This window comes from Periplaneta americana, chromosome 10, assembly GCF_040183065.1.
Source record: "Periplaneta americana isolate PAMFEO1 chromosome 10, P.americana_PAMFEO1_priV1, whole genome shotgun sequence".
NCBI lineage: Eukaryota > Metazoa > Arthropoda > Insecta > Blattodea > Blattidae > Periplaneta > Periplaneta americana.
In genome coordinates this window covers 95,428,836-95,500,924 of record NC_091126.1, presented here as the reverse complement: position 1 = coordinate 95,500,924, position 72,089 = coordinate 95,428,836, and the positions used below count along the sequence as shown (strand labels likewise).

Below are 72,089 nucleotides of genomic sequence, written 5' to 3'. Positions count from 1 at the left end.
GCTAATTCGCGCCGCAGTGCTCGAAGAACAAAAAAACAGCTGTTGTGTGTACGTGCACGGTGTTATTATATATTATATATATATATTATATTGAATGTTATTCTTGTATCAGTAATGCTATTAATGTGACACATGCTATCAGTATGCCTGGATGTCCAGTATCTGGTTGTTTGAGTTACAATCGAAAAACAAAAGGAACTGACATAAAATATTATAAGTTTCCGAAGAATGAAGACTTGGCAAGACAATGGTTGCATGCTTGTAGAAGGTAGGATGAAGTCAATTTACAGCACGATGAGTTTCCTCGCATGTTACTAAATTTTATTTGCTTCGCAACTAATTTGCAAAATATATTTTCTTGTTAAACTTATTGTTTGACTTATTCCATAGATTGCTTTGAGGGAAAAGAAAGGGGGTAAAAATCTTAAGACTTAATGTTGTTTCAGCTCGAATATGTTCACTTCATTTTGAGGAGTCAAGTTACGAAGTACCTTTAAAGCAGAAACTCCTAAATTATGAACCAAAAACCAGTCGTAATCTGAAAGTAGACGCTGTACCCACAAAAGCTCTGGCGCAGTCTTGCTTGAAACGAAAATCAACAGATAATCTGAGATTGGACAGATGTGAAAAACGGAGAAGGAGGAAAGAAATTCATGACATCATTGCCAATAGTTCATGTAGGCCTACTCTTCAGGCCACTTCCAAAACCAATTCAGATGAACATGTATCAGAGGTTAGTGCATTAGACCTAAATAACGAAACGTGAGTAATTACAGCATTATAATAACTATTAACTTGTATGTTCCTGTGTATCACATTGTTAAAATTTTTCACATATGAGTCGCTCCGCAGAAGGGGGATAATTTTCTCATAGTTCTTCAAAACTTTCTATGCTAAAAGGACTAAATTACATGTCTCATAAAATGTTAAAGCTGTGGTATCTTTTAACAACTCCAGACAGAAAAGGCTTCAGTAAACGGAAGGATTCAATTGTCTCCAATGTCAATAGAGGAGAAAAAAGGCGTCAATCAATGGGCATAAAATAATTATTTTCTCGCTTAACCCTAGCATTATCACGGTTGGGAAAAAATTGCCAACCCTTTTTATTTTCTAAATTTTTTTGAATTAATTAAATCTGTTTTAGATTTCAAATACAGCAGACTAATAATTTGAAGTATTTGTAAGTGGACAGATTTTACCCACCCTTGGCATTTCATATGACCTACACTTTTAAACATTTTCTAGTTTGAATTCTGTGATTTTTGTCCATTGTTGTAACTGTTTGTATTGCCGTTAAAGTCGTTTACTGTTTCAATTCTCCACTTTACCACTTACTTGCAGTGTAGAAAATTGAGTTGGTAAATTTGTTCTTTCTTTATTGGTGTTTATTCAAATCCAGTTGTATTCAGGGATACAGAACATAGACACGAGTTGTTTTGTGGTTAATAGCAGCCTTAATGTTTTGGGTGAAAGTGATATTATAGTGCTATTGGAAATTGATTTACCGGCGGAGTTGGAGAAAGAAAGTGGTAGTGAGGAAGATAATACAGAAGTGATTGGTGAGGGTGAATCAAGGTCTATTTCAAGCACTAGCTGCTAACAAGAAAGCCGTTCACATTACGAAAATTAATGTCAGATGTGGAAATTGTGGAATTAATTTGTGTAAAACATATTCAGATATTAAAATTGTGTGCAGGAGCATTTTAATAAAAGAAATAGGCAGAATCAATGGAATGAAAAATTGATGTGTGTTTTTTTAAGTAATGTAAAAATGTTGACGATGAAACTTTATTGAACATATTTGAGGAGCTTGGAATCAAAATGCGTTAAGTCCACATTTTATCGAAAATGCGTTTTTTTTTCGAATTTGCCTTCTTTTAGGGACACTTCATCATGCTATACTTGACATTTGTTGCAATTCACATTTTCAGCCTCTTTAAAGAAAGCCTGAAATGGAACGTCTGATTCAGAACGTATTCTGTCCATCACCCTGAATGGATCAAACCGAGTTGAGTCCATGAACTTAAGATATCTTCTAACGAAAGCAGTACACCAGAATGAGCGTAATTAATTCGACATCTGCCTTTAACAAATGTTCATTATTGACTCTTTTGTAAAGTTTGCTTGTTGCTACCTTTAAGTTCATGCAGTAAGATTTAAAAGGGCAGGTTTATTGCCTGGAATCTCTATTTAAATCTCCGCGCGCAGACAGTGAATTGGTGGTGTGCGGTAAGTGGCATTTAAAGGCAGGTGGAGGTCGTTTCCAATAAACATGGGACTTTTACTACAAATTGTGATATTATACTCATAATTTGGTAATAGTTTGAACAGTATGTTAAGTTTCGAAAGACTCCAGTACAAAACATTGTTTGCAATCCCACGTTATTTCGTTTCTTTCTTGTGAGATTTACAAACTTTGCAGGTTCTCGCTGGCTTCTTTTTCTGTGGGTGGTAGGTATATGACGGGAGGGGGGAATAAGCCCAACAGTTTGCTTGTAATATTGTCGTGGTAACTCCAGCATCCCCTCCCTTTCCACTAACATTGCAGTTAGGCAAGGTTAACCCTCTATAAAATGCCTGCTTCCAGGTCAAGTCGAAGATTTGTATAGATCCTTTCCTTCCTGGGTTTGCTTCCCTTCACGGTCTTACATGCAATTACGTAGACATTGAAAAGCTGAGAAGTACCATAAACATTATATTGAAGAAACATTTCTGTAGTTTTTTTTTACGTATTTTCCCATAATGGAGAAGGGATATAAGACTTCATTCTGACGCTGACCTGACAGTCGACCAACAACATAACGTTATTGTACTCTATTACGCCCTTTAGTTTCACCACAGTTTATTCCCCTTCATTGTTACTCTTTTTTCCCTTGTGTTCACCATGTGAATGTTCTGCTTCGTAGACAGACCTTTTCTGTCATGTCACTTTACTGCCAATAACTCTTACAAGACCTCGATTCTGATTCTCTTTCGTAAACTTTTTTCATTCCACTTGGAATGCAGGACAGAACTTCAATGCACTTTTATTCAAACAGAATTCTTGAAAACCTGTCGCGTATATTTAGAGGAAAATAACTCCTCTTCTTCAGGAAAGATCGTTTTACAACATACAACAACCCTCTAAGTAGACAGCTCGAAAAAACTGCATTTGACAGCTTGAATGAAAACTGTCAATAAAAGTCGCAGGGTCATAAAGACGTCATGTCTAGACGGCTATGCTTTGGGAGCGCATCACGTTCTTGACAAGACGTTAGTAGGGAAGAAATAAGCTAATACAGCTTCTGGGTATTCATAATCAATTAACCTACCCCACTTCCAAAACCTTACGGAGCTGAGCTGAGCTAAGCTAGCAAGCTGGGAGAGAGTCTGCAATGCTTCCCGCGTGACGTCATCACGTAGTAGGAGAACGGGCGAGGCTGCGCACTGCTTCACCATTATATTCCCACCACGGTTATACTAAGCTGCGCCGGCACTACTACTACCTGCACAGTGATGCGTGCAAGAGTCGTCGGTTCATAAACATTAGCTATACTACATCGCGCGTTTCCCTGTAAGCAATACTTTCTCCGGGGTCTGCAATCATGCACAGCACTAGTCTTGCGTGGGCTGGGCTGCTGACATGAGCGATCTGCCAGTGTTGAGCGGTGGGCTATCCTGCAGTACTCTGGCATGAAGCAACGTTTTCCAACAAGAATGGCTGAGGAGGCGAAGGTACGTAGGAGTTCATTCACAGCTTTCTGCCCAAGGGTAGATTTTTCACTGCAAACCCAGATTTTCCCAATCTTTGCTATTTTCTGCCTTCCTCTTAGTCTCTGCATATGACCCATATATCTTAATGTCGTCTATCATCTGATATCTTCTTTTATCCCGAACTCTTCTCCCGTTCACCATTTCTTCCAGTGCATCCTTCAGTATGCAGTTCCTTCTTAGCCAGTTAACCAACGAATCCCTTCTTCTCTTCCTGATCAGTTTCAGAAACATTCTTTCTTCACCCACTCTTTCCAACATAGTTTCATTTCTTATTCTGTCTGTCGAATTCACATACTGCATTCTTCCCCATATCCACATTTAAAATGCTTCTATCCGCTTCTCTTCACTTCGTCGTAATGTCCACTTTTCTTCTCAATGCAATGCCACACTCCACACGAAGCACTTCACTAGTCTCGTCCTTAGTTATTTTTCCAGATGTCCGCAGAAAATGCTTTTTTTTTCTTATTAAAAGTTTCCTTTGCCATTGCATTTCTTCTTCTGACTTCCTGGCTGCAGCTCATGTTACTGCTTATATTACACCCCAAGTATTTGATGCTGTCCACTTGGTGTACTGTCTCATTCAGAATTCTCACGTTTACCTTCTTTATTTTTCTTTCGATAACCATCGTCTTCGTCCTCTTTGCATTTATCTTCATCCAATACTGTTCACAGCTGTCATGTAGCTTCAGTAGCATATCCCTTAGTACCGTCTCCTCTTTTGCTAACAACGCATATCAACAGCAAATCTTACGCACTTTATTCTTCTTCCTCCTACTATCACCTCTCCCATATTCTGAAAACAGTTCCTCACTAAATCCTTCAAGTAGATATTGAACAGTGTAGGTGATAAAGGGCAGCCTTGTCGTACGCCCCTCCCTATTTCACCTCCTTCTGATATTTCTCCTCCTATCCTGACTTTGACTCTTTGTTTCGTAAAAAGGTTACAGATCAGCCTCCTCTCTTTCCAGTCCACACCTATTTTCTTCAGGATCTCCATCAGTTTATTCCAATCCACTGTCAAAAAGCCTCTTCTATGTTCACAGATACTACTATTTATATTTCGTTTTTCTTCTCGAGGCATCTTTCGTGGATTGTTCACAGCAGACCAATTGCATCTCTCGTACATTTTCCCTTCTTAAAGCCAATTGCTCTTCTTCCAACTGTCTTTTCATCTTACTGTAGAATATAAACTCCGATTCAGTATTTGCAGGAGAATCTTCGCCGACTACGATATCAGGCTGATAGTCCTGAACTCATTACATTTCTTGGGATTATTTTTCTTCGGTATTGGCAGCAACACTGTCTCCGAAAATCTTCAGACCATTCGCCTTTCTCATATATTTTACGTAGCGATAATTTCCTTCAAATTCTGCTGTCGTAGTGGAGATTCAATCAAGAATGTTCTAGCTGTTGCAATTAATTTGCCTACGTCAGAATAACAATTCATTTTACTGTTTTGAAAAGTTAAAAGCAACGATTCAGTGGTGTGCAAAATCCGTTGCAAAACGATTGGTAAATAAATGCATTAACAAGGAATAAAATATGACTAAATTTGTATAAAAGAAAATAAGGAAATATAATAAAGGTCTAAAAATAGGCTAAAATATACTGTTTTATAACCAATAGGAAGCATGCAATTTCAATCAGAATAGGCCTATGTTAACACATGCTTATTTGATGACCATCATTTCAAACCGTATTACAGTAAGTCCGGTAGACGAAATTGAGTTTGATACATTTTTCGTATAGTTCCTTATTATAACCTCATGTTGTGAAGTCTGATCGTTAAATTCCCATTTGTAAAGCGTCAAAACGAGTGTTTAAATGTGGCAGTTGTTTAAAATAATATCGGTACTGTAAAATGTCTGGATTAAATCGTGTTATGTCCAAGATTCATCTTACTGAGTTGGAAAAACACCTTAGGAAAAACTCTGAAATGCTGACACCAAAAGAATACCGTAATATTTCTTAATCTGTGGGTTGTATTCACATTTTCAGTGAAGACTGGAATGTAAGGAATAACAAAATTTTGAGTGAATATTCTAAGAAAATTGATGGCATCAGTGAAATAAAATGTATTATGTACAAAAGTGGACCATAGATGAAACTGTAACCGGATAAAAATAGAGCTCACCTATCGCTGTGATGACCCATCAAAGATCATCATATCCATTCTTTTAAAAAAGGAGGAAAGCATTGTATCTTGTTCCTGAACCATCACTAGAGCTGGGATTTCTATGTAATTACATTTTTTTTCTTGCCATTTAGACGCTGGGAAAAGTTGTGTGTTCACAAACTATTATGTTAGGTTCATTATGACTGAATTTCATTTTACACACTTTTACATATTTGTAGGTACCGGTATTTTACATATTCTTATTGAATTCTAAATGGAGATTATGTTGATTCACCCAAAGACATTTCTCCAGGTAAAATTCCTCTCCTAAAATTTGCCCCAGCTACATCATGTGACGTAGAAAGATCTTTCTCTGCATATAAGAACATCCTGAGTGACAAACGTCTTTCAATGACACCAGAGAGCATAGAAAAATACATTATTGTCTACTGTGCTACAAAATTTAATACCATATAAACGTGTTTTGAGTGTTGTAACTAACAAAATAATTAGTTTGTATTAAATATGTGATATTATATATTTTTCCTATTTTACAACATTTTTCACTGTTTTCACTACATATTTATGTTCATATTTTGCTAAGTGATACTACATAAAAATCCCAGCTCTAACTATCACTAATAACATTGCATCAAATTGCAGAGTGAGGCAAAAAACAGTGTTGTTAATAACCCAGCTGTGGCGAAAATGCCATAGTGCGCCAAGCCACTGTGTAAGCTGCAACGTGCATAGCACCTATGGAGGGAGGCGGACACCCGAAGGGGAAGTGAAGCAACTGTCTGACATTAACGGTTTTTCATTTTCCTCACGTCAAGCACTTAAATAAAATTATATACAGTACAAGGCTACAAACTAATGTTTAGCACGTGTAACGAAGAAAGAAATGAACAAGAAAACATAGGACACATTATCACAACCTAAAATTAATTGTCTTCAGAATGTCTCTGCGACAGAATTTCAAAATCAGGAATTATGTCACTTACTACCAGTCGTAGTTGATCACTAAGGTATTTGTCTGTCAGTCGTGATCTAAATTTGATTTTTACTATTTTCATTGTTGAAAATAATTTTTCACAAACGTAGGTTGTAGCGAACATGGCTTCAACAGAGCAAGCGAAAGAACGAAGCTTCAAATATTTATTTTTTGCCAAAGATTTGAAAAGTTCAACATTTGTCAAGTCCTTACAGCTAGCTTTCATTTAACATAACATTGTATATCTGTGAGTTTAAATTGAAGATCTAACCGCATTATTCGTACATCTGTTGAAAAAGGATCGAAGTACAGAGATAATAATAACAATAATAATAATAATAATAATAATAATAATAATAATAATAATAATAATAACACTTAACCTTTTAATGTTTCATCAGTAACATGTAGTAACTTATAATGCCGTTTTATGTTATACAACCCTTTTCTTAGTAATATTTGTGAACAAATCATACATTTAATATTTTGATCATATTGTAAGCAAAAGAATGCATCCTCCCATCCTACTTGGGACTTTCGTTTTTTTTAGAGGTACATGGTTTCGAGAGAGATATTGCGACGATACGCCACTCGCAGGTCCGAGACAAATACAAATGGAACGGAGTTTGACTCCAGTGAGTGAGAGGGTGGGGGTTGTAGGTAGGAAGCAAGGGAAATGCACTGCGAGCCACAATGTGCTCGTGAGTCGCATTTTCGCCACGACTGCAATAATCTATTAAGCAAACGGTTTGTGAATGATTGGAGGAGGATAAGAGACTTAGATTTCTATGATAATATCATCTATGCAGAAAATATTGTATGGCCACTCTATATAGCAAGATTTTAAAATTGCAAATTGTAAATTGAAGGGTTCAGAGCCTTAGTGGGCTAAGCGCTACTTATTAAAAACGGAGAAAGCAATGGTTAAAATTAAGTGAATACCATAGTTTAGTGCACATTGACATATCATTTAGTTTTAATATGTATAATTTATTTTACTTGCTATATGTTTCCATCTTTTATCATCCAGACTGCTGTCAAAAAATCTGAAAGTTAGAATTTATAAAACAATTATATTACCGGTTGTTCCTTATGGTTGTGAAACTTGAACTCTCACTTTGAGAGAGGAACATAGGTTAAGGGTGTTTGAGAATAAGGTGCTTAGGAAAATATTTGGGGCAAAGAGGGATGAAGTTGCAGGAGAATGAGAAAGTTACACAACACATAACTGCACGCATTGTATTCTTCACCTGACATAATTAGAAATATTAAATCCAGACGTTTGAGATAGGTAGGGCATGTAGCACGCATGGACGAATCCAGAAATGCATATAGAGTGTTAGTTGGGAGGCTGGAACGAAAAAGACCTTTGGGGAGGCCGAGACGTAGATGGGAAGATAGGCCTAATATTAAAATGGATTTGAGGTAGGTGGGATATGATGATAGAGACTGGATTAATCTTGCTCAGGATAGGGACCAATGGCGGGCTTATGTGAGGGCGGCAATGAACCTCCGGGTTCCTTAAAAGCCAGTAAGTAAGTATATGTTTCCATTGAATTATGGTAATAATTTCATTTTAACCCTTGTTTTCTACGGTTTTAGTAAATGGCTCTTGGCCCACTATGGTTCTGAACTCTTCAATTTTCACTTGGCATTAGTATTGTACTGATAATATGCGTTACTTTAGGTATTTGTGTTATAGGTTCCTGATAACACAATTATCTATCATGTATGGATCAAATTGTATTATATCCAAAATATTCCCTCTAATTTCGTGAAACGTAAATAAGAAATGATTTCTTTCTTGCAAGTTCCTGTAGGGAGTCCTGATCATTGTAACATCACATTTTCTTAAAGAAATGTCCTGTTTACGAGTAATTCAATTTTTCGTCATTCCTGTAAAAAATTGTTTCTTGGGTGTAATATGATTTGAAACGATGCTCATTTTAAGTTTACAGTGAAAATGAGAGAAAGAGAAAAAATATGACGTCATAAATATTTGGACTCTACTAATGTTGGTTTGACTTGACTTTATGAGTCTGGGCCCAGGGCGGGTCCATACACTTAGGCACGCTTTGGCCCTTCGTGCAGATGATTGTCCAAGTCCGACAGGTGGTCCGAGTGGCATTCGTAAATCCGATGCTGAGAGGTGGGCCATCTTTCCTCAGCCCAGATAGCGCGGAGCCTCAAGCCCTTCCTCTCATCGTTGGCTGACAGGTGGGCCATCCTGACTGATAGAGTTAGGTGCCGTTCGCATACGAGTAGTCTGATAAGCCGCAGGGTCTCGGAGCTCCAAGCCCTTCGTACATCAGCATCGAAGACTCGTAATACCACAAAGACTCCACCTCAGCCTATTTTACTATTGCGGATGACATGAAATGAGGGCGAGGTGAAGTGTGTTGGTGGAATTATAGAGGGAAACGGAAGAATCCCGAGAAAAACCCTTTGCAACGTCTGATTTTTCCACCACAAAGTCCATCACGATCTGACTGGGGATCGAACGCGGGCCGCCTAGATAGAAGATCAACGCGCTAGCACCTGAGCCACAGGCGCGGCCTGCGTATGTCACTTTTCACGTCAAAAGTGGCAACCTTAAACATTAATGGTTTATTTAGCTAGACGGCACAAGATTTCTTATGTAAGCAACTTTACACAGCCGTTATTGACCATGTTTTTCTATAGGAAGTCAATTACGAAAACTTTTCCTTTATTGGGAATCGATATGAAAGTACGGAATGAAGGGGAAGATGATGGAGGGACGGCGATAATATTTAGAAGTGGCATATCAATACAATCTTTTGCAAGTGGTCATGTCATATCAACGATGACAAGTGATCATACATTATCTGTGAATATCTGTTTACCTTCGAGCACAAAAAGAAACAGAAAAATGATATTTTTATAAACACGTAGTTGCATTATTACTTACGTAATCTTTATAAACATCCAATATTGGCAGGAGATTTTAATTGTGCCCTACATTCGAAAGACCAGAAAGGTTGTTTGAATTGGTCTGTTTCAATGCGCAACTTGACTAAATTTCTTGGGACACGTCATGCATGAGAGGTGAAGTCCCATCCCTAGTAAAATCCTTTTGTATGTCGAAAATCGCAATATTATTTTCGTAAATAATTTCCAACTCTGTTTTACTAGTTGATGGTATGAAATTCTAATAATAAAATAGTTAATTATTATCGAAGATTTTGATAAATATCTATTAAAAAATTTTAGAGTTTTATTTTACGTTTCATAACAAACGAAAATTAGCTTAAATATGCTTTTTCATTGAATTCAAGCTCCACAATCTGGGACGGTTCCCTTAATAGTCGAACTTTCTTAGATATGTCTTACATGGTAATATACATTATAATAGAGTCAGTCGCTGACGGTGGGTTTTAAAGTTGGGGAGGCCAAGACGTGAATGGTGAGAATATAAAAATATAAGGTCTGTGACGTACCGTACCTCATTACCAAGCACAGAAGTTATAGGTTTTAAGAAATTAAAATTAGGTTTTCCAATTTATATTTTAGGATTTTAAATCTTATGTTTAGGAATTTATATGATTTTACGGGGGAAAAAAAAATGAACAACATACTATTAATATATTACATCGGCTTGATAAAGATTGCCTCTCTTTAAGACACTCTAAATTCTAAACTACGAATTAGGTCTTTTTAGGTCATATTGAATTTAAGAATGTTACGCTTTCCTACATAAAACGAATAAGAAAAGCACTATTTCGAGAGTAAGGAGATAGCAACAAAATTGATTCGAACCTACTGTAAGAATCTGGGGCTTGCTCATTACCAAGCTTCGAGACTTGGGACCCGATACAATAAGTTTACTGTGCATGTACTATAGGTTGTTGATTCGCTGCAGGTAGTGAAAGGTAGGAATGTGTTGAGGTAACAACGTTGCTATTTAGAGTAGAGTACGGTAGTATGGGGAAACACACACATATGGACATTCTGAAAGTAAATATACATTACACAATGACAATGTCAAAAGAATGTAAAAAGCATTTATTCTCCTGTCTTTTATAAGCATTTGTGTTTAATTATACACAGTGTTAATGGTGGAAATAAACATGTAGCAATTTTAATTTCTTCATTTATCCTATTGGTCGTCTTTAGGAAGTGCAGTTACAGTACCGAATTGCAATGGACTACAAGACATATTTTCTGTGTCTCAAACGTAAATCTTTTTCGGTTATCTGCCAAACATAGTTTGTACTGTGACAAGCTACGCTCTACGTTGCATGACGTGATAGGAGCAAAACGAAGAAACCTAACATCATTGCAGTCTCTAAGAGAGAGTCTTTTATTCTCTGGTGACTCTATGTCCACTAATTTGCTGTTTATATTACACAATGTTCCATATCCGTTATTTTTACATAAAATTGATTTCCACTTCTGTTTTACACGTTCAGTACCCGGTGTACATGGTGTACTTAATTGTGTGTGTCATTTCCTCAATTAATTTGAGGGCTTCCAGCATCTCTTGCTCTGACTTTTCTATAATAGTTTTAGACACAGTTTTAAAATAGGTTTGTATGAAAACCAAATTATTTGTCAGAACCTTCAAATCCAGAGCGTTTTCCTTTGCGTATTTGTTGGCATTCATTCTACAATACCCCTACCCACTGTACGCTTTACCACTATACTCAGTACGCCGTTATGTGGATTTCCCACTGAACTGCTCTATCGGGTCCGAAGTTCCGAAGTCTGCTCATTACTATTACATAGTCTAATTAATTTTACAACAAATTAACTCGACGTTCCTCTTTCTTCGCAAACCGATCAAATAGGTCACAACATACTGAATAACTGCTACTAGAAGAAGCTAGAGTCAAATCTGCATTTGTTTCTAAACTCTCGATATATTTAAAATACTGTATAAGTAAATACATCTCGTAACACAAAAGAATAAAATAACAAGAACACCCGCAGACTTCATTCAACCTGTAATAGAAAAATTCGCCAGGAGTAAAGAGGGGTGAACCGATTTTCTGTATAAATAGGTGATTTACTGAACAAAATTAGCATTTATTACATAGGTCTACTATAATCTGTGACGTGACAGCTCATAAAAAGCCTAGGCCGACCACCTCACTTCCACAGCCCACAGTAGAGGTAAACGATCATCCAATAGAAATGAGGTATCTTGTAGTTACCTGAAGTATAATTATTGCTGCATTTTCTCGGCGTAGCGATCATGTGTTTTGCACATGTTGCAAATACCTGTTCTAAACATCGTACCTATTCATGCTTTTATGGAATTTAGTATATACATAATGGTTTGCCCATGGGCAGGTATTTCACTGCAAACCGAGCATTCACCAATCTTCCTTATTTTCTGCCTTCCTCTTTGTCTCCTCATATGATCAGCATATCTTAATCTCGTCTATCATCTGAGATATTCTTCTCCCCCGAACTCTTTTCCAGTTCACCATTCCTTCCAATGAATCGTTCAGTAGGCAGTTTCTTCTCAGTCAGTGACACAACCAATTTCTTTTTCTCTTACTGATCAGTTTCAGCATTATTCTTTCTTCACCTACTCTTTCCAAAATAACTTCATTTCTTATTCTGTCTGTCCACTTCACACGCTCCATTCTTCTCCATATCCACATTTCAAATGCTTCTATTCGTTTCTCTTCACTTCGTCGTAATGTTCATGTTTCAGCCCCATGCACTGCTACACTCCACACAAAGCACTTCACTAGTTTCTTCCTGAGTTATTTTCCAGAGGTTCGCAGAAGATGGCCCTTTTTCTATTAAAAGCTTCCTTTGCCATTGCTATCCTTCTTTTGACTCCTGGCTGCAACTCATGTTACTGCTTATAGTACACTCCACGTACTTGAAGCTGTTCACTTGCTCTATTGCCTCATTTAGAATTCTCAAGTTCACCTTCTTTATTTTTCTTCCGACAACCTTCTCTTCGTCTTGTTTTCATTTATCTTCATTCCATGTTGCTCACAGCTGTCATTTAGCTCCAGTAGCATATCCTTTAGTATCATCTCCTCTTTTGCTAACACCATATTATCAGCAAATCTTATGCACTTTATTCTTCTTCCTCCTACTTTTACCCCTCTCATGTTCTGAAAACAGTTCTTCATCAAATCCTCCAAGTGTATGTTGAACAGGCTAGATGATAAAGAGCATCTTTGTCGTACTTCTCTCTCTATTTCACTTCCTTCTGACATTTCTTCTCCTATCCTGACTTTGACTTGTTTCATATACCTATAGGTTATTGAACAGCCTCCTATCTTTCCAATTCACGCTTATTTTCTTCAGAATGTACATGAGTTTGCTTGAATCCACTCTCTCAAACGCCTTTTCTAAGTTCACAAATACTATAGGCCTATACACTTCTTTATTCTTCTCTAGTTATCTCTCGTCGTTTGTACCTTTATTTCACTCAGACTCTGGATAACCATTGCAGTTGACAAAGAGTCGCAAAATAAACCTATTGCAAAAGAACACGTTCTTTCATCTTCACTACTTGAAATCACTGAATATTACCCGCTTTTAATTAAACTCTCTGTGGTTCAAGTTATTTCTCTAAAGAGTTGAGTACAGTACGATTATTTAGTCCTGACAGTCGCCGGAGATGTGCGCCTGGGTCAGGCGAGTCTATTTAGTTACGCCAAGGGGTGTTTGGGTTAATCACTCGCTTGCCTTCGGAGCGATCGGATGTCATGCGTGCGGTAGAGCGGTATGTTTATAGTACAATTAAGCTATACTGCATTCTTTTACCGACCGCTAGCCCTTATCTATACTCCGGAGCTCTGCCCACTACTACTACTATTTCCCCTCTTTCGCGTCGCTGACCTGTCAGGACTAAACAATCGGTCTGTATGTACTAGAATAAATGTAAAAATTCTTCTGTGGGCGAAGCAATAGCTGATATTATGTTTTATTACCAATGGAAGTGGAATATTTTCTCGGCTGTTTAGCTGTAAGATGCCCTTTGATGAAGAACGATCGTAACTTAGGTTTTATCCTAGTATTTCCAAGATCATTATCACTTTCATTTCACCGTATTATAGTGTTAGTATAGCCTCGTTTATATCAATAGCTTTGTAATATAAGGAGTTGAATAGCTATAAATTGTGCTTGCCTTTATATGACGTACTACGTAAATGTCAAGCTTTAGTCCCCAACAGAATTCCAGCTACTGATTCGGATTGTTGGCATGGGATTGGGTGAATGCACGGGAAGAAACTTGATTAATAAATAGCTAGTCATCGATTCGTATTGTCCACTGAACCTTTAACCAAACTTGGGTCGATAGTCGCTAGCTGTACCTTTGCGTGTGGACACGAGCTGCAAGGCATTTCTTATCGGATTACTTGTTGAATCGACCAGAGTAATTGCGGCGAGTGAGGAGGACGGACTGCAACTTTTCGGTGAGTGACAGAAATCCTTGGCAGGCCTTACTTATCCCATCGAGTACATCCGATAATCTTCTCAAGTAAGATTTCAAACTAGTGTCATTCAACAACGTAAATTTAAGTTGTTCAGTTTTAGCAAACGTTTTTGTCTCATTAGTCATGAAGATATAAATAATTATAATGGAAGCTGGCTCGTAGCCGATTTGTTAGCCTCTTTGCCTTCCATCGCAGTGACCCGGGTTCAATCCCCGTCTGGGTGATGAAGGAATTGGAGATGTACAAAGCGAGAGCAAGATGTTTTTCTAATGTTCTCCTGGTTTCCTCCACCATTATAATCTTTCTGCCAATACTCCACAATCACTTTCACTTTGCGATTTCCCGAACCATGCCTCCAGAACGAATAAAAAATGCCTGAAAGTTGTACAAATTCGTTTTTAATTAAGAATATTATTATGATAGATATAAAGTAAATTACTCTGTTATAAGAGTAAAATTGAGATATATTTTCATTTATTTCCTCAGGGATATTCACATTACCCTACTTTGTCATAATTTATTTAGAAGTGTAACGGGTCGACTAAGTATAAGCCACGATTTAGTCGCACAGATCTACCAACAATACGAAATTCACGATTGTGGTTACGAATCCATTGGTGTTTCCTTGTCTTTCGGAGAAGACCCGCTGTCGTACTGACCCTACACCATAAGTTACATCTGTATCAAGTGCGTAGAATTTAAGCACTCCGGAATGGCAATAGGCCAAACGCTGGAAGGGATAAATCGCACATCATTGTTTCTTTATTTCATATCATCTTCAACATTCGCTATTAATATTAAACTGTATACGAGTAATGACAATACCTATATGAAGCAAAATGTCTTAACATAATTCTGGAAATTACAAAAAAAAAGTACATTCCTTTGGTCAGGAAATAACATTTTGGTAATTGTATAGAACTAGATCAAGAAAGACACCATGTTTTAACAAATACGTACTATGCATAGCATAAAGTACTAAACACGTGGTTTTATTTCCCGGCACCAAACACTTTCCACAAAAAAACCTAGAACTATTCACCTGTTGTATGTAGTAACGAATGAATGTATCGCTTCCATAATAGCACGTGCTGACGAGACGTGTAATTTAAGCACGCCTACTTAAGTTTGCTCGATGTGTCCAGGTGCAAATTTATGGACAGTCGGTGTTTGGAGGCCTGGACCGCACCAGCAAGAAAATATTTTTAGTGTCGGTGGAGATACAGATTATTGTCGAAGAAGGTCGTATTTCGACATAATTAACAATCGTGTTTTAATTTTAAATGGTGATCCGTTCGCTCGTGACGTCTGATGTAGATAATACGGCGGCAATACATTTCATTATTGAGTACAACGTGTGAATAGTTATAGCATAGCGAATAGAACAGAAAGTGGCATTATCGAAGTTTATTGGCGCGCCAGGAAATGCACTAGTGTGGCTAAAGACTGATCCTCGTACGTGTGTTACATAGAGCTATGACATTAGTGAGCGAATTGTAATACACGAAAGGACAGGCCATATCGAATACTCTTCTGTTCACTATGGGCAGACGAAATAGTAACTCTATAGGGAATCTATTTGCTGACTTCATTTGGTCAACTGAAAATGTCTATGGTCCTATTTATATTTATCCGAGGAATGTTTTAATCCCGGCTATTGTTGTACAGAGTGATTCACGAGGATTTACCGCCACTTACGGAGCTTATTTCCGAAGATAATCTGAGCAAAAATGTCATATAAATATGTGTCTTAATCTCAATATTTTTAGAGTTACACTAATAATTTCAAGTTGTTAGCAAAATACCTTTTTCCTTTACTTTTAAGACTAAAGGAATATTACAAATAGAGAATGAACTATTCAGAAATATCATTTATTTAATTGACTAGTGTTATGAAGCTAAAATTGTGTAGTTAAATGCTTTGTGCAGATATTAATTTTTAATTTTTAACTAAAAGTCACATTCTTACGTACTTACCATAAAAATTGTTGAACTTGATTCACTACAGTTCAATTACACGTCATAATGTACAGTCTTAAATAATTTACAAGAGTGGCGTGATTTATAACAATTGAAGTGTTCAGAATCATACTGGGCCAAGCGCCATGTACTAAAACAGTAGAAAACAAAGGTCAAACTGAAGTTATTACCATAATTTAATGGAAACATATAGCAAGTAATATAAAGTATAGGGTAAACATTGGTAATTTCATGGCAGTGGTTATTTCGTGATACTTTTTCTTTGCTCTTTCGTGAATTAACCAATGGTGTTACGAGATTCAAATTTCCACCAAGGGATTTCACATGTTGTCCGGTTTCCAGGAACATACAACTACGCTTTGTGTGACTATTGTAGTTGCTTCAGTGAGCTTGTATGTTTGGAGAGAGCAAGTTAGCGTCCATTTCTCAGGCGTACAAATTTCGTGGATGTTTGTAATTACATTACAGGCTTATTACTAAAGGTAGGCATATGATATTTGGTACAATGATTTATTATATCTTAATGAAATTTTAGGAAATGTGTTTGGAATTTTAGATACAGCTGTAGTCGCCATATAGGCTTAGCTTTACAGATAGAAATCTTAGCCGTTTGAGGTGAAATTTTGTTGAGCATTAAGTGTTACATTTTATACTATTTTAAAAATTGTATTACAATACGAATTTTAGAAATCTGAAGATAAGTTGTGATAAAAAAAAAGGGGGGGACGCAATGAGTTCAGTGTAGCTTCTGTTTGATTTGTTATCATGCTAAGTGCCAATGATAAGTGCTAGATGACTTACTTGCAAGAATTGTGACAGAAGATGAAACATGGCTCCACCATTTTGGACCGGAGACAGAGGCAGACAATGGAGTGGCATCATGCAAATTCACCAAAGAAATAGAAATTCAAAAGTGCACCTTCGGCAGGAAACGTTATGGCTACTGAGTTTTTCGATTCAGAAGGACTCTTGCTTGTGGACATCATGCCACACGGAACCACCATTAATTCTGAAGCGTAAGTGGCAACTCTCAAGAAACTTCAAGCTCGACTGAGTGGTGTTCGACGACATCGGGAGAAGCAGGATTTTATGCTATTGTACGACAACGCACAGCCATATGTCAGTCACGAGACCACAGACCAGAACAGAAAATTCGGATAGACAAGACTGAAACATCCGCCTTGCAGTCCTGAACTGGCACCGAGCGATTACCATCTCTTTGGTAAACTGAACGGAACGAGGTTAGAAGATGACTCCCGTGTGCACGCTGCTAAAGAGTGGCTCAGACGTGTTGGTCCAGACTTTTACCGTGCTGGTCTACAGGCCCTCGTTCCTAGGTTACGTAAGGCAGTTGAAACACACGGGGATTATGTGGAAAAGTGACATTTTGTTCCTAAAAGATGTATCTACATTCTGTGAAAATAGCAAAGCTATAGGATAAAAATATAATTTTTAAATAAATGTTATGCATTACTTTTGGAGTTACCCTTGTAATATAGGCTATAGTAAAGTCCGTAATAAAAGTGTTCACCCTTTCAGGGCAAAGAAGATCTCTTTTCAATTTCAATTTTTACTTAGATTTCATTCTTATTATGTGTTCATATGTATTTCTATGTTTTCTCTTTTTACGAATATTAGACGGAATTACTATATTTGAAGTCTTGCAACAATAAATGAGAATTTAATTTGACTTTAATGAATGCTTCCACAATTCTTCTGCCTCTCACGAAATTATCAATGTAATATCACGAAATTACCAAGGTTATCACGAAATAACCAACCTTTTAGCTTAAGTTGTAAAAGTGGTTTTTGGCACTTGTTCAAGAACGTGTCCAATCTTTTATGTCTACAGATTTGTACAGCAAATTATCGTCTTTTAGATGAAAAAATCGGAATATGGATATATTTACACATTTGCATTTTAAATTAATTTTTATGAAATTATCACGAAATTACCAATGTCTACCCTACACATTAAAACTAAATGTTATGTCAATCTTCATTAAACTATGGTATTCACTTAAATTTAATCATTCCTTTCTCCGTTTTTAATAGATGGCGCTTGGCCCGCTGTGTCTCTGAAACCTTCAATTGTGATAAATGAGTAAGAAAATATAATTTTGTAGTTACAAATCGAAGAAAAAAATTGTAAGACGCAACTGTGGAATTCACAACACATTTTGAGCTTCAGAATACTAGCTAAATAAATGACACTCATGAATAGTTAATTCTTTATCTGTAATGTTCTTTTATCCTTATAAATTAAGAATAATGGTATTTTACAAACAATTTCAAATTAGTGTATCTCTGAAAATATTGAGATTAGGAAGCATGTTTATATTATATTTTTTGCTCAGAATGTCTTCGAAAATAAGCTCAGTAAGTGGTGGTAAATCCTCATGATTCACCCTGTATAATCTGTTAGTTTATGTTAGGCCTAAATCTCCGAAAGGTATTCAACATTAAGACTTATGAAATAATTTAATAATTACTAACATCTAATAGAAAACATTATGCATTTCAATAGTACATAGAAAAATATTTAAACTTTTCCCTAATTTTCTTTGTGCGGAAGAAGAAGAAGCGGCACTTGCTGTATCAGCGTTTCCTCAAGGTCATATCTCTCATATCTGTGATTACTGCTTCATCCCAAGCAAAGTGATAGCCAGAATTATTTTTCGGGAGAGGGTGGGATGACACTATGATGTTATGTAGTGTTATGCATATTTCTAATAATGTAATATATATATATATATATATATATATATATATATATATATATATATATATATATCAAAGCGATGCCACAGCCTTTCGTCACACATAAAACTGCGAAAATAACTCTTCAACCTTCTTAATGTAGAGAATGTTCTTTCAGGTGCTGCTGTAAACACAGGAGTTATAGCTGAGATACTATACATAACGCAATATTTATGTTTGCAAAGAAGACATTACATTGAGATAATACCACAGTCTAGTATAAGTTATACAGTCGCGAAGCTTGAGTTATGAGGGTGCTAGGAACAATAGACTGTGCCGGTACTATTTCGCATTGTCTGTAATGAGGCGATATTAGCGATTATAGTGGTTAGCAACTATCTATGGATGCATATTTACTACGTATTGAGCTTCGTGATTGTATATACTAGACTGTGAAAACACTGTAAGCGCACACTCTGGTCAATCATTTTTGGGTTCCTTTTTTCAGTTACATTTCCACGGACCTATTTGAAATTCTGGTTTCAGTCCGTCATTGTCGATTAACATAGGAAACGATTCAGTAATTGCAGTTACCTATATACCGTACTCTTCGAATTGGCTTCTGTTCAGTACCTTGTTTTGGCAGTAACAAAGATAATGATTTTAATTGGTTATTTTATGACGCTTTTTAAACTGCTATGGTTATATAGCTTCTGAATGAGATGAAGGTGATAATTCCAGCGAAATGAGTTCAGGGTTCAACGTCGAAAGTTACCCATCATTTGCTCTTAATGGGTTGAGGGAAAACCCCAGAAAGAACCTCAACTAGGTAACATGCCTCAACCAGGATTTGAACACGGGCCCGCTAATTTCACAGTCAGGAATGCTAACCGTTACTTCACAGCGGTAGACAAGATAATTATGAAATCCTTAATTCATGATTAATAAATCTTTCATTTAATTGTCCTTTTAAATCATTCAGGAATAAATATATTTTTTTTCTAAAATAGTTTAGTCCTTATAAGGAAGAATTAGGGCAAACCCAGGTAATTTCGCAACACGTACAATTTCGCAGTAGTTTTCCTATTTAACATTCCGAATTTCACCGAGTAAATTTGATCCTATAAAACATCGCAGTACATGGTAGCACTACCTTGTTCCTTCTGCACTATAAGTAGCGACTCTGTCGAGCTTCAATAGAACTGAAAACTGATTTTGCGATTCTATTGTCAGATTCTGTGAGAAGAGAGTGCTTGTAAAACACTGCGGAAGTTTTGTCTCAATCATTTTCATAATTGAAGAAATGTAAATATTTCATTACAGTAATTATATTATTTGAAGTGTGGATATTTTTTTGAGTGGCAAGTGAAAAATATCAACAAGTGGGTGCTGAGAAATGTGTTTTTGCCCGTGAAGATTTTCTTATTCATATATTATTACAATGTACCGAAGTACATATGATACTTCCGTGCAGAAATTCTGCGTCATCATATGATGATGGATGAGTGGACCAGAGAAAAATTCTCTCCGACACCGGGACTCGAACCCAGGTTTTCAGCTCTACGTGCTGACGCTCTATCCACTAAGCCACACTGGATGCCCATCCCGATGCCGGATTGAATCCTCTCAGTTTAAGTCCCAACTCTTGGGTTCCCTCTAGTGGCCTACCCTCATGCACTGCGTCATGGATGTATGACAGTGGCACAATGTCCACACATGTGCAGAGGTGCACTCGTTAAGAGTGACTAAGTGGTCGGGATCCGACGAAATAAGCGTCGTCTTAAATCACTAAGTGATTATTATTATTTTTTTATTATTCAGTTATAGCTGTTAAAATGCGGTAGGTGTGACTGCAGCAGTGAAAGGAAGGAAGTAGGCCTATTGAATGTGAAAGTATTATTATCGCTTTTTAATTATAATTTTCTTTACGAAATTGATTGACAGCGATTAATTACATTTAGTTCTGACTAATAGTACAAGAAACTACTGATAGGCAGAATCACGGCGATCCCAGTAGAAAATTGGATCAATTGTGTGTAAGTTCTTCCTGCTTTAGCTAGTTAAAAAGGAAGATAAAATTAATAGTATAAATAAAATGTAAATACCTAATATTAGTAGTTCATAATAAAGGTCCGGGTCCAATCTTAAAACTCAGTTTTAGGTAAATGAGAACAAATAGCAATCAAATTTAATATATTTACCGTGTCATTTGTTACAGTTATCTCCCGCTAGTGGTAAATATGGTCAGAAATATGACGAAACTGATGTAAAAAAAGAGCCCTCAGTAAAATTTTGAATTTTGGCTGATCTGTTAACAAGAGCAGCAAGGAATCTAATATTCCTTACAATACACTGAAGGACCGTCTAAACATCACACCTGACCCTTCCAAAATGCAAGTCGTGAAGAAAGTGAGTCCTTTTATCTTCTCTGGGGAGAAAGAGACTCTGTGGTCGAGATGCAAGAACTTGGCTTTGGGCTTATTACATCTCAAGTCCGTGAATTTGCATTTCGATTGGCATCTGAAAATGGCAAGAATCCTTTCAGGATAAGGGGACTGGTCGGGATTGGTGAGTTTCTTTCAAGAAACGTGGTTTGTGCATGCGCCAGCCTGAAAACCTCTCCTACAACAGGGTTGCTGCTGCGACACGAGAAAACCTCAATGACTTCTATGATACTCTAGAGAGGGTTCTAGATAACTCGGGACTGAAGGACAAGCCCAACCGTATTTGGAATCTGGATGAGACATGTTTTAATATGGTACCAAAACCAAACAAAATGTCTCCTCGAAGGGTTCCAAAATGGTACAGAATCAGTCCACTGCGGAAAAGGGAGAAACAACAACGGCCTGCATACAGTGTTTGCAGTGCATAAAGTGGTTCCATGAAAAATGTCAGGGACTTGTAACATTCCGCAAAGACTTCTTGTGTCACTCTTGCAGAGAACATAAATCTGAGCGAGAGAAAATTCTTGTAAGACAAGTAAATCACTGCATATATTTTAGTAGTAAAATTGAAGTTATTTTTAACCAAATATGTAGAAATTTATTTTAGAAATATTACTGCGAAATTACCAGAGTAGTACTGCGAAATTACCAGAGTAGTACTGCGAAATTAACTGAGTTATCCAAACGATTATAATTCGTAACATGTTTTTAATTTCTGTCGCACGTATACATTTTAGTTTAGAAAAATCACATTTACACGTATCGTGTAGAAATAATAATTCAGACGTTTTCCTAAAAATAGAAATTTTAATACATTTATTATATTTTAAAGGAGTAAAACCTTAATATTGCGAAATTATCCGAGTTTTCCCTACTTAATTTTCACAACTCTTCAGTTCTTTTTTTTTTTTTTTGGCCTCCGCCGATTTTTTTTATTTCTTTGTTCTTCTGTTCACTTTCTTTAGTCATTGCCCGGATTTGACTAACGAATGAAGTAAGGGGTAAGCCTCTCTTGGATTCACAGTTTGCACTCGAATTCAAGGCAAGTTTAGTAGAAACGTACACAGAGTACAGATTATACAAAACGTCTACAGTTGAAGAGTGGTCGTCTCAACTGATGGAATACAAAATACCGAAATGAAGCTCTAGAGGATCTTGATTATATTTGGTCGTCAGAACGTAAATAAATTCTCTGTTCCACTTATAATCTTATTCTGACTTTTCCGAAACACTGTTCTTGATGATTCTGAAGTTCTTACAAATGCAAATTTATTTTTCTTAGACGTTAGATTTTCTAATAATTTCAGTAACATTTTGTGGATATTCCAGTACTGAGTATGAGGTCTGACCTAATGAATATTCAGTACTGTTTCTTCCATCTATTCAAGGCAACACTCGAATCTCGAGAAGACTGGGTTGGAGGAACTACACCTGACACAGTACGTAATCAACTTGTATGGTTCGCGGATGGATTCCGCATAGGGACGCAGCCAGGTGCAGACATCTATGGCCAATCTCCTAGGACTAATATTATTATAAGCCTCGGGGAATATTGCACAATTTTTCAGATGGAAGTATTCGCCATTCTAAACTGCGCACTTACTGTCCGCATTTCACTAGAAGATCCGAGCAGGGAATGTAAGTTTTCCCCCCACTCTTATAACCTATCCCCGACACGGAACCGGCCGGCCATTGACTGAGTCTTGTTTGTCCAGCCGGCCAATGACATCACCACCATCCACCTTCTTCTTCAAGAACGCTGAGTCACTGGCTTACTCTCTCCTCTTACCTCGCAAGGACCATACTCCTCTCGCAGGGATCCTCTCGTGAAATTTGGACAGTAGAGGACTTGAGATGGGTTACCAAGGTGAACGAATTCTCATCCTTACAGACAGTCAAAGTGCTTTAAAAGCACTTTCTTCAGACTAGGTAAAATCCAAACTAATATGGGATTGCTTGACTCTCCTGATAGCCCTCTTTTCTCATAAGAGGCTAGAACTGCGGTGAGTACCGGGGCATTGGGGCATTCAGGAAAATAAAAAGCGCAGATCAATTGGCCAAAAAGGGTTGGAATCAGTTTACTCATTTCCAAGACCTCGGTTAAGGCATGGAATAAAGATAAACACCAATTTAGGTGGCAATCCTATCCTGGACAAAAACTGACAAGGAAACTGGTCTAAGGTCCAAACAACTCTGTCCTCATCTGCTCAAATTGGACAGAAGAGGAATGAGAAGTGTGTTGTATTAATTACTGGGCATGGTAACTTCAGGAAATACCAACGCACATTGGGACTCTATAAAAAAGAACCCATCTGTCGAATGTGCAAACAGAAGGAAGAGACTGCCTTACATGTCCTGTTTGACTGTCCACTCCTGGAAAGGAAAAGATTTTCCCTTTCTATAACAAGGTGAAACTTAGGAATGGACACTAATGTTGGAGCCAAGATACTGTTACTAGTCCAAGGAGCTGACTTTGGAAGACAATTCCAACTATTAGACTACTATCAATCCCAAAACCATGATATTTTAGGAATTAAAGAAATAGAAGAAGAAACAAAATTTCACTATACATCATGTTTAGTAGACCGAGGTGTACAGTCAGTATAATTCTGGCAGTTTATATCGTTTACACCTGTATATCTTTATTAAAATTATTTTGTCTTTTCGTATGTTGTTGTTTTCTTGTTGGTAGACATCCTTCGTTCTACAATAAAATTATATGTATTTCATCTTAGTCAAGGGACTTTTCAATTTAGAAGGTATACGGTCGAGGTCCATGGAACATTTCTCAAGTTCATGCAGAATATTTTAAGGCTATTCAGATGAGTGAATATTTCGGTTTTTGGTCTAATATGATGAGAATGTTACTATTTTTTTTATAGATTTCTCTTATATTCGGGGGTGTAGGGAGGAGTTTAGGAAGTAGAAATATAAATGAACTTTGAACACTGAAGTTGCGGGATAATCTTAGAAAGTTCATTGTACATCTACTCATATCAAAAATGGAATCGCGGGCAAATGTAGTCTCGTAAACACGTTTTTCTTACTCCAACATAAACGGAAATATTCCATCTCCTGAAAATTCACGAACGCATACAACTTTTCGCAGTAACACTTGAGGAAAATGTTCGTAAATCAAATCGAGAAAAATTTTATGAACTGAAGTTACAATTAAATACTTTACTTCCTAATTGCTGATAGACGGACGAAATATGAAGATAACTTAGAATATTAATTTCACGAAATAATTTATTTTACCTTAGCTGTGCTAATTAGTTCATTTACGGTACATGGACTATATGTATCTAACATATTTGAGTCTATATTCATTCTGTCCCATAACCTTTCTGTATGTACAAGTGTCTGAGACAGTATAGAAATTAAAAAGAAATCTATTTCTGTAAAAGACGCCAGCATTGTTCGAATATTTCTCTATATTCTTCTTACTGCCTGTTATGTATTTATCAGTCTGTTATCTCTGTTAGTTTCTTGTGGCTTAGTTGTCAAATGTACTGTTAGACTTCACACACAAAAAATAAGGCCAGGTGCACACAGAATCAGATCCGACGTTTTGTTTTACGCCTCGCGACAGTTTAACACGGTCTGCTCGCGACAACTGATTCGCTGTCTGTGCGAGTTGGAAAACTGGCCAAGGCTAGAAAATGGCGTCAATGAAAGAGGACTATCTATATGAGAAATTCTATTTATTTGGTTACTCTTTCCAAAGGACGCCTAAGCCTAAAAATCTATACGACTGAATGAGTCTTATAATTAAATACTACTAATGTAGTGCACAAACGTCATTTTGTATGTTTATGACTACTTCACGACTCACAATAAAGAAAAATAATATATTAATTCAAGAATGAGTGATAGTACAGAGCAGAGAAGTAAGCCTGCTACAAATTATTATTATTATTATTATTATTATTATTATTATTATTATTATTATTATTATTATTATTCGCGTGGTGCTATTATCTCATTTGCAATTTCCCACATATTTTTGTAAATTACATTATTGTCGTCATATTGTTTGAAAGATTGTATAGAACGTATCTTTCCTGTACTAAAACAACTAATTTATTTCCATCGAGCTCCATTATGAACAACGTGCACTGCGCAACAATAGTATTTGTAGATAGTGAAAGCGTGCAATCATAGCCACTACTAACGCATGCGCAGTACACTGCAGCTATCACTTTCCTCGCGACGAACTTCAAGCAGTCATTCAATGTCTCCTCGTGTCTGTTCGCGACCGTCGCGCTGCGTCTGATTCTGTGTGCACCACATCATAAGAAATCAATGGGAGACAGGTATAATGAGGATCACGTAAGAACAGTTCCTAAAAGACTAATTAGGCCGTCTCTTCAGTGTTGCCAACTAATACCAGATTTCACCAAAGGAGGTACAATCACTATGCCATTTACAACAGCAACAATAATAGTAATAACAACAATAATAATAATAACAATAATAATAATAATAATAATAATAATAATAATGATACAGTATAAAAAATAACGGTGTCTTGTCTATTTATTTATTTACATTTTATCATTATGTTGGGAGATATTTTCCAAATGGTTCAATAATTTGTAACAATAATGGACGACGAAAGAACAACGGTAAGGATCACGACAAGGACCACAACAAATACGATAAGGAACATGATAATTCCAAGGACAACGATTGGGGTCATAAAATGAAATAAACAAGAGCCACGACAAGCAACACAAGAAGAATTAAGATAAGTACCACGACAAGGACCACGATATGGGTACCGACTACGATAAGAATCATAAAAGAAACATGACAAGGACCATGACAAAGACAAGAAGGACCACGCTAAGAATCACAACACAGACAAAGAAAGGGACAACAACAAGGACAAGGATCATGACATGGACCACGACAAACACCACGATAAGGATCAGGACTAGAACCAAGACCACGACAAGGACCATGACAAAGACAATCAAGGCCGTTATGACTATGACTCAAAAAGTATCATGATAAGGACCGCAACAAAGATAACAAAACTTGTCATAATGACCTTGACAAAGACAACAAAGATAAGGACCATGACAAATATAACAAGGTCCACGATAAGTACCACGATAAACTCAACAAGGACCAGAATAATGATCAAGACATGAACTAAAACAAGAATCACAATACGGAATACGACAAGCACCATTATCCTGTCGTCCATATCGTGCTTGTCGTGGTCTCTGTCATGATCCCTGTCATGGCCCTTGTAATAACCTTTAGTATTGTTTGTCAGAATTTTAGAACGGCACCTGCCTAGGGTGAGACCAAAAGGCTGACTAAATGGATGTGTCCCCATCCCGTCTCAGTGGGTTATATGGTCAGTATTTAAATGTAATTGTTATTGCCATTTAAAGTTAGTTTCTTAACGCTTGTCAAAATGATTCAAAATTTCTTTGTTATTATTAAAAAGAAAGATACTTACTTACAAATGGCTTTTAAGGAACCCGCAGGTTCATTGCCGCCCTCACATAAGCCCGCTATCGGTTCCTATCCTGTGCGAGATTATTCCTTAAAAAGAAAGATGCACTGTTTCAAATTACATCGTAAGATCTAAATTATAATTATTATTTGTTGAAGCCTTAGTCGCATAAGATATTAACATGATGCAGTTCTGCGTTGTGTAACTTTCTCCATTTTCCTGTAACTTCATCCCCCTTAACACCAATATTTTCCTGAGCACCTTATTCTCAAACATATTTAGCCTCTGTTCCTCTCTCAAAGTGAGCGTCCAAGTTTCACAACCATACAGAAAAACCGGTAATATGACTGTTTTATAAATTCTAACTTTCAGCTTTTTTGAGAGCAGACTGGATAAGAAAAGATTCTCAACCGAAAAATAACAGGTATTTCCCATTATTACTCTGCATTTAATTTTCTCCCGAGTGTTATTTATATATGAGGGGCTTAGAACAAAAAGCAGGTAAGTGACATTATTTAAAAAAATGAGGTAAGTGCGTGTAGTGATAGCCCAAAAGTGTGTTTCTTTGGGATAAAATCAGGTAAGTGATCACACTGTGTAGTGCTGCTATATGGGCATCATTTCACCAGACTAGTGTATAATATTCCATTGCATGTAGAACTTTAACTGTAATTTCCTCAAAACTAGGTATCCGTTACTTACCTGCTTTTTTTTCTAAGCCTCCTCATTTGTTACTGTTGCTCCAAGATATTTGAATTTTTCTATCTCTTCAAAAGATAAATATCCAATTTTTATATTTCAATTTCGTACTATGTTCTCGTCGCGAAACATAGGGTAAACATTGTTAATTTCGTGATAATTTCTTGAAAACTAACTTAAAATGCAAATGTGTAAATATACCCTTATTCAGATTTGTTCATCTAAAAGACGATAACTTGCTGTACAAATCTGGAGACATAAAAGATTGGATACGTTCTTGAATATGTGCCAAAAACAACTTTTACAACTTAAGCTGAAAGGTTGGTTATTTCGTGATAACCTTGGTAATTTCGTGATATTGCATTGATAATTTCGTGAGAGGTAGAAAAATTGTGGAAAAATTCATTAAAGTCAAATGAAATTCTCCTTTATTGTTACAAGACTTCAAACATAGTAATTCCGTCTAATATTCATAGCAAGAAAACATAGAAATACATATGAACACATAATAAGAATGAAATCTAAGTAAAAATTGAAATTGAAAAGAGATCTTCTTTGCCCTGAAAGGGTGAACACTTTTATTACGGACTTTACTATAGCCTATATTACTAGGGTAACTCCAAAAGTAATGCACAACGTTTGTTTAAAAATTATATTTTTATCCTACAGCTTTGCTATTTTCACAGAATGTAGATACATACTTTAGGAACAAAATGTCACTTTTCCACATAATCCCCATGTCTTTCAACTGCCTTACGTAACCTAGGAACGAGGGCCTGTAGACCAGCACGGTAAAAGTCTGGACCAACACGTCTGAGCCACTCTTTAGCAGCGTGCACAAGGGAGTCATCTTCTAACCTCGTTCCGTTCAGTTTACCAAAGAGATGGTAATCGCACGGTGCCAGTTCAGGACTGTAAGGCGGATGTTTCAATCTTGTCTATCCGAATTTTCTGTTCTGGTCTGTGGTCTTGTGACTGACATATGGCTGTGCGTTTTCGTGCAGAACATCCTCCTTCTCCCGATATCGTCGAACACCACTCAGTCGAACTAGAAGTTTCTTGAGATTTGCAACATACCCGTCAGAATTAATGGTGGTTCCGTGTGGCATGATGTCCACAAGCAAGAGTCCTTCTGAATCGAAAAACACAGTAGCCATAACGTTTCCTGCCGAAGGTGCACTTTTGAATTTCTAGTTCTTTGGTGAATTTGCATGATGCCACTCCATTGTCTGCCTCTGTCTCCAGTCAAAAATGGTAGAGCCATCTTCTGTCACAATTCTTGCAAGTAAGTCATCTAACACTTATCATTGACACTTAGGATGATAACAATTCAAACAGAAGCTACACTGAACCCATTGCGTCTCCGTTTTCTTTTTTGTTATCACAACTTGTCTTCAGATTTCTAAAATTCGTATTGTAATACAATTTTTAAAATAGTATAAAATGTAACACTTAATGCTCAACAAAATTTCGCCTCAAACAGCTAAGATTTCTGTCAGTAAAGCTAAGCCTATATGGCGACTACAGTTGTATCTAAAATTCCAAAAACATTTCCTAAAATTTCACGAAGATACAATAAATCTTTTGTATCAAATATCATATGCTTACCTTTCGTAATAAGCCTGTAATGTAATTACAAACATCCACAAAATTTGTACGCCTGAGAAGTCGACGCTAACTGGCTCTCTCCAAACATAAAAGCTCACTGAAGCAACTACAATAGTCACACAAAGCGTAGCTGTATGTTTCTGGAAACTGGACAACATATGCAATCCCTTGGCGGAAATTTGGATCTCGTAACACCATTGGTTAGTTCACAAAAGAGCAAAGAAAAAGTATCACGAAATAACCACTGCCATGAAATTACCAATGTTTACCCTAATCATATATTTTGTTTTTTCGGTATTTACTTCCAAACCTCTCTCTTTATTTGCTTCAAGTAAAATTTCCGTGCTTTCCCTAATGGTTTGTGGATTTTCTTCTAACGTATTCACGCCATCCGCATGAACAAGCAGCTGATGTAGGCTTAACTCCTTCAATGCAAAATAACAATTTTGAAAATGAAGAATATCAGAATGTTTAGTTTAATCAAGATATCGAAAAAATCTTTTCAACATTCAGAAACTTTCTCTGTCTTACTTAATCATCAAAGGAAGTAGACCTAAATTGACTAGCATAACTTCAGTAATATAACACAAGACTGCGAAGTAGTCCAGTGATATATTTTTTGTGTTCATTTTAAATTCTATGTTAATGCCCGTTAAGTTCACAAATATTTCCTCTTTAAAAATAATTTAGGTGTCCTGCTACAAAATTAAAATTTAATTTTTCTACACATTTTGATTACACAACAATTTTTCTTATGACGTTTCAGTGCTTGACGAAATTTGACACTAATCGTTCGAGCAAAAATGGGGGGCAACAACATGGATGATGAAGACAGAGACCCTAATAACCTCAATCAACATCTGCAGGTAAGTGTTTGTATCCATGCATTGTTATACAAAACCTGGACACCTATATGAAATATTGGGAGGGATGGAAACGTAGAAAGCGGGAAACTACTATTATTTACACTAACATAAATGTATCCTATCCATTTCTATTATTTAGGTCGTGTAATAATTTGTAAGTTAATAATAATAATAATAATAATAATAATAATAATAATAATAATAATAATAATAATAATAATAATAATAATTATGACTAGGATTTTGATGAAATTGCATCTTTTTTCTAGTAATCCAGAAGCATAGCTGCTTTAGTATTCGTATGTTATGTGATAAACTGAGTGTTTTGAGACATATTTGTTCGGGCATTTCTTTGCATTTTTTGCCTGTTTCAACTCATAAGAGCATCTTTTGTTTTATTCGGTCATTTTTTAGGCATTTTCATTTAATTTTGGCTATAATTCCCCATTAGTAATGTGAAATAATGCTTATTTCCTTTGATATTTTCTTTACATATTTTGTCCATTAATACCCATTATTTTGTATAATATTTTAATCGTTTTTCTACACAAATATTTCCATTATAAAGTAGTACACCCCATGTAATGGATCAGTCCAACCACCCCTTCAATATAGACTCCTCTATACCTGCTAATTCCGGATAAGAGTGGCCTTGTGGTAGACTACATGGAAACTTAAAGTAAAGTAAATCCATGGCGCTACAGCCCATGAAGGGCCAAGACCGACCAGCTGATTGCTGACCTCACGTGCACATGCCGAAGCAGAGGTAAACAATCATACACGGAAACTACATCAGGTAAAATGATTCATTAAAGTGTACTACTTAGAAAAAGTTATGTAAAATTTAATTTAATTACTAGTCTAAATATTAAATAGTACAAAGCCTCTTTTCCTACTAAGCCAATTATGTAAGATCAACTTTTAGGGCATTTTAAGGGCATTTTTTTTAGATTTTTAGGTCATAAATGCATTGTTTTTAGGACATTTTTTCATGATTTATAGGTCATCAAAATCCTTGCCCTAATAATAATAATAATAATAATAATAATAATAATAATAATAATAATAATATTTAATTACTTTATTGAATTGATTAACATAATAGTTGAGGCAGAAAAAATAATGCATTACAGAGTTTCATACCGCTACGTTTTTATTTTTCCTATCAAGGTTTAGGCCTCCTGGGCCTATTCCCGACTCAGGTCTGGTAGAACCACTGCCATTCAGGTCGTCACAAATTTCTCCTTTTCTTCCTTGGTTTTTAATAAAATGCTTGCTTCCGGAAGTCACAAGTTATTCATTTTTAACGTAATTTTTCATTTAATTTCGTAATGTCCAATATCACCACTATATTACTTATTCCCATACTTGTCTAATCTCTATTGGAAAACTTATCGCTGCGCGTTACACCAATTCTTCTTCAATAGCTCTACAGCCCAGTGTGGGCTTTGGCTTCCTCAACGATCTGCCACCATTCATCTCTTCTTTCCGCTTTCTCCCACCAACCAGATATACGTAACCTCTCCAAATCATCCAAGATATCTTAGAACCATCTTTTCCTAGGTCTACCTCGTCTAGCCACACCTAGTATTCTTCCATCCAACGTACGTTTTGGGAGTCTTGTATCGTCCATTCTACGTACACTCGCTCGCAAAACTTTTATCCTATGAAATAATGTAGAAATGAACTTTGAGAGATATTATGTTGGTAGTATGTCTACATACTCCACGCCACATGTCGTCCTGGGAAGAGAAGTATTTGAAGTCTGAATTGCAGGTATATACCTAGCTAATCGGACCAAAGACCACCTTTTAGGGCAGTAACGGTATATGTAACCGAAGAAATAAAACATTTAGTCTATTTTGCACCGAAATGTTTAAAACATGTTGTTTATTTCTCTTGAGTATTATATAATATTCCAGGAAAATTTTTCATCTTCCCTGCACGTATAATTACCATGTTGGATCATAAACATACAATAGATCACATCGCGTTTTGACAAGAATATTATGAATATACATGGGAAAGTATAATATTTTCAGATTAAAAGATTTTCTCAAACACCAGTCATGGACCTATTCAGGTATTTCGTTCTATTGAGCCCACAAGGTTCCACCCAGAATATGTAACATCAATACAACCCAGTAGACGTATTTCTGTCGCCGTTTGGGGATGGATTTCCAGGCTATGAGGAGCAACTCTGTGTAAAATTGAAGAGAACTTGACTTCCCAGCAATATATCCACATACTGGAAAATACTGTATGCTACCTAGCATGTGCATGTTGCAACCTGATATAATAATTTTTTTTTCAACAGGACAATTCCTCCATCTACACATATTTTTTGTATTAGATATGGTTCCAATATCATGTTTGGTGTTGAAAGCACAAACATTTGCTATTTCTATATGCTTTTTTATTTTTTAGTTTGTTACATCCACATTTTCGTTCTATTACTATATGAGACTAATACGCAAACCTTTTCTTTATGTGTGCAAAATATAAATTAAACTGCTCTAACCTACGGGATATAATTGACAATCAAGTTCTAATTATACACACAACCATAAAAATTTGTCTTAATAAAATTATTTACCAGATTTTTTAGAATGTTAATCTATTGATTGTTAGTGCAACCTTTAATCAATGTAAATTTATTAACGTAGTGTTATCGCCATGACAACAGCGAAAGAAAAATAAGCTATAGTTTCATTGTAACGCAAAAACCCGTGGCGCGAGGAGGAGCTACAAAATGCCGTGTTTATTAAATGTATCTATATCATTAGACCACTAAGTAAACATATTCTCTTTAAGTTTCTTAAGTAGCTTGGTTCAATCTTTCTGTTGTGAGGAGGGGTGGTTTGTTACCTGCGGGTAGACTACATGCCGCCTAAGCTGCTGTCATAGAGTGAGTACAAATACCAACTTAAGCAAGAGAAAACTGTACAGTATATCAGACAAAAGTTTTGCGAGCCAGTGTACATGTCCCAACCATGACAGTCCAGCTGACTTTACAAATCTGACAATGTCTTCGCCCTGTAATATCGTGTTTACCTCACTGTTATTGCGAATTCTCTAAGTTTCGCCTTCTTTCACTGGACCATACATATCCCTTACGACTTTCCTTCCAAATTTTCGTAGCAATTCCACATCTTTCCGCACTATATGAGCCGTTCAGAGCAGAAGGGGTGTAAGTCAAAATTGGGTAATGAAGTTTAAAGTTAAAATTCTGTAAAATACAGCGCAAAGTAGCAATTAATATGTCCTTCGTGCTATCCACTGACTACTAATAGTTTAAATAAATTGAATATTAATAGCTACTTTGCGCTGTATTTTACAGAATGTTTACTTTAACCCTCATTACCCATTTCTGACTTACACCACTTCTGCTCTGAACGGTTCGTATGTCAATATAGGTCTTATTAAAGTTTTGTAGAGTATAATTTTAGTTGGTATAGACAGTAAAGAGATTTCTAAAGTTGGAGATTTGCATAATAAGCCTTGTTTTTATTCATCGCACGTTGTATTATTTCTTCTGATATGTTATTTCTACTGTTTAGATTTACTCAAGATACGAAAATGTTGAGAGTCCTTCAAAATTGTACGTTTTAACCTTTAAATTTTGTAATTTTTGTTTGACTCCAGAAGACATTTTCATATATTTGGTTTTTTCCTCATTCGTTACACCAATTAGTTGTCTGAGAAATTGCATTTCTTGAGCCTCCAGTCTTTTTACATCTTTCTTTTTCATGGTCCGTCTCTCTGAATCGAATTTTAGCATAGATTTTGCTATAATTTTATGAAGTTTAATTTGGATATTTCCTGACGTAGTTTTCCCAAATTGCATTTCGATGAACCCATCCATTGATAGCATTATATAGGTTAAATTTAATTTTAAAATCATTCGTCCAAAAAGATTCAAGTGTTGTGCGAGTTAATTAAACGTCTGAACATTCTGTTATTTCATTGTTAATCACAATTTTAGCGCCTATTAGTTCTTTCCCTTTTACTGTCACGGATTTTACATACACACATACATATACATGCACATGCACACACATACACATATGATACTGATAAAAATTTGTGTCTTGCCCTCTGGAGAGTGTTCACGTTATTGTTGTTTAGTCAACTGTCCAAAGACATGTCTCAACCTCACAAGTGATACCAACATGGCACCACTTATGAGGCAAATAGGCCAAGAGATAATGGGGTAAGGTGGCCAGTTCCTTTCACCCTCCATTGCATACATCGCCGATTAGCTACATATAATCTCCAATAATGACTTGGTAATCAAATTATAGTAGCGTTGAAACATTTATTTCTTGCTTAATCTTGATCCATCCAAATGTAATACTAGTATTTTCAAAATCTTATATTATTTATGTACAGATCGTAACAGATATATACAGCCCAGTAATTTTGGATGCTTAATAATAGGTGCTTCGGAAAAGCAGATTTTCAGCCTAAAACTCTGATGTATCGCAACTTCTTTGCTTTAGATGTGCAGCGGGACGATCTATTCTAAAGGCGAAAGCTTCGATTGATTGCATAAGAAAAAACGTAAATAATGCAATTTCGTTACTTTGTACCATTTTATTTACACAGTATGTTCAAAATAACCACTCTGCTGTTCTGTACAGAGCACTATACGCCTCATAATGCTTTCTTGCATCCTCGACAGCATGAGGAGTGTGACATTTTCACTTGCTTCCCTAATCCTTGCGACAAGATCATTCCTGAATTCGGGAAGTGTTGTGTAAATTCTATCAAGCATGTAGCCCCACATAAAGAAATCCACGAGCATGAGATCCGGCGATCTTGGTACCGACTCATGTAAAGGATTGTTAAGACCAATCCACCGACAAGGATAGTTTCCATTTTAAGAAGTTTGAGCAGGTCTGGTTCTGTGTGCTCGATGGCCATCGACTTGGAAGATAATATTCGCTCGAATATCAAGAGGAACATCATCGAGTAACATACCCGAATGCTCAGTCAGAAACGCCGAATATTCTACGCCATTGACATTTCAAACGATAAAATAGAACCCAATAATCTGGTCCTTTGTGATAGTCATCCTAACATAGATAGAAAAGCGGTCTTGAATGCGCACCTCCTTCCTATAATGTGGATTGACGTCTGCGTAGTGATTTTCGTTGCGTCGTTTGATATTGCCCTCACTCATCTGTCCATAAAATTCCGTCTTAAGAAGTCTTGATTGTAAATACATACGTAAAAGGTAAGAGAAGTAAAACATATAACGCCAAAAATGATATATTGCTTTTGTGACATGATTTGGAAACTAACCTGCTTCATAAACCACTCGCAAAATGCTTCACGACGGTCATAGTCGCCAGGTTCCAGTCTCTGAGTAGTATGTCGCTTAAACGGATGCTACCTAAAATCCCGCTTAAGAATTCGATGGACCAACATGTGATTCAGATGGCAAGTTTCGAGTCTCAGGTCTCGTACTGGTGTGAGATTCTGCTATACAGCCTCTCTAACTGTATCAACAACGACAGGAGACCTTCGCCGGACATGTCTTCGGCGCGTTGTTAAATGCAGTGTCCCATATTGACGTAACCTCTGCTCTGCCTGTCTAAGTCGGCCGTGGTTTGGCTGTCGCCTTTCCGGATGTAATTGTCTATATAAGGCAGTTTCTTGTCTCTCATTTCGCCCATTTGTCCCATTACAGCATGTCCACGAACCCGTCCGTAGGCCTACTATATCGCTCCCGGTCCATTAAATCACAAATCACAATAAAATTTGCAAATGTCACCAACCGGTTCGGATACAAGTGATCTACTCATGTACTGTGAGCGAAGTCATAATATCAACAAATCCCCTTCCCGACGCAGTATGAATCTGCAGCTTTAGCCTGTAGAGTATATTGTCCTGCTACACAGCTAAAGCAGAGAAGTTGCCATCACTTCAGGGGTTTAGAATGTATATATGCTTTTCCGAAGCATCTATTACTTCAGGCAACCCAACTTACTCAGTTGTATGTATCTGTTACATCCTGTATAAGATGAATAACAAAGGTGACAGCTCGAATCCTTGCCTTACTCCACTAGTGGTTTTAATTTAAATTGAACAAGTATAATTGTTTAACTTTATCTCTTTACCACAAAGAGATTTAATCACAATTCGAGAATTATAATTCCGCATAATGGGAGCAATTTTTGGCAGTCATTTCTTTATTTTCTTATCCAGGGCATGAGATCTCGACAGTTATTAAAAGTGCTGCCAGTCCATTCAAAGACTTGAAAAATATTATATAGCCTTTTATAGTGTTCATATCTTGCAGAAGAACTAAAGTCCGTTTGCGAAACAATGCACAAAGAAGACGTTGGGATATTTTTGTCGTATTCGAGCTTGCAAGTCTTTCCCTGACTAACGAAGTACTATCATAAGTTTGAGTAAAACGTTTGTTTGGATCAATAGAGCATTAGAAAGATATTTGAGCACATGCTCTCTCAATACTGCAAGCGTTGAATTTTCAATACTCTCAGTAAATCCTAATGATCGCTCTTCAATCTTCCCGCTTTTTGTAACTTATCGTAACTTTGTTGAAAGTTGTGGCTTATTTGCAATATCTGTTGTTTCATCAAATTAATACTGCAACAAAGGGGGTATTCTAAATTTTATATCATATTTCGTGGAACATTACATCTGCTACAGTGTTTAGATTAGATTAGATTTAACAGGGGTGTTCCTTCCGGCCCAAGCACTGCGACCTATAAGATCTATTGCGCATCCCCATCTTTCATCCCTTTCAGTCCAAAAGTTTCAAGTTCTTGATGAACTGTATCAAACTTTGGACTGGGACCTTTGAGATCTCTTCAAGTTTTGGAAAGTGATTCCCAAAAAAGAGCGATCTTTGTTGCGCAAGCGCATTACAAACACACAGCAGATGAGTTACTGACTCATCTCCTTGTGAACATCTTATACACAGTGGGTCAGTAATAAGTCCCATCCTGTATAAGTTTTTCTTCAGGGCACAGTGTCCTGTAAGAAATCCTGTTGCCCAAGAGAGCTACTTTTTGCTAAGTCTCAGCAGCTCATTCGATTTTGTTCTTGCAAGACCTTTGATAAGGGCCTTGCTGTGATTACAGCCCTTAATTGAGTTCCAGTAGCTAATATGTCGTCTGTGAGCCCAATCCCTGATGACCTGCTTAATTGGTCTTGAAGATAGTCCCAACACAGGTTCTGGTCCTATAAATTGGGTCTCAGCTCCATCTTTAGCAACCTCATCCGCCTTCTCGTTTCCGTGAATCCCTGCATGTCCTGGTACCCACCTCAGATGAACCGAGTTAGTGTTTGCCAGTGTCATGAGGGTATTCCGGTACTCCAGTACCAGTTTCGACTTGACCAAAGGCGATTCAATCGCCTTTAGTTGCTACAGTGTTAATTAAGTCATTTTGAATTCTGCTGGAAGTTCAGGTAAATGTATTTTTGATCGACAAATGGCTTGAACGCTTCTCATATTCATCAGTCAAAGCTCACTGTAGTTCCTTTATTCAATGACCTGCTGATCCCATCATTCCCTCTGAATGCCAATTCCAACTTTGCTTTAAAATATTTGGCATTAATAAGACGTTCTCTTTGTCTGTTTTTTATATTTTCATTATTTCATCTTTGTTCATCCAGTTGGTTATCAATATTCTTGTAAAATCGAATGCCTTTAAAGCTGTGATATCATGACTTTGAGTTTAACATGGCATCCACTACATTTACGCAAATTGTAACTGTATTCTTAGTCATTCCAGATTTATTTTCGGAAAGAAACACTAAACATATCCAATCATGCAATTTACAGCTTGACGAACGCCCGGTTAACCATTTCACAGAATTATAGTAACTAATTTGGAAATGCTCCATATAAGATTTTGTTTTAGTTTTAAGTTCTGTAAGGTAAGGAGGTTTGCCATTTCAAATGACAGCTCTTTTCTGAGCAAAATCGAGGGAACTAAACCCTCTCGACATGAGCTAATCAAAAACATAACACTCGCTCGCTTGGTTTGTCTCGGAATGCTCACGCTCCGGCTCACTGAGCTTGAAACATACAAGATCCATCTGTTCCGTTGCAATTCTTGATGCATATTTAACTAAGATTTAAGGAATATTGCATAATTTCACATAAAATATCATTCCAAAGGAAAAACACTTCAAACTCAACTTTATTCCGAATTATCAATATATAAATCAACTAGCTTCATGAAACAATATATTCCACGCGAGAGAAGAGGTAACTTAAACATCTTTCAGTGATACTCGGGTAACATCCTTTTTGTTCGCGGATATTTAGCAAGTCTATGTTTCTGGTGCGCGCAAGGTTGAGATGGGCCGGCTATGTTGACACAAAATGAAGAGGGATCATTACTGAAAAAGATTAAGAGGGAAGCCGGATAGTAGAAGATGTGTTGGGAGGCCTAGGAAGAAATGGATTGAAGACGTTGAAGAAGATATAAAGCAGATGGGTATAAGGGCATGGAGGAGAAGAACTCAGGACAGAAGAGAATGGGCTTCTATTGCTAGGCAGGCTCTGTTCCCTCAAGGAACGTAATCGCCATGGTGCAAGTAAGTATGCTTCTGGTGCGCTTCATAATCACCACCTCAAGGAGACGGAAAGCAATCGAGTCGTTTTTATTTTACTGCAGTAAGTCTGCTAACGAGAGTTTATTTTTCGTTTTTCGAAAACTGCAAGTATCCTTTAGAATAAGTGAAAGAAAATATAAGAAGGGAAATTGCAGTAATTTCAGAAGAACTAATGCGTGTTAATGCAAATTTTCTTAAAAGGTGTTGCGGCACAAGGACATCATTTCCAAAAAACGTATTCTATCAAAACAGTAGGTGGTTATTATAATGCAATTTGCACTAGTAATCTATGCAAATAACTTGAATGGCTATGAATATCTGATTCAGCAGGCAAACAGCGTGCTTTCAACCACCAAGCGCGACCGCAAACTCACGGATGAACGTCTATTTGAAGGCTCAATATATGCGAATATTGTCTAAGTTCTAAAGGTGGCCTGGGTGGCATTCGTGATTCCGACGCTGTCAGGTAGGCCGTCCTGCCTCAGCCTCTACTAGAGTCAGATCCCGTTTCGGGGACGAGTAGCCTGATAAGCTCTAGTAGCCCGGAACCCCAAGCTCTTCCTGAATTCCGTCTCTGTCAGGTGGGCTGTCTTGCCTCCGGAACATATAGTGCCAGGTCCCGTCTGAATACAAGTAGCCTGAGAAGCCCCAGAGGCTCGAAGATTCAAGACCTTCCTATATAAGCATCGGAAACTCACACTATTCCCAACACTTCAGTCCAGCCTATTTTTACTATTGCATATGACAGATGAAATGAAGGGGAGTTGAAGAGTGTATGTGGAATGATAGAGGGAAACGGGAGTATCCGAGAAAAACTCTATAATATCTGCTTTTCCCACCACAAATTCCAACATGACTTGCCAGAGGATCGAAACCGATTCATCTGGATGGAAGACCAGCGCGCTAGCACTTGAGCCACAGACGCGGCTTCGTTGTATATTAAGGGGATAGAAACAGCTTGAAAGAGTAAAATTTTGGAAATATTCAACTTTTTTTTCCTCCATTACTGTATCTTGTACAATAATGAAAATTGATATGTGTAAAACACTGTCCTTCTGCTATACGATAAAAATATTTTTACGTTAAAAAACATTATTCATTTTTTTTTTTTTCAAAATTCAAAATTCACTGTGCAATGATGAAGCGTTTCCCTCATAACTCTAAAAGTATCCAACATTCTGTGATGAAATATTTTGTGTGTATTTATGCATGTCATATCTACAATATGATGCAAAATAACTTCTCTACCTTTGATAGATTGTCCGATAAAAATAAATTCATTTTAAAAATGGTCAAATATCAGTATTTTCTTCTAACACAAAATAAAAAAGATATTATTTATTAAGGAATGTAGTTGAAAGAGCATGATATTGTAAATATGAGTTTCTGCAATAAAATAAAAAAGAGAGAACATGGAAAAGTTGAAAAGTTTATGAGTCATGAGAGAAACGCTTCATCCCTGCAGAGTGAACTGCCACCGTTTTGAATTTCGAAAAAAAAATTATATATATATATATAAATATTTATATTTTAATCGTAAAAATATTTTTTTCATATAGCAGAGGGCCAGTATTTTACACATACCAATTTATTATTATTGTACAAGTTACAGTAATGGAGGAAAAAAAATTTGAATATTTACAAAAATGTTACTGCTGTAAGCTGCACCTAACCCCTTAATACGAGTGCACTCTCCCAGTGCTCATGAACATTCACCCCACCCCTCAGTCCGACAATGAACAGAGGACGTCAACAAATCCATATATAGGCAACTTAAAGGTAAGGGGATTAAAAATTCGCTATTTCCTGTTACGAAACAATGTGCGCAACACGTTACGACGGCTGTAGTTGAATAAAATTAATGTCGCGTAGAACTAAATAAAATCTATATAAGTTTAATCAAGCAATAAGGGGACTCGAACACGGTAATTTTGATCCATAGTAAAATATTACCCCAATGAGTTACCATATACTTCGACTAAAAGTCTTTGTCAATGTCCATTGCACATGTATTCGCGGTGAATATCTCGAGCACCTGGAGAATTATTCGTTGTTAAATTCGTGTATTTGGAAGTTTCGTGAGTTATGCCAATATCTAAATTATAAACAGGTAACGGCAGAACAGGGTTAGGTTCGTTCTAAAGGCGTGAGGGGGAAAGCAATAAACGGAACCGTAAAGCTAGTATGATGCAAAATGTTGGTACAGCTGAACCGCATTGCCCCCATCAACACGTTTTAAGCCGATTATTTATTCTTTACACGAGTGTACATGATTTGATTTACGATTAGAAACGTGTTAATATTATTCAAGTCTTACAGTCCTGGTTCTATGAGATTGCCTTCAATAGATGGTGTCGGTTATTTACAGATGGAGAAACTTAACAAACTCTGAATAGCAGTTTTATCATCACAGTCTAATTACCTTCATCTCCGCTGTAAGATGCATACATAATCCAATTCCTACTTACTTACTTACAAATGGCTTTTAAGGAACCCGCAGGTTCATTGCCGCCCTCACATAAGTCCGCCATCGGTCCCTATCCTGTGCAAGATTAATCCAGTCTCTATCATCATATCCCACTTGCCTCAAATCCATTTAATATTATCCTCCCATCTACGTCTCGGCCTCCATAAAGGTCTTTTTCCCTCCGGTCTCTCAACTAACACACTATATGCATTTCTGGATTCGCCTATACGTGCTACATGCCCTGCCCATCTCAAACGTCTGGTTTTAATGTTCCTAATTATGTCAAGTGAAGAATACAATGCGTGCAGTTCTGCGTTGTGTAACTTTCTCCATTCTCCTGTAACTTCATCCCTCTTAGCCCCAAATATTTTCCTAGGAACCTTATTCTCAAACACCCTTAATCTCTGTTCCTCTCTCAAAGTGAGAGTCCAAGTTTCACAACCATATAGATCAACCGGTAATGTAACTGTTTTACAAATTCCAACCTTCAGATTTTTGACAGCAGACTAGATGACAAAAGATTCTCAACGGAATAATAACAAGCACTTGCCTCCCGATTGTCATTTATATTTGTTACTGTTTCCATTTCGTACAATATTCTGGTCACGAGACATAACCATATACTTTGTCTTTTCGGGATTTACTTCCAAACCAATTGCTTTACTTGCTTCAAGTAAAATTTCCCTGTTTTCCCTAATCGTTTTTGCATTTTCTCCTAACATATACACGTCATCCGCTTCTTAGCTGATGTAACCCGTTCAATTCCAAACCCTGTCTGTTATACTGAACTTTCGAAATGGCATATTCTAGAGCGAAGTTAAAAAGTAAAGGTTATAGTGCATCTGCTTGCTTTAACCCGCAGTGAATTGGAAAATTCCTACTATTGGGATGAATTATACCTAATACATGAACGATTTCATATATCAGTACGGTATAGATTTTGCTTTAATTTTTAATTTGCTCACATCTATATCTAAATACCAAATTTCTTCAATGTTGATATTGAATTTCGATTAAAAATTAAATGCATCATAACAAAGGATTCCCCGATCGACGGCTGGCGACACACGGAGGGGGTTGGCTTAGGGACGAGTGTGGTTTCCTGCTCAAAACCTGGGTACGCAGCGAACCTTAGTGTAGTCAGTCAGTGTGGGTTTGAGAATGCGCCTAGCTAGAGGGTTAGGGCAATAGATCGTAACAGGTAGCAATGCTGGACCATAACGCCCCTCTCCCGTAAATTCCATTCCATCATAGCGAAGGAAGTCTGTACGGCCAAGAACTTCCCCTCCTCAAATTTATAAGCACAAATTGCATACTTGTGACGTATATGTCCTCCTGTTTTGTTAATTGTAACTCTGTGGGGTTGAAACATATCACTCTAAAGTTTGGATCTACATGTTTTGCGACGTATTAGAAGCTTGATCTGTGATTATTTTAGACATTACTACTTGCATAAGCATAGTCGGCATAGTGTCATTTAGCAACGTTAGTGTTTCATTTGTACGCGGTTGTAGCAAAACCAGCGGGATCGTCTTTAACACCGCATTTTCGCCCTTATAATAATTTAAAAATATCGGCTATTTCATCAGTTATGTCTAAACCACAATAGTGTTGAAATAAAAATAGATCTAGTAAAGTTCTCTGATCCACATATTTTAATTTGCTGATTCTCAGCTAGTGAAAAACAACCATATTGATCCAAGCGATTAATAATAGTCCATCTAAGGATGTAACTGTATTGTCATTGGACACGATAAAATAATAATATTGTGGACAATTGTCTCTTTATGTGTATAAAAATTCTTCGCTATTTTATTCCTGAGGTCAAATGATTTTTTCTTCCCATTCATGAGAACGCAGATAATTGTATTGCCTGGTACATTAGCCTCGAAATCCAAATCAGCTGTCAGATTAATTTTATATGAAAATCTAATGTTTACGTATAGGCATATTGATAATTAGACTTCGTTGAATTGCCACACGCAGCATACTATCAGGTTGCAGATGTACAGTAGTATAGAGGAGGTGATCGACCGCCCGGTCTTGTAGTATAAGCAGTTCATGTTAAGAGTTGTGACCGGTCCAAACAGATAGAGCAGCTACAGCTAATGTATACCTATGTAAGCACTTGTTTTTGTATTGCTGTGGTTGGAATAGTCAAAGCTTAACATTTATTCAGTGCAGACAGGAATTCAATCAAACATGCTACAATGAGACTGTTGCTGTTCCAAACAATTGCCCCTGGAATACTCTTACCCCCGCATCCAGTCTTGACCCGTTGGGGAACGTGGTTGGATGCTGTTAATTATTATGCAGAACATTACGACAAAATAATGGAGGTAATTGATGAATTGGATAGCACAGACAGTTCCGCTGTTGCAGCTGTAAAATTATTGCCTTCTGAACAGCTATTAGAAGATATTGATTCTAATTTTAAAATCGTGTCCAAAAGCATCATCCTGTTAGAATCGTCTAAACTACAACTCTCAGAAGCCCTTAATATAGTGGATAAAGTATCACAAACCGTTATCCAAAATAACAATTCATTAATTTCAGAAAAAGTGAAATGTAAGTTGAGAAACATTATTGCTAAAAATTCTGCCTTCGTATTATAAATGATGTACCATCAGGTCACGGCAAGATATCTTAAGTTGGTGTACTAAAAGTAGTGACTTTCCGTTCTTCAAATATGTACGTATTACATCGTGTGATATTGAACGTACATTTTCCCAAAATAAAAACTGTTTAAGTGACCAACGGAGGAGGTTACTTGGCAGTCGCTCAAAATGTACGTAACTCTTCACTGCAATGCACATATTCAAGGATGATGTGAGTATCTTACATTAAATTGTAAGAGTCAGTATATCTCACTATAAAATAATTGTGTATTTACATGTTTAGACATTTCCTACTTCAACGATCATTCATTTTATTTCTTGAATGCAGGATACAGGTTTTATTGTAACCGCAGTATACTGCTCAGTGTTTACATTAGAGGCATACTCTATCCTTTGCACGTCCCTTTCTCATACAGTCTATACCGCGTGCGTAGTGAACCTTGCGATTCTCGTGGCAATTCCACGAAGTCTATTGATAATAGTTGTGAAATATACAGTAATGAACTTATCAAAATGTCATCGTACATTAGTGTTTCCTGCCCATGTGTCTTCAAATGATATTGCAATATCTCAAGCAGTTTGATAGCAATGTTTCATAATGATCATTGATGTTTTTCCAATGTGAACTCTTCGTTTCTAGAATTCTTAAGAGACCAATTAGGGACCCGACAGTGATCGCATAAGCTAGAATTATTTTATTTTTTTTTATCATTAGCTCTGTTGGTTTGAAAACGAATAGTACACGTAATGGGCCTTATCAAACATTAAGCTATTTAAAGATGCAGTCAAGTCAATTACAGTATTTTTTGCTTTAAATTCCATGTTGTTAGTTAACACTACAAACAGTTTGATTAAATTTTAGTTTAGAACTAGTATACAGTTTTTCTTTCATTTTCAAATCATAATCGGAATCATATTCAACGATGGGTAATATTATTTTAAAATTCATAATAACAGTTTTACCTCGCCAGGCATTGCAACATCAACAGATCCATCAGCCTTCATTTTCCCACCCTTCTGTAAAAGTACGTATGTTTCATAAGAAGCCGCTCATTCGCGCGAGATTGTTAAACCAATGTCAGACAAGATTCCATTATTATTCCTTATAGAGTCAAACAAGTACTGCTCAAGTGGAAAGTTAACTTAATCAATTCGACCTTTTTCGTAACTCAGTTTATTATCGGCGATAAAAAAGCAGCACCTTTGTAAAATTCTCTTTTTAATTTTGTGAGTACACAATTAATAGTTTCATTAGATATGGACCTAAGAGCTGGATTTTCCAAAATTTGAATAATTTTTCCAAATTATTTGGTATGTGTTCTATTCATTACCGTGGAAAGAGTTGGTTAGGCCCACTAGTTTCATTAGAGCTTCTTCAGCAAGGTCACCATTTGCTGCTTTACGTTGAGGTTCAAATTGCATATAAGCCCTAGTTTTATTTGGATGAAGAAAACCATTACCAATGTCAAGATCAAAATACCTAACAGTTAGTGGCTTGTTTACATCTTCTTTGGTTCAAGTAATTCCACCAAATGATACTGGTTGATATTATCTTGCAATTTCCATACCCATTTATAGTATAATTGCTAATTTAATGTTACGTTAGTGACGTAACTTCAATTTTAGCAGCAACAAAATCAATCAAATCGTCTTTTTCGTTAAAGATGATACTAATATTTCTAAATGATGAGTTATGTACTGGAAATATGAGGAGATTACTGTATTTGGTTATTTTAGAATACCTAGAATATTCTGCCAAAATGACTCAGAAATAGTGGGTCTACAGATTATTTATTTTGAAAAGTGTACACTGGCGTTCAAAGATATCTGACTTACAGTTTTTGTCCGTGTAATAGAAATTTATAACAGCGGGATAAATCAGAAAAAGAGTTATAACAAACTGACAAACTTTGATATAGTTCCGCTAGTTCTCGATAGGCGACCCTGTTATTGGGAAGAGTAGAAATTATTTGGGAAAATATTTATGTACAGCTGACAAAAAAAGAAAAGTGGTTGCACTCGTGAACAGCGAATATTTTCTCAGTCCACTTCGGGTAATGGTGATGTATCATTATGCTTGGGCTTATAGAAGCTTAGCGTTATAAATAATATTAATGTTATTTTGTTTTGTTATCATTCTTTAGCGATATAAATAAAATTCAAGTTATCATTTATATTCTGTTATCGTTCTTTAGTGATACAAATAATATTCAAGTTGTCATTTATATTCTGTTATCGTTCTTTAGCGTTATAAATAATATTAAAGTTATAATTTTATTTTATTATCGTTCTTTAGCGATATAAATAATATTCAAATTATAATTTGTATTGTTTCGTCGTTCTTTTGTGATATAAATAACATTCAATTAATCATTTATATTCTGTTATCGTTCTTCAGCGATATATGTAATATGAATTTAATGTTAGATTTGAAACAATACAATTGCATGTACTAGTGTTAGTTTTTTCTATTATTACATTATACTATCCTGTAACACAATAAAATGAAAAGGAGTTACAAATATTTGAACGTGAGAAGTTGACATCTAAATGTCGACGTTCTTCCGACTGAGATATGGGGGCACACGTAAACAAACATGAGGAAAAATTGTCCCAATTCCCCTTCAAGACGTCCTGATGATTTGTGGAAGCTCGTCCAGGATGCTTGGACCATAGACAAATAAATAGAAAGACCCCCAACTCAATGCATTACCTTCGACACGCTATTGACGCGACGTCGAGACACTTGGCGACAAAACATCGGAACTACATCTCGTTACACATAGCGGCAGAATGCGGAACTACATCCCTTGTTACACGGCCCGATCGGTATTACAGGTATCCGTTATGCCAACATTAGAGCCCGATCGGTACTGCAGATAACTATTATACCAACACATACTAGTATTTTTCATATCGCCAAAGGAGTGTGTAATGGTTTATCAGTTTAAATAACATGTTTAACCACAATATTTATATCACATTTTTGTTTTAACATGTGAATATAAATATAATGGCTGAACATGAAACTGAAAACCATTAACACACTCCCTCTTTTAACACCGTCCTTTAACCCTTTTATTAAATTAATTTACCAAATTTGACTAATAAAAGTTTTTGCATCTTCTAGATCAAATATGTAATTGAGATACAGGATGCGAATAGGATAGGATACTTCTCTCCAAAACACCTTAAGCACTATTTTTAAATAATGTTATGCATCATGTATTGGAAGATAAAAACAAAGATTGACTTTGCAATATTGACTTCGAAGTTATTATTGGTCAGTTATATAATTCGCTCTTTAATTTTTTTATGTCAAACATTAGCTTGAAAATAGTCATAAGATGTTTTGCTGTGACATACATAGTACAACGCACATTCATAAACATTTATAAAACACCACTTTATTTGTTTTACACCATCAGAGCTGAACATCTATTTTTAAAAGTAACTGCCATTAGTTAAATATATGGATATTAAAAATCTAAGTAATCAATAATCGCCACTGATAAAGAATACAAATAAAACTATTTGTGTACAACAGACATAAAATTAACTTAGACTTTTAATAAAAACACCATTAAGAAATACAAATAAAAAATTATTTTTCATTCTCTGATGTATAGTTGATTCAAAACACTGAACATATTAGAAAAAGTGCAATACAATTTATTAGAGATAAGTCTATACTTCGCAACATTTCCTAATTTTGAGCTTTGATACTGAGTGTTTGATTTGGTTGTGGCCCCATTGCTCAAAATATGTTGTTGTTGTATTCTAATGCCAGGGGTTTGACAATAAAGTCATTTGACCTCTTGTACTCCAATATTTTTCGAAGATATTATCATGGCCAGCCATTGAAGCACAGATTTTCAGGTGTTCCGAATCTATTTCTTGGTTTGAGTTGCACAGTGGGTAGTTAGGGGACTGATATATTCCAATTCTATGCAGGTGTTTGTTTGGCCAGACAGTCATGGCCTGTTGCCAATCTAAATGCAGCTACAGACGATTTTCGTGGTAAATCGGGAATTAAGTGTGGATTATGATGTAGAGAGTTCCATTTTTTCCCTTGGGATTGTGTTATCAAATTTTGTTTGTTGAAGTCTAAGTATGTAGATTTAATAAATCTTTTCACAGAGTAATACGTAGATTTAGTAATAGGTCTGTAAGTAGCAGTGCTGCCCTTCTTTGCTATAGCATCCGCATTCTCGTTTCCCAGGATTCCACAATGGGATGGTATCCATTGGAATACAATTCTTTTATTGAGTGATATTAATTGAGAGAGCATTTTAGTTATTTCTGCTCTTTGAGATGAAGGTGTGTATTTAGAGACTATTGATAGAATAGCTGCTTTGGAGTCTGACAATATAACTGCATTCTTAAATTTATTGATGTGGCATAGAAGATTCCTGAGACTTTCACTTATTACAATGATTTCACCATCAAAACTTGTTCCATATCCAAGAGATCTATAAAGTGAGAAGAGACAAAATATTGTACCATACTTACTCTCTTCTTAGCTGATGTTATACGACAAGCATTACATTATAAGAAATTTAGTTGCTTCTGTACCATTAAAGTAGTCCCGCCTGGAAATCCGATTGGGGGACTATTTTGCTGCATAGAATTGGAATATATCAGTCTCCTAACTGTCCATTGTGCTACTCAAACCAAGAAATGGATTTGGAACACCTCAAAATCTGTGCTTCAGTGGCTGACCATGACAATAATTTTGAAAAATACTGGAGTGCAAGAGGTCAAATGACTTTGTCAAATGCCTGGCATTAGAAAACATCAACATATTTACTCTCTAAAAATTCTATATAAAGCACCCAAATCTCACCAGTTGCAGAAGCTGCAGATTCGTATCGCTGCCACTGGACTCCCTCCTATGCCCTATAGCTGACACAACTGAAATGCTCATTGTACTAGTAATTATTATTTGTATTTATATTACTATGTAATGTTAACTTAGGGTCTTAAAGATCGTTAGACACAATTTTGTTAAATGATAAATACAATGAATGAATCAGTCACTGAAAGAGAATACAGGTTCAAATTGATGCCACAGTGAAGTGCAATGAATGAAGCAATTATGTTAGGTGGTGAAAAAGGTTAATGTAAGTAGGCTGGTGATGAAGTGGGTCGTAGTTCTTGAGTGGGATACCAAGCATCTCTTGATGGAATGGCCCCTCTTAGTAAGTTGTGCCAGAAGTCACCGTTATACTGATTACTGCGAAAATGGCTTGCACATATATAGGCCCTTCTGTAAGGATGAGGATTTTCTGCCACAGCTGCCCACATGTGGTACCTGTTACAATCAAAATTCTATTATTATCTTCAAAAAATGCACAAACCAGGGTTGGTATTAATTTAAATTAATGATTTAATCATGATGTAAATAAAATAATTTTCATTTTATTTACATCAGATAATTGTTACTACTTAAATCGCAGATTAAAATTATATGCACCTAACATGATTGAGATGAGAAATTAACTTCCTGAAGAAAAAAAAATATAAACGTTTTTACATATGACTGTTCTGCTGCTTCTTAAAACTATTAGCAATATATGAGTAGCAAACTTGCAAAACTTGACATGTCCATTTTTACAAAATACACTTCAGATGCCAAAAACTTGCATCTCTGCAATGAACAAAATATTTTCTATGGTGAAATATATTTTTCTTCCTATGAATTCATATAAAATTTCACCACAGAAAAATCTTTGTTTATTACAGACATATAATTCTAGCATTTTCTGAAGAAATGGACAGGTTTTGAAAGTTTGCTTCTCATATGTCTTTTCCCAACTCCTAATTAAGGAGCAACAGAACACATGGTACAGGTAGTCAAGTAGAACCTACTTTCGGAATCACCACCTAATTAAAGCACAGTATGATGCTGAGGATTGAAATGAACAGTTGTAGCTCATAACAATATTCAAAGTAAAAGTTGCACAATGCCAAATGGACTATGTATTTATTTTGAAAACACACAATGCTAAGCTCTTCTGATAAATTTATTTGTAAATATTAATCTCCCTAAATAGTTGAATTCTTTTCTAATGAATAACAAACTGAACATAATATCTTGCCTAAGTCTAAGCTAATTATTATTATCATCATTAAGTGCAGGTTATTAGTGCTGTAACTCTTCATGTATTAATAATGAGGCCTATGTGTAAACATAGTAAATTATTTTTGAAGCGATATTGTTAATTACTTAAAATAACACATTAAAAAATACACAATTATGTAGGAACTAATGCACAAATTAAGTTTAAATGAATTACAAAAGAAGGCAAAAACTCATTTTAATAAACAAATCTGAATTCGACAAATAATTCTCACTTAAATTTAAAAATCACTACAGTTTACCAACCCTGACTATTTACTGAAGATATATAAGGATATCTTTGCATTGAGCTTATGCCAATGCCATTGCTTACCTTTTAAGCCGTGCTGCATTACTTGGCACAGGAAACAGGAATAACCAGGTCTTCTCATTACTATCCGATTTCTGACAGTACACTGCAGCACATTCACAGTGTAAAACTCCGCCATTTGTCTTTCTATTAACTGAAACAAACGAGCAGTAGCCTAGTATCATATAATGCATTAATAACACTACATTTCATAGAACAATTGAAGGATTGCAGTATAATCAACGTTTGTGAAATATTCCTGGAAGAATTCTATCCACGAGTCTATAAAAATAATAAATATATCCGGCAATTTAACTCTTTTTATTTTATCAAAATTATTCCAGTAAAGGTACTACTGTTAACTGTAAAGTCAAATTTTCTAAAATATCTTTTTTCGGGAACGACATTTCTTTACTATTGCGTTACCAAGCTAGGGTACGCCGCCATCCTTTGGTAACGCAACTGTAAAGAATTAAACCGGGAACAACATATTTAGTCATATCAGATTCTGTCCCACGAATTTTAAGATGTCTGACCAACTTAGCTATATACAAAAATGAGATGTTCGTTCATACCCAAAGTGTATATTAACTCTGTTAGCTTACCTATAAAGCTCTTGGCGTAATTGCAGTTAGGCCTAATACACTCTTGTAATTCAACACAGAAGTAAGTTCATCATGTGGTAGTGGTAGAAGGGAGGTAATCGCGTTCTGAAATTTATCCCTGAAAACATTTACAGATCTCAGTTTAATAAACGTTTAAGATATGACGGAAGAATTCAGTTTAAATTAGAAAACATGACGGTGCAGTTAAGCTGCATCTACACGGTTCAGTTTTTCATGCTCGTACGCACGCAGTCTGGGAAGAATATTGAAAGAATCAAGTTTAAAGCGCATGTTGAATTAAGTTCCTTAAGATTTTCTATCTACAAGGTACGCCATATTAATATTAAAATACCAAGATACCATGTGATGGAGAGTAAAAACCGATTAGTTTCACTGACCAAGTTCTCCAGCAGCGAAAGCTAAAATAATATATTATCCTGCACATTGTGTGCACTTCCGTTATTATTAAATACCAATTTTGCAGGCATTGTTTGAATGTGTGAAGTTGAAAGAAAAGTTGAACCGTGTAGATGTAATCTCACACGTATTTCTTTCTTACCTTTAACGTTGCGAATTATTTCTTGTTGCAGGAAAGCATCAGTAACTTCTAAATTAACTCGACCTGTTCAAATTTCTTCCTTAAGCAGCCATGTTCGTCCATTCCATAATTTATACAAGATTTAAACAGAATAGGAATGCCAACATCCAACAGTTGATCAACTGAACAAATGAGGTTAATAGGTCATACACAGTACACTAATATGGCTACTTTGTCCTCGAATGAAAATGCAGATTAGCTATATAGTAATAGTAATAATAATCCGAATGTTATAAAACTGACACATTCTGTAAATAATGGATATTAATAATATCTGTTTAAAACTGTCATATTGGCAAAACTTATAACCAAAGAACTTTCGAAACCAAAGAGTTTTGTACTGCTAATTTTACAAACTCTGTGATCGAAATACAGCCAGCGCTGTCCTGACCACATGCGGCAAACTAAGGAACATCTATGAGCATCCAACATCTATCATTTGAGTTACACCCCCCTGGCTTGGACTGCCGGCTGCCGTGACTGAGAACTGAGAGATTAGTCTATTCCATGCCCACTCGACTGCAAGATGTGATCGAGTTGGTAGGAAGATGGGCTAAATAGTGAATCATGGCTTTTTGTTTTCTTTTTTGAACTTTTAATTGTTAGAATTTTCAAAGATAGACGCCAGTAAGTTTTGTTTATGCCACAAAAGATATTTTTGTTGAGAATATAATCTTTCTTTCTTTCTTGTTTTCTTTCCATTTGCAGCCATAATGTCACAATAAATAATGATAAATTCATGGCATAATACATTCATGAACCTGATGCTAATTACTGAAACATTCATAAAAGAGATAGGAGCAATTATTATATTTTCTCTCTCTCTCTCTCTTAAAAGCAAACAAAAAACATAAAAAGCACGAGGTTGTGTTTGAACGCATGAATACCAGCTCGAAACGCTACCATTACACTGCAACATTAACACGAAGGACGCTTTAATTATAAATGTAGATATCAGCCAGCGTGGTCCAACAACATGTAACATCGTCTGTCTCCGAATTGTAGCGGAGATACGCGAAGGGAACTTATTTTCTGGAGAGCGGCCACTTTTTCTTTGGACAGCTGTACATTAAGAACAAATTATTCTCATAATTAAGAGTATCAGCGATTTCCCGCTGAATCTAGTATTTTTTACAACCATTAGAGAGGGATGAAATTTTTAATTTTATAAAGCAGGTATATTTATGTACTATTGGTGACACCGACAGTTATCTTCGCCATTTATTCTTAGAAGTAAAAACTAAAGAAACCACACTTACACAAATAAATTATCGCTCACTATCAATTAGTAAGGGTCAGATATCTTTGAACGCCTATGTACACTGACGTTCAAAGATATCTGACCTACGATCTTATGATCATGTAAGCGAACTTTCTAACCACGGGATGTCAGAACCAAAGACATAAAAATATAGGCAAACTTTGAAACAGTTCCGCTTGTTCTCAATAGATGACACCATTATTGGGACGGTTAAAAATGTGTCTGAGAAAGTGATTAAACATAAATTATTGTTATAGTTGGTAATATCAGCGGTTTCCCGCTAAACCCAGTTTTGTTTTACAATCAACAAATGGAAATGAAATATTTAATTCTATAATGCAGGTATATTTGTGTACAATTGACAACACTGACTAGTATCTTCGTCATCTATTCACAGAAGGTAATAATAACCAGCGAGCTCTAAGTATAGACTACAGAAGCTACATAGCCACACTTACACCAACAAATTGTCGATCACTATCGATTGGTAAGGATCGGGTAACTTTGAACGTCAATGTACATTATTTTGACTCTCTTTAGACACAAACAAACCTTAAATTCCAATGTCTTTAAAAGGATTGAAAATGCATATGAAAACGACAATACTGTTCTCCAACTAGGAGAATAACCGTGTAAGGAATGTGCTCACTATTGCGTCATCTATTGGAGTGAAGTAGATAGATAATATTACCGTTATGTCAGTTTAAAAAACATGCGCTCTCCTGCATATATTATTTCCTATAGGGAAGGATTAAAAGGCCAGGAGATTAACAGTGATCTACTTTTGTAACTAGGGTAGTATAAGTATGTGTGTATCAGTGTTATCGTTTGTGGTTTGAGAGTTAGCCAATGGAGATGCTTGTACCCACGTGTGTGACTTTATGACATCAACATTCATTCACAGCATTACCTCGCTGCGTCTCATTCCCCTGAGACTTTCTCCTGGTTGAAGTACAGTACAGTACAGTACAATGCTAAATGAAACTCTAACGTATGAAGTAGAAATTTAAATAGTTATTAAACTTTAATTCGTAAGTTTTGTTTCGGAGTCTGGTTGATTTCTTGCTCGGATGTAGATATGTGATATACTTTTATGCAGAGGTAACGACTAGAAGATTAACTCCAACACTAAACACTGCTTATTGCTCTAGAACTGATTGCACTCAATTGACACAGTTTGTGAACATGTGCAGGTACAGTGGGACGATGTGATCGGGGAACCCGAAGGTGTGCGCAGCGTCAACTGCGGCTGGAAGCTGAGTGCGTGGTGCTTCCGCAAATCCCAGAACTGCTGTTATATATTCATGACGCTGCTCTGTGCGCCAATCACAGCCGTGTGTCTTGGCTGCACTTTTGCTTGTCTCGCCTTTGATGTATGTATCATCAAACACTTTACAGTTGCAAGGGCTTGTTTTTTTTTTCTATATTATTTCACCATTCGTTAGTAAGTTCTCTAACGTCTGTTTGTCACAATCGACAAGTGTTAAGCCAGTGTTTTCTTAGGGTGTAATTAAGTTGGTGCATTCTTAGATCACGTTTGTGCTCCTTGCAAACATTTTCAGTCTGTGAATGTATGTATTTACATTACAGGTATTTATTATAATATGTAATCATTTTACATAAAACTGTGGTTATTTTTAAAAATTAGACTCTGTCAATGTTAATCATTAATAATTAACCAGAAGATTTTTAAAAGAAAATAAAATAATATTTTAAAAAATAACTTAAAACATGGATAACTGTGATCGAAGCGACCATTAACGTTGCATTTGAGCTCGCGATCACAGGAGGGTTAACTTTGAATTGCAGTAAGTAGAGGAGTAGGTGGAAATATGGGCTAGGAGTGATAATATGGGCTACCTCGTTTTTTACTATAAATGGTGTTGTTAACTAGCGAAAAAGCTCTAAAAGTACATCTCGTGTCCATCAGTCTGCGTGCACAAGGAGACAAAACAATTACCTTTGTGGTGTGGATATAGTGTGTTCTTTGTGTTTTTCATCAATTTCAAAGTTTCTGCAGGTACAGTGCGTTTGTAGCTCGGCCGGGCCGGAATAAGACTAGAACCTTAGGTCAGGTCACCAGTCCAGTCTTACGAGAGCTTTGTATTGTACCCACTTCTAAAAATATCTGGTTATTAGTTTTATATTAGAATGACATATAATAGGCTACATGTCAAGCAGTGTATTCTACGGAACGGTCCGGCCGGGTACGAACGCACTGTATATTGTCTCAATTTTATTGAAGGAAATATATTTCGTGTTTAGAAATCACTCGATGTGTTGCACTGATTACGAATAGCTCTATCACATGGCATAAGAGTAATGTTTATTTAGAACAACAGTTGCCATAGGGTAAATTAGGGTCTGTTGGACAGTCGGGCATGTTGGACACTTTGTACTTTAACGTGTTACCTCGCCACTTGTGGGCACCACATTCTGCTAGAAGTCAATGACCGAAGTAGCTCCACTCGTGGCTACTTCTGTCATTGACTTCTAGCAGAATGTGGTGCCCACATGTGGCGAGGTAACACGTTAAAGTACAAAGTGTCCAACATGCCCGACTGTCCAACAGACCCTAATTTACCCTACATAATCTTAGAAACATTCATGAGTCGATGTTGCTAATATGGGCTACCGCTCTGTGTCAAATATGGGATAGGTAGCCCATATTATCAGCACGTTAACACGTCCTGTATTTTCACTGTCGTTATTTGCGTTATTTTTTACAGAATATTTCCATTAATGTTACACAGTTTTCCTACTTATGTTTCTTTGATTTTTTCCAATTTTATTTTCAAATTTTTGTGGTAGCACATATTTAGACTCCACTACCTATAGAGGACTAGTTTGTCTTTCTTTCAAAAAGTAATTGTATGCAAATATCTATTGCAACTGTTGACCTTTAAGACTGGAAAAATTGTATATGAATAATTACTTTGTATGTCAATAAAGATTTCTAAGCAATATGTCACACCATTTTCCATTATTATGAGTAAAACAAAATGGTAGCCCATATGCTCACCTTCTCCTCTACTGAATATTTTCGGTAAGTTTTCGAAACTAATTATTGACTATAGGCTACTGGTTATTTCGTGAAACCTATTTGCGCGTAAGCGGAATAATAAAGTAGACTGGGAAGCTTCTCTCCCTCGCTATGCTTCCACTTGCAGCTAGCTAACTCACTTAAGGTTTTTACTATGTACTCTAGTGCATGCATTTATTTTCTGTCACGAGATAACGAATAATCTATACTGTTTTCCTACAACCAGCAGTTGCATTCAGAATCAAGTGATAGAATAAGGGCATGTTTAAAACTCACAATATAATTAGATTCTAATTCAATTTAACTGTGCATATTTGACAATTTTTCTCTACAAAACAAATCATAAATAAACATAATTATTGTAGTAGGCCTTTATCCTATATCTTTTTATCACTTGTCCCATTTTTCTCTATCTTCTATTCCGAAATTATCTGGAACTGCATCCAAGTTAGCCTGAGCTTCTTCATTACTCCTATTTGATCAAACAATTTAGCTCCGGATGTAGCTAATGTCTTAATAAAATTAAAACAAATGGCAAGAATCAGTTATCTGACTTAATGTAGCATAGTTATTCTTCAATTTCGGTGTCAGATAGGATTTTCCGTAATGCTCGTATACTCTGTCTCTTTCTTTGCTGTTAAACGAATGTGTCACATCTTCCACTAACTTATAGCATTCACACTACTATATACTGTATAATGAAGCTTATACACGTCCATCATCTATCGAAGATACCAAAGTTGGCAAGGACGCTTCATGTATATGAGACTTAAAGAACAATTTGAGAAATTATATAAATTTTATGTTTACAATTAATCGGTCTACAGCTGGAAATGACTTCGTACTTTCTCATAAATTCGGTAACATGCATAGCCTATATGCAAGATAAGTTACACGCACCAGTTCTTTAATATAATGCCTTGACAGAAGTCCCTCTCTTCACCCTAAATTATAGAAAACGTATTTCGTCATATTGCATGCAATCTGGCCACAACAATTTCATCGATTTATTGAAAACTTTGCTGAATATTAAACAGTTCACTTTTTCTAAGCGTTCAGAATTTAGTAGGAATATTTCAGTAAGTTCAGATTCCACCATCATACAATTAATTATATTTACTACGAACCGTCCCGCTGATAAGGTCGTTTCATCTATTGACACTCATTTTTCTCTTCCATGGATTCTCTGCTGAATTTTTGTCATAATTAAGAAGGGATATAAGATCCAAAAAAAATTTCAGAATAAATTATCTTAAAGTTTGACCCACAAAGAACCGGTCATGGTAACAAAACAAGACAGTGTTTTCTTTTATATAATCCAGGTAGTACCTTATTTCACGAGGAAAGTAGGCCGTGATACAATTTTCGAAAAAGAAGTGAACTTGTAGGACAGTGATTCCGGCAGGGAAAATAGTGGTGACAAAAAAGAGGAAAGTGACACTGATAAATAGGCTAATGACCTCCTGATGCAGGATTCGAACCCGTATCCTAATGGACTGTGGATGCTTTAACTGCTTTATTTTTAAATGTGAAAACACACTATGCAAATTTATAAATATGCATCTTCGTACAGCGAATTTTCCTTGAATTTTACAATCTCAACACATACACGTAATATGTACTGAACATGTGTATATTCAAGTATCCACGCATACAATAGGTTATAAACAAGTGTTTAGGTTGTTTTTACATACCACTTTCTCACTAAGCTGGTAGAATATAATTTTTTCATCATAGATGAGAAGAGGAAATTGCATAAACCAATGCTCAACAATCATACATTTTACACTTCTCTCTTTCGGAATTGGTATACTAACTGCCTATTCATCCACGGAATAGGAAATATGTTACCTCCTGTGGTGTAGGCATTGGGTGGCTCACCCGGCTCAAGCTCCCCCAATTCTCAAGAAACGTATTCAAATTTAAATTAGAACTAAAGCATGAAGAAATAATCTACAATTTGTGTTGCGAGTGCGACACTGAAAGGAAAAGAATATTGTTTTACTGTTTCTACCGACAATGACCAATATTTATAAAAAAAAGTCTTTATATTTCCGTAGACAATTGTTTTAAACTGACCAGAGTCTTTCAAAGAAATAATGATGCTACGGCTCTCAACATAATAACTAGATTTATTAAGTCATTTATTTAGGGTCGAAGTCTGTTGATTCACTCCGCAACGACGGAGAATGGATTTTGGTTTATAACAACTTTTAGTGAGTCTAAATTCATTTTAATTTCTATAGTATCAAACAATAATTATTATTCTTTAAATATGTTCCAATGGGGGAAAACCGAGAAAAAATCCTACTGCCAGGATTTGTATTAATTGTTCTGTCACCCTCACTCATTTTACTGCACTTCAGGGAACTTTCAGCCCATTCCCATTCTATTGTTATTCTAGTGCTAATTCATGTCCTTGGACCATAAATACTGTCCACGTGAGCGAGCATGTGAATATAAACTTAAAAACAGACATCTGCGTTAATTTTGGCATGTCAGACAAAATATCATGAAAATAAGGATTCTAGGAAAATTGGTCACGTTTCTATTGGACACATCTACTATTGGTCATACCGAATTCATCATATACATATTTGTCACGTGGAATATTTGTCACTAAGTATTTTTGGTCACTTGCGAAATATTTGTAATATTTTTAATCTATAATATTACTGTCAAGCAGGCGGCCTGGGTTCGATTCCCGATCATGTCTGGGATTTTTTCATGAAAAAATCCATAGTGACACTTGTGGTGGACAAGGTCGCAGTTGGGGTTTTTCCCGGGGTTCTTCCATTTTCCCCAAATTAGGTATTTACACCATTCCGTCACCATTTCTCCATTTCGTTATCATTCTGTAGCATTCCCCAAACGCCGGCTGGCGACGCATGGAGGATGCTGGCTTAGGGATGAGTGGGGTTGCCTGCTCGAAACCTGGGCACATAGAGAACTTTAGTGTGGTCAGCCAGTGTGGGTTTGAGAATGCGTCACCAGAGGGTCAGCGCAATAGATCTTAACAGGTCCGTTAAATTCAATTCAAATCTATAATATTACACCATGAATTTATGATTTATTAATGACAAAACTGATCATTTACAAGTAAGATTCTCTTCTGAATTAGATGAAAAGAGTTTGCAGGAGAGTTGAATTATCATGTTTCCTGAGATATTATGACCTATACCACGAAGATCAGTTGAAACATTTCCTTGTGTTTTATATTCTTCATAATTCTCTACAATTCTAGCTATTCGACAACCCAGCTGAGTATACGTCCTCTTTTTGGTAGGTGGAGAGTGTTCAACTTGTAATTTTTCGATGTCCCTGCCTACTTCTACTACTTCACGTTGCGGTTGTTCCAAGATATGGTACAGAGGTGGATGAGCCCTTCCTCTCAGCGTGTTCATTTTCGTATGCCAACCTTCACATGTGTTAATTGTACGTGACACATTTTCTACTGCCCGCTGATAACAATTCCATATATTCGACGAATATTGTGGTTGCAGCCTACCTCTTCCTCGTCTTCTTCCTTTTATATATTATAATAAAACTGTCTTTCGCGTAATCAAACACGGGAATTAAATCTTTTGTATTGTAAATCAAAGTCTGTCCTATGTTTGTGGCCGTGTGACAAATCCTGAGCGCGTGACAAATTACATATACTCATTAATGTATGACGAATTATACCCGTTACGAACCCTTAATGAATGACGAATTGTATCAGTTACCAATTCTTAATTTGTGAAGAATTGTACCGGTTACGAAAAATCTGTGACGAGTTTTCCGGACATCAAAATAAGCACTATCCATCAATCAAGGGATTTTGTAGCACTATTAAGCTCTTCCAGGAACTTCGATTTTTACACGAAAATCAGAGAGCTGTAATTACTGTATTTTTCACTTTCTCCTAAAGGATGGGCAGTTGCCCTAAAAAACGAGGTCTACTCATTACCGAGCAAAAAGTGATTGTAGCATTAACCGTTTTATCATAAGCGGAGAATTTAAATAATTATGCAGAGAATAATAATAATTTCTCTCAAACATACTCCTCGAAAGACATGATACAAATTATATGCTATAACTTACCATTTGTTACTTTGACATATATAAGGAAAAGTAGTTAGAACCAATCTTGATTATATTTCCCTTGGTAGTATTTAATCAAGTGAGTAGCCATTATTTTTCATTAAAAACAATTAAATTCCATGTAGACCCACATATTACATTTATTTATAGTCCTAGGTTTATTGCATCTACTATTTATAGATTTACGTTTATTTTATTTGATTTCATTTACGTTTATTTTATTTTATTTCATGCAGTTGTAATTATTGTATATTATATATCACTGCCACCGGGTGTATACCCAATTGTAGTGTTAATACATACATACATACATACATACATACATACATACATACATACATACATACATACATACATACATACATACATACATTCATACATAAAAAATGTTATGTTTTATTTAACGACGCTCGCAACTGCAGAGGTTATATCAGCGTCGCCGGATGTGCCGGAATTTTGTCCCGCAGGAGTTCTTTTACATGCCAGTAAATCTACTGACATGAGCCTGTCGCATTTAAGCACACTTAAATGCCATCGACCTGGCCCGGGATCGAACCCGCAATATTGGGCATAGAAGGCCAGCACATACATACATAATACATACATACATACATACATACATACATACATACATACATACATACATACATACATAAATATATTTTTCACAGATGAATACATATTGATTATAAACAAAATCGCTGCAACCAGTCAAACAGAGAGCAGAGAGACGTTGTTCCTGCAATAACTCCTATGTAACATATTTATCGTTTTCCAGATTTTTGCTCTATTAAATAACTTAAATAGTGATGCAGCAAATAATAAAATCTCCTATATGTCATTATATTTCTTTGTTTCGAAAATGTAAGAATTCACAGTCTCCTGTGTACGGCTGTCATAAGATGAAGAAATGTGTTTTTTCTTCCTACTGAAAAATGTTATATTTTGCACATAGGAGTTATTGCAGGAAGAACGACGATATGCAGGATACTGAACACTTGTTTTCGTGAAGATCTCAAAATCGTGATTTTCTAATGTCACAATATTCTGAAATGTTTTGGCTGGCCATTACGTTGAGGACACATATTGTTCAATTGTTTGTATTGGAGTGACATGTTAATTATGTGCCCTGCTTGGAGTGACATCATGTTAATTATGTGTACCGATTTTTACAGCATATTTGGTGCGTGGCTCCATGTTTGCGGGTGTGGAAAATAACGTGTGCCTCAACCCGCAACTTCTTGCAGGCGTGCACTCATGCACTGGTTATCCCGTGTAGCGAGGCCCTCGGCTACTACTGGTCAAAAGTTAACATCAAGATGCAGAAGCTGCCAGATGCAACAAGTGGAAAGACAGACGACATACTTCTGATTTGATTCTAATGAGCAGCATTATTGTGCGTTCATTTGAGATTCAGGTTTAATTGTTTCAATTTCTTCAGTAATTATCTCCAATATATTTTTTCAGAATTAAAATATACAATTGAAGAAAATGTCTAGGAAATTTTTTCATTTGCGACAAGAATATTATTTAAGTTTTTCTTTATATTATCATAGCTGGAAGAAGACAATCATTTACCTTCCATAACCAACTACACGTCCTCGTAATTGTAGCTAACCCAGGAGGCCAATGAGCAGAGACCGGATTTTAAAAGAAAATTTTTCATCAAAAAAGGACAAAAAAAGTGAAAATTAAGACAAAATAAAACTTCAAAAAGGACCATATTACTCACCAAAACATACTTCAGCACATTCATGGATACACATGACACACACAATATTACATTTATCTCTTCACAACAGGAGGAAAGTGTTGTATTTGATATAGTAAAAAAAAGACTTCAAAAAAGACTATATTACTCTCTCAAAAGGGTGCTATTTTAATTGAAAACTTACATCAGCCCATTCATGGATACAAATAGCACACACAAGCATTTATTTATCATAACATAAGGAAAGTGTTGTATTTAATCAAATTCAACATTTCAATAAGTTTCAATATGATTCTGCCTCTTTGAATGTCTTTATAAACAGAAAATGACCGTTCAACATCAACTGAACCAGAGGTGAAAAATTTCTTTTTATCCTGAACTCTAAATCAGCACACTTTATTAGTTTTTCAATGTCTGGAATCAGAAGAAGAACAATATTTATTTTCGCTTTCTCAGGAAGTTATAGGCCTATCGGAAAAAATATTGGAAAATTATTTAAATGTTTGCGATATTCTGTCAAAAAAGGACCAAAATAACATGTATTTTTGAAAAGGGGGAAAAAGGGAATATGGACTAAAAAAGAGGGGGAAAAAGGGGAAGTCAAAACCACATAATTTGGTCCGTGGAAGATAGTGTTGAACATTGTAATTAATTATTTCATGTTTCGTGTTGAAATAAAAACAGGGATTCCCTTTAAAATTCGGTCTCTACGCTATGTTCGTAATAGTACAAAAGTATAGCAGAAAGCAGACATGGTTTATTACGAGTATCTCAGGATAGGTAACTCAGGCATTCCTAAACTCTTCTTCTTCTTGTACGAATTCTCGAATTCCATTTCTGATATTAAACGAAAGTGAGAATATGAAATCAGTTTCTTTTTACAGAAATTCTAAATTTAATACTACAGAATATTCATCATTGGATCATTATCTCAGCACACAGTATCTAAAGAGCGTTGTTTTTCTTGTAAAATAAAGAATTTAACTGTTTTTACTGTTTTAATGTATAATTGAACGACGTTGTATCAACTTCAGAATTAATTTTAAAATAATATGGGTTCATTTAACGACGCTTGCAACTGCCGAAGTTAAATCAGCATCGCCGGTGTGCCGGAATTTTGTCCCGCAGGAGTTCTTTTACATGTCACTAAATCTAGTGACATGAGCCTGTTGCATTTAAGCACACTTAAATGCCATCGACCTGGGCCGGGGTCCAACCCGAACATCGGGCACAGAAGGCCAGCGCTATACCAACTGCGCCACTCAGGGCGACTCAAAATTAATTGACGTTGATAAAACTGGTAATAGCGACCTAATATTTTTGAGAAATGAAACCAAGGATTCGACTTGAGACTACTTGATATTTCCCTTACAGTTGGAGAACACCTCAAAAACAATCCAAACCAGATAATCAGCCTAAGCGGGGTTCGAATTCATGCCCGCACGCAACCTCGATAATGATTAGGCTGTAATTAGTTTATGAGTATGGTATGTAGTTAACCACGGATTTAATGTAACTCAGGAAAATAACATACAATGTGTTACAAACCACAAATTATACAATTGAACACACTGCAATGCCCTCAGTTTCGCCAACATTTTCTTTCTGTTGTTGTATGTACTTACATTTCAGTTAATCACAGAATTCATCGAAGACAAAATAACAATTATAATATTAAAAGTTATTCTAATGGATGGATAATTCCACGCCATTACAATTTTATTTCCTATTAATATCACTGAAGTGCGTTAGTTCATACCGTACTATTACAAACTAAATTGTTGACATAATGAACGCTAAATTACACAAAATAATATTTCGTAAACCATTTTCCGATATGTTGACCACAAAATTACACAAAGTAATATTTCCCAATCACAAATTAAATTCCTGATGGCAGTGACATAATCTGAGCTAACTAGCCCTGAGAGTATGAACAGTCCTATAAAAAGTTTTGTCGCACAGATACTTTATAAGTTCCAGAAAATAGGCAGTGCGCATGATGACATACAACGAAACAAAACTAATTTTATTACCTCAACTAGTCCTCCTCTTGTGAACCAGGTCGCTCGTCCTCTGACCGTGCGCACTGCCCCCTTTCTGGGACTTAGAAAATGTCTGTGCGACGAAACTTTTTTTCTAATACTGTACAGTAGGAGAAAACGAACAAGAGAAGAGTTTGATCGCCGTGTAACGGATATAATGTTAAACTATACCCTTAAGTCATATAATACTTCATGTGACACGAGAAATAATGTTATTTTTTAATGTCATACGGTCACGTTACTAATTTTGTTAAGAAGATATTGTTTGTTGGAATAATAGCTATTTGTTGTGGTTTTGGTGGCATATCGAGAACTGAAACTTCAGAAAATACAGTGACATTTTATGTATAAGCTTTATACATGTTAATGTTTAAAATAAATTGTTTTCTTTTCTGAAATCATTAAGTTTTCTAAGTTAACAAGGATTCGTTTAATGTACGTAGATGTAAAATGCGGGTGCTGCTCCACCTCTCAGTGTCCATTTTAGAGAATTGTAGTGGTTTTCAAAAAAAATGAAAAAAGAAACTAAAAAAAATACAAGAAATTTCCATAAAAATAAAGGATTTTTAATTCCGCAAATCTTGGATATAACAAAAACTGCTAAAATTATAGTAAAAATATAAAGCATATAAGAATAAAAATTATTGGGTTAATTACTGAATGAATCCAAATTTAACACAATATTTTTAATTCATTAAACATTTCTCTATAAGGAGACGATTATTTTTTTTATATCGATGTTGGCAATTTAGTTCTATACGCTCTAATGCAGTGGTCATCAGCACTCGCTGAAATGGGTAAAGGGTTTCCGGAGCAACATCAAATGCCCCGTCGTGCAGCAGGCAGAGAGGGATAGAACATGCCCGCCAGCAGCTACTGTGCACCATAGTGCAGTCTCTTATCCGCGGGTAAAGGACGCTAGCCCGAGCGTGCTCTGTGCTGATGACCGCTTCTCTAATGTATTGGTAAATTTGTTGAATTATAAAAGTATGTTGCCCTTAAAAATATAAAAACAAGTATTAAAAATCTTCTGTTAAAATGTTATTTTTAAATCAATATTATAATATATTTTTCTCTACCCTTTTATATGTAAATAGGGCTAAATATGAGGATCAATAGCCTCAAAATCCACAAAAGCTCTTAGATTGGTTCTATCTGTAAAACTAATATACATTTTGTTTCTTATGCTAATAAATGCCATAAAATATTTCTTTTTTTTTTAATTATGATCCCAACTAACATTTATATTCACAACAAATATATATTAAGATGAATAATTATCGTACGAATCCTATAGATTCAAAATTCCCTATATCCACTGTCACAAATTAAAAGATTTTAACAGTAACTGGTGACAAATAGAGGGAATTTTCAACCTAAAGTGACTTCTAACAAAGCTTTTGCTTCAAATTTAGTTTTTTTTTTAATTCAAACTGTTTAAATCATTCGAATTCATTCTTAGCAAACAATATGTGGGCGTAACTCAATTACGAACAGAATAGTCTTTAGAGGGTTTTGAATCTAGAGGATTCATACGATGTTCGAAATTAATACACAGCTTTCCGCTTATAAGTATAATAAAAGAAATAGTTATAGCGACAGAAAGTACGCGTTCAAATGGGAAAAGGTTTGTACCATTTTAGAGAGGAGGTCTGAAAGTTTTAATCCATTATTGTTGTTGTTTTTAAATGAGACACGCATGCTCAGATTATTTCATTTGATAAACCTTATCGTATCTTGCGTCTTGGGGAGGAGTTAGTCGCCATGTGGACACCACAGCAGAAAGTATTTTTTGTCTTATCATTAGCAGAACAAAACTCTGTGATTCGTATGCAGCGCCTGTTTCGTCGTTGGTACAACCTTAGAGCGAGGGAAGCCGTTCCGACGCACGTATCAATAATGAAATGGGGTAGGAAGCTCAGAGAAACGGGAAGTTTGTTATCCAAAGCAGGTAAACAGTCCAAGCGTAAAGTGTCTAAGGCAGTAGCGGCCGGTGACCGAACTCCTCGGTGAGGCCAATTTCAACTAGTTTAAGTGCCTCCGATAGGAAATGTTTATTCATGATATTAATTATTATTGTTGTTATATTATTAATATAATTACTACTGTATTATTATTCCTATTATTATTATTATTATTATTATTATTATTATTATTATTAATGAAAAATAATAATGTCACTCACCAAATAAATTGTTATGCTGTGAGTTTGTTTCAGTGATTGTGTGAGTGTGATGAAGCAACCCATATTATGCTCAGCTGAAGAAGTATATGTTGAAATTTCCCTGAAAATATTTTTCAGATCGCTGAAGCTCTCAGTAGACACACTGTTCTTCCATTCTTTCTTTCTCCCCCCCCCTTGACAGCAACAAACAAGGTTTATTTTTATTTAAGACTGTTTTGCACCACGTTATTACTTAACCACTTAGACCTATGTTGCCCAAACCAGAATGCAACAGAAACTCGCGTTTTAAGATTATCTGTCAGAAAAATTGTCAGCGATGGCGTAGGTATCTCGGTAGGTTATATCTTTATTTAAAACTTCCTTTCTTTTAATATAATTTCTTCTCGAAAAAGGACACTCTAACAATGGCTTAACTAGGCCTATATCATTATTTCTCGCATCTATTTCTGTTTATATTTTCCCGAAACACAAAACAACATTGAACCACACTCACTACTGTACTACGAAGTACAATAGTACAACACCCTAGCTTAAGCCATAAAGTAAGACATAAGGGGAGAGAACAGTGTGGGTCTCTGCCTGCTAAACAGCGGGAATTTTTATTATTTATGGCCTATTTAGAAAGACAAGTCACCACTGCTACACCCACTCCATTTCACCCTTGAAACCGGTACATGGATGGGAGGAGTGAAAGCTGACCAGGCCACGAGGCCAGACGAATTGTGCCTCAGCTACAACGTTTCAAGTGCAACCTCAAAGCCCGCGAATACATACGAAATGTAGAAGCCAGACCCGGCACGAGCGACCCTGGCCTCAGGAACAAATTTTACTGCAAAACAGGTCTATATACATACAAAGTTTTCAAATACTTCCACAGCGATATATGCTTAATTCAAGTGACTAATATATTATATAAAGAGACAAAATTTGATTTCAGCTAAGCCAAGTGACTGAGGCCTGGCCTCGCTTAAATCAGCCGCCACTGGTCTAAGGAAAATGTCGAGAGAATTCGCGAGGCATTTCAGAAAATGCCCGCGGAAATCCATACGACAGTCTAGTGTGCAGATGAACATCCCATCAACAACAGTGCATACATGCTCCACAAAAGATTGCGTTTGCGAGCGTACAAGCTGCAACTTCACCAGAAGGTTACGCCGAATGATAGACGGGAACGAAAACGCTTTGCGGAAATAATGCTGCCACAAATGGAAGATAACAATACATTCCTAACTCGATTGTTCGAGTCACTCAGATAATCGCTCTGAAGCTATACCGAGCCAATTGCGTGAGCGAGTTCATTGTTCTCGGTACTCGCGACACAAACACACTTCTATGAGTAAATATAGTTGCTGAAAGAAAGTATACACTGTCTTAGGTGATTGCAGAATGATCACAGATGAAGCGAGGATAAATATATTCACATGATATTGGAATACTGGCGACTCAGCAGGTCGAGCTGCGTATTTAGAAAGTTTATGGAAAATAATCCAGCAAAGCTCAGTCAAAAAGTGAATGAAGATCCAGAATGTGCACAGTCAACTACAGAGCGATCAAAAAGTCGCGCACATCTTAATAATACGTTCACATAATTTTATAAACATAAATTTATTGCGTTTACTTACATCAGTTTTCACACGAGTTACATCATTTTTTCACAACATATGCTGAAAACGGCAGTCCCGTTCAGTAATGCATGTACGATTTCTTTTTACCATGTTTGCGGCCACTTTTTTGAGCACGTGTACACTGATGATGTTAATCACCGTTGTTAAGTTCCTCTTTAGTTCCTCCAGAGTGTGCGGTCTGTTTTTGTATACCCTTCCTTTAAGTTAACCCCATGGAAGATATCTGTGGACGTCAAATCAGGAGAACGGGGGGCCATAATCCTTGAAAAATTATACGCTCAACATGGTTGTCAACCAATGACCGCAACCATGTACAGGTACACTACGCGCTTTTTTTATCCGGCTCTTTCAATTCCTGAACACTGCGCACATGATAAGCACGAAAATGTAACCGTTTCATCGCTCTCTTAGTACTTCCATATGAAATTGAGCTGAGAGTCTCCGCAAGCTTTTTGAAGACGAACGCTCCATCGCATTTCTCACCTCAGCCAGTTTAGCAGGAGTTAAAATGGCCGGTATTCCGGTTCTCTTCTTGTCCGTAACTGATCCAAATTCCCTAAAACGGGCGATTAATCTCGTTATGGTCGAAGTCTTAGGCACTGCCACATCCGGATAATTCCTACGAAATTCGTCTACAACACGTGCATAAGAACGACTGGAAGAATAATGTTCAGCAATGAAAACTCGTTTATCTTGGAAAACGACATGTTTGCCGAGCAATAAACAAAGGACTACTGCAAGCGTCAGTGTATACAAACACATCACAATGACGTTTACGTTTGTTGCTGTTATTACCTATGATGCTATCTAGCGGTAGCCGATAGCACTTCCCAACTGCACTACTCAATATAGACACTAATGGCCGTGTGCATCATTCTCGATTAAAATTTGACCATTGTTAAGTCGGCACTTGACCATCTGCTACGCCAATTTGCGGAGTATCAATCTCGATCGAAGTTAAACAAGCGAGTTGATGATGATCAAATTTGATCACGGGTGTGGGACCGATTATCTTGAATTGAACATGGTCAAGTCGAGAAAACCAAAATGGCGGCACGATTTGACTTACTTTATGGAATTGAAAATGCAATGATGTATCTTGAACACGCAAATCACTGCGGAAATAACAGAATTGGTGTTATTGTAGAAAGAGTAAGTTTGTAGATGAATAATAAAAGTGTTTTTTTTTCTTAAAATAGACTAATATTTTATACGAGGCGCCTCCAGAAAGTAAGTTTCCCTATTTCTTTAAAAAAAGAACACACACTTTCAGGAAAACATTTATTGGAAACAGGTTCAGCAATGTTTCAGCTATTTTTCAACATAGCCACCATCAGAATTGAGACACTTGTATCGTGGGATCAACTTTTGTATCCCTCTGTCGTAGAACTCTGCCGCCTGTGAATGAAACCAGCCTGTGACAGACGTCTTCAGCTCTTCGTCGTTGCCAAAACGCTCACCGGACGACAGGAATTTCTTGAGGTGCAAGAAAACGTGAAAATCGCTGGGAGCAAGATCAGGACTGTAGGGTGGGTGATCAAACAACTCCCAGCCAAATTCCGTCAAAACAGCTGCTGTGCGCTGAGCCGTATGTGGACGAACATTGTCATGGAGGAGCAAAACACCTGCAGTAAGCATTCCACGCCTCTTGTTTTGAATGGCACGTCGCAATTTTCGCAGTGTTTCACAGTAACGGTCAGCGTTCACAGTTTCACCTCTTGGAAGGAAGTCAATGAGCAGAATGCCCATCCTGTCCCAGAACACCGTGCACATCACTTTCCGTACCGACAGCGTCTGTTTGAATTTCGTCCTGACCGGAGATCCACTATGCCGCCAATGCATTGACTGCTGCTTGGTTTCCGGGGTGAAGTGCGAAATCCAAGTCTCATCGCCCGTGACGATCCTATCGAGGAACTCGTCGCCGTCATCGTGATACGGTTGCAGAAATGTCAGTGCTGCTCCTAAACGTTGCATTTGGTGTTCGGGTGTCAGGTTTTTCGGCACCCACCTGGCACACACTTTTTTGAACAGTATATGCTCAGTGACAATCTCATGCTACAAGGATCGCGATATCTGCGGAAAATGGCTGCTCAGCTCCGTAATCGTGAAGCGATGGTTCTCCATGATGCACTGCCGCACCAGCTCAACACGATCATCATTGATGAGGGACGGTCGCCCACTGCGCTCTTCATCATGGACACTTTGACGACCTTCGGAAAACTGCCTACGCCAGCGACGCACCATCTGCTTACTCATGATGTTCGGCCCATAGACCTGACAGAGCTGCCGATGAATTTCAATTGGCGCAATGTTTTGTGCATTAAAGAACTATATCACCTACCGAACTTCGCAGGCGGCGGAAGAAGGAATAACAGCTTCCATTTCGGACCACTGCTGCCACGCTACTAGCACCAGGCGGGACCTGTCCGGCTGGAATATGATTGATACGTCATAGATCTGTTACGCATGCGCAATTGACACGGCTAATTACGTTTACTTTCAAGGGGAAAAAATCGGGAAATTTACTTTCTGGATGCGCCTCGTATATGTTTCTGCTTTGGAAGATCGGGATTTTACGAGAGGACAAAATATTATTTTGGCCTAACTGTCCAATTTTGTTAACATAATAATAAAGTAGTTATTCTATGCCGGTAATAATATAGTAAAACTAAATGACCATTTTGTAGAATGCGAGATTATCACTTGTTAGCTATAGATTTGAAACTATTAGGACCTACATGACGTTTTGGACAATTAGGCAATTTATTTATTTATTTATTTATTTAACCTGGTAGAGATAAGGCCGTCAGGCCTTCTCTGCCCCTCTACCAGGGGATTACACAACTATAATATGAAGAATAAAATTATAATCAATATTAAATTTACAATTACAATTACAATAAAAATTGAAGTACGACAAGATTACCTGATTAATGAAAGCTAGACATTTTATCATAGAAGTTAGGAACAAAGAATATTTTTGTATTTACTGAATTACAAATTAAACCTAGAATAGTGATGAAATTACCGGATATTGAACGCTTGAATTAAGAGAAATTACACGGATACCTTCCTTTCCCTCTTACTCCAAAATTCCAACCTTGTGAACACAAAATAAATGGATAAATTTCAGAACAAGGATACTTTCCTTTCTCTTTTACACCAAAATTCCAACCTTGTGCACACAAAATAATTGGCATTAAGAACTTCCTTTTCGTATGCATGATGATCCGTATTCGACATACACAGACGAATTGCTTCTTTTTTTTTTTAATAATTGTTAGCGAGGTATCCGTATACTGAAATTTTCCCAAATAAATTATTGGCACTGAAATGTGTCTTTTCGTAAGGAAGATGATGAGCATTCGACACATACCGGTACAAATCTGCTCTTTTTAGTAGCCTATTTCAAGATAATTGTCAGTGAGGTATCCGTAAACTGAAATTTTCCCAATTATTATCAATATGAAATAACCACTGTAGGCCTACAAATTACGTTACAAATTATGTGGAATTAAGTAAACACGTATAACTCATGTTGAATTGTGAGGTTAAATCCAACCAGGTAGCCTGCTTCTCTCTTAGAGAACTTCCGTCAGTACTTTTATTCTCTAATATGGATGCAGAATTGCTGACGAGTTCTAAAAGAATTTCCACTTCGAACTGTGAGAAGTTCGGTGCTCTTTTCTTTTTTTCTTCCATGATTATTGAAACTTGTTATTTAAAACTGCGAGGATGTTTGGAACAGTCCGACAAACAAAAACGAAGCGATAATTGACAGAGTGCGTTCGTTCGCTGTTTTATTCGCGGTAACCTAGCGCTCAGATTATTCTTCTCAAGCAAGCGTACCGTCAGCTGAAGGTACTGAGTTGATCGAGGGAAAATGTCGGTGCACTGCATCTGTAACTTGATCATTGTCAAGAATTAACCATGTTTCCGTGATTGCTGATAAACGGGCTAGATGATCGAGAATGGTGCACACGGCCATAAATAGCCATATTCACACTGCGTGTTCAGTTCAAAGTGTGTCATGGCTCGCTGTATGTCGTCATGTGGCTAGCAGATGAGCCTAGAGAATTTATTCTTCCTACACTTCTGCAGAGGCGTATTACCTATGTGCCAGAGAAGTTGCCTAGCAAGTACGACGTTCATTCTGAAGAGTACTCACCGATACGTAGGTAATACCTGTAGTGGCAGGAATGTGAACTGTTTGGAAACACGTACTGAGGTGAGTGTTTTTCTTACTGTAGGGAAATGGGGAGAGAGTTAAGACGATTACTTACGTATTTGTTGACATTAACTTCGACGGTCAGCATGGACACTGAGCATTTAATTTGTATTGTGGAATGTTGCCGTACGCAACCGATGATAACAAATACCCTGGGTACGACTTGCCCGCGCAAAACACAGTTCGAAAGAGGTTATGGTAGCACACAGACCGTACAGGCCGCTATCTGTTGCTACGACTTTAAAGTTATATCGTACACGTTCTCAAGTTCAGATTGAACGCCCGATTAATAGGCAACTTCTCTGACATAAAAGCTGAAACTCGCTTCAAATCACTGACTCACAACAGTGACGTCATGACACACTTTGAAATGAACAACCAGTAGACATTCTTAGTGCGGGCTTCCGGTGGATGATCAGCGAACTAACGTTTATCGTATTCATAAACCAGTGTTAGCGATGTGATATGATATGAATCCTGTACAAGTAATCAGTCGATATCCGGGGCTAGTTTAGCACGCTCGTAGCG

At 36.4% G+C, this 72,089-nt stretch overlaps 1 protein-coding gene across 1 annotated transcript; it reads left to right on the top strand.

The window, feature by feature from the left end:
* Positions 1–14,170: 14,170 nt before the first annotated feature.
* On the top strand, positions 14,171–63,365 carry LOC138707907 (caveolin-3-like). The gene is made up of 4 exons (XM_069837953.1): positions 14,171–14,272; positions 29,964–30,063; positions 53,835–54,014; positions 60,943–63,365. The coding sequence occupies exons 2-4, from the start codon at positions 30,001–30,003 to the stop codon at positions 61,141–61,143; spliced, it is 444 nt and encodes a 147-aa protein (XP_069694054.1). The 5' UTR covers positions 14,171–14,272; positions 29,964–30,000; the 3' UTR covers positions 61,144–63,365.
* The last annotated feature ends 8,724 nt before the right edge of the window (positions 63,366–72,089 follow it).

Excerpts from the sequence above, each read along its gene's own strand:
- LOC138707907 (XM_069837953.1), top strand. The coding sequence starts at position 30,001 with ATGGGGGGCAACAACATGGATGATGAAGACAGAGACCCTAATAACCTC. Across the intron at positions 30,064-53,834 it reads ACCTCAATCAACATCTGCAG|GTACAGTGGGACGATGTGAT; the intron begins GTAAGTGTTTGT and ends GAACATGTGCAG. Across the intron at positions 54,015-60,942 it reads TTGCTTGTCTCGCCTTTGAT|CATATTTGGTGCGTGGCTCC; the intron begins GTATGTATCATC and ends CGATTTTTACAG.